Below are 60,948 nucleotides of genomic sequence, written 5' to 3' on the forward strand. Positions count from 1 at the left end.
CCTCTATCTTTCCTAGAGTTCTTCCTTTCATGACTAAACTTGAGAAAGCTATCTACAATAGATTCCTCTCATTTCTTTTCCTCAGGTTTTCTTCATTCTCTGTAAGTTGACCTTTGATATCATTCAACTGAAACTACTCTTCTGAGTTTCCCCTGATCTCTTAATCAACAAATTTCATGGACTTTTTTTCAATTCTTATCCTTTTTAGCCTCTTGGCAGCCCTGGACACTGTTGAATCAGTGTTGACATTTGGGAACAGTGTCTAAGCATGGAGCCTTCAGAAGTAATAGATGTGCAGGAAATCTTTATGGAGTGGTGGGTAGGTGCAAATGTAAAAGGTGATGATGGAGAAACTATCTTTGGGGAAGAAATAGATGTAAAAGTTCTTTGCTCTCTATAATCCTTTATCAGTATATGCAAAATTCTTGTTCTTCCATGACAAAATGGAGCTCCTAAAGACTGTATCTAGGATGTATGAGTCAGAACAAACTAGGGCAAGGGCTGGGCTTCTGATGGGGCCCCTGAGCATAAGGACAGAGGATGAGATGAGAAAGGAGAGTCAATTTCTTCTGCTTTTTCTCTGAAAGACAAAGGTTTAGGCTTGGGAAACCTATCTTTGGCAACTCTTGTTCTGGGGAGGAGGCCTAGAGTGAGCTTGGTAGTGTGTTTAATAGGAGACAGCTCTGGTTGCCATGGTGGTTATGTTATCAAACCAGAGGTCCTTTGAGCAAGAGCTGAGTGTCAGTTATTAAATGCTCACAGGGTTAGGAAAAGTTCCTTTCTGTATTGTGTACTATAATCACCAGAACAGGCTTTCTTGTAGTCTTGTGTTGCATCAGTTGATGATGGAGGGTTATATGGTATCAAGGCGGGGGAGAGAGATTGGATAGCTTTCAAGGATTTAATAGGAATTCAAGGAATAACCATTTTTTAAGTACCTACTGTTTTCAAAGCACTTAAGCCCAAAATTTGTACCGTGATTGCTACAGTGTGGTCCAGGGCAGAAAATATGCCCTGCCCTGGAGTTATTTCATAATTCTCCTGTTTTGAGGAGGGGGTTGACCCCTAGAGTAATAGAAATCAGTTCTGATAGTGCCGCCGCTAAAAGCTGCCGTGGTGGTTCTGAACTTTCCTATGCAGACTGCCTTGTGTTGGTGCCAGGATTAGTGGGTGCAGAAGGGGTGGAAGAGCTTTTTCTTTCCCTTTCTCTTCTTCCCCTGATCCATATCCTATCACCCTTCCCTACTCTCTTCCTCACTCTTCTCTCCATTCTTTCTCCTTCACCTCAGCCTTATCTCAAGGCTATGCTGCTAAACTTCTCCCCTCTTCTACAGATTTTCAAAGCCCAATCAGGTGGTGAGCATGGCAGAACAAGAACCTACAGCAGAGCAGCTGGCTCAGATTGCAGCTGAGAATGAAGAAGATGAACACTCTGTCAACTATAAGCCCCCAGCACAAAAGAGCATCCAGGAGATCCAGGAGTTGGACAAGGATGATGAGAGCCTTCGGAAGTATAAAGAAGCCCTGCTGGGCAGTGTGACTGTTTCTGCTGGTAGGAGCTACTTTGCAGGCTTCTTGGAAGGGTTCAGGGTTTGAGAAATGTTTGCCTAAGGCAGTTAACCATGAGGCCTGAGGACAGAGCTCAATAGGCAGCAACCAACCTATACCTTGTGTCCTCTAACTGGGTCTCTGGGACATTTGTATAAACTAGGGAGTGTGCTCTAACCAGCCCACTTTCTTCTCCATGCCTTTAGATCCCAATACTCCTAATGTCATTGTGACACGCTTGACCCTGGTATGCAGCACATCGCCTGGTCCTTTGGAGCTAGATCTTACTGGTGAGTACAAGTGGGGGACCTGAGGACTGAGGGGGTGGGGACTTCCACTTACCCTTGACAAAACTTTTATCCTTCCTTTGCCTTCTGTCCTGGTGCCCTCTGATGGTGACCAGTTGAAAATACAGTTAGAGAGAGGCTGGCCTGAAGCTAATTATAAGTTGGTAGAATCTAGAGTTTGTGAATCAAGTGGGTTGAGCATTGAGGAGTGTCATAGAGCAGGGCCTGAGTGATAGACCATTGGGAAACAGTGCCCAAGGAGAGGACTAGAGGAAGGGAATTCATGATTGAAGCTGTTGTTCCCCCCAAACAGGTGACCTGGAGAGCTTTAAGAAGCAGTCATTTGTGCTGAAGGAGGGTGTGGAATACCGGATAAAAATCTCTTTCCAGGTAAGACAGAATGGCTGGGAAAGGCTTCCAGATGAGGAATCTGGGCTAGCTCTATTGAAGGCCCATAGTAATTTCAGTGGCTTTGTTCTCCTGCAGGTGAATAAGGAGATCGTATCAGGCATGAAGTACATCCAGCACACTTACAGAAAAGGCGTCAAGAGTGAGTCTGGGAATGGGATATGCCATAAGCCTAGGGAGCTCAACCCCACAGACAACCTGAAACGGACAATGGGCAATCAAAAATTTCTTAGGAAAACATTCCCTAGGATATCTAGTTTCCTTAGTGTAGAGAGGATAAACCTCTCCCATTTCTTTTCCCCTTCTCCTTCCCACATACTGCTTCATTAAACTAGCTGCTTCACTATCAAAAAATTGCATGCATGTTGCCAAACACTGTCTTCTAGCATATTCACCAGTTCCTGGGTTGAGGAGTGGATCAGGGTTAGAGATAGAAATGGGATTTATAGCAGGAGCTCCTGCTTTCTTTGTGTGACCTCATCTCTTTCTGCAGTTGACAAAACTGACTACATGGTGGGCAGTTATGGGCCTCGAGCAGAAGAATATGAATTTCTAACCCCTGTGGAGGAAGCTCCTAAGGGCATGCTGGCTCGTGGCAGCTACAACATCAAGTCTCGCTTCACAGATGATGACAAGACGGATCACCTCTCCTGGGAATGGAACCTCACCATCAAAAAGGAGTGGAAGGACTGAACCTATGGCCCTAGAGAGGGAGGGAGGGAGGGAGGAATCCCCAGACAGTGGCCACAGGAGAACCCTACCCTTAATCTGAACCCCCATCCAATTTTCCTTTTCAGTCCCTAATCCCATACCAAAGTGCTGACAGGGGAGTCTCCACCCCCACCTGACTATCTTCTCACACCCCTGGTCTTTCTCCTCTGGATGGGAGGGATCCCATTTTTGTCTTCTTGGGCCCCTTTTCAACCTCCCAGGTGGTTATCGTTGTTTTTCCTGTTGCTGCTTCAGCCCAGTATCTTGCTTGGAGGTGGGGGCTTCAGCCAAGGCCTAAACTTCCTTGAAGACCCCAATTCTTCCCTTGGGCCAAGGGGAAGAGTGTTTGTTCTGGGCTTCAACAGGAATTTAAATTCTCTTCCCTCAGCTGCTGCAGCCCCACCAATCATGTCTTGTTCCCCTTGGAGGAGGGGGGTGGTACACCACAGAATCTGGGTAGTGAAGAGACCTCTGGCCCTTCTACTGCCCCTTCTGTGTGGCCATCTAGGGCCTGTCAGTTCATTCATTGCTGTCTGTAACCGTGTAACCATGATGCCTTAACATGTGGAACGTGTGCTATGTGGGGAGAACCACTCCCCCCCCCCCAATCACTAACCTCTGGCTCCCCTGTGTCTGCATGAGCATGTGGTTCCCTCTCCCCATCTTCCCTCCACCTTCACTAATCAAGTGACTTGTATTGTCTGTCTGTGCTGCTGCCCCTTCTCCCTAGCTTGCCCAGGGTCTCAGCCCTACTCCCCCTTCCAGACCAGGGCTCGAGGAACTGCTCCCAACTGGTGAGAGCCAAACTGCCAAATCTCTAACTTGTTCTTTCTCTCCGTACCCCATTCCCACACTCCAGAAGGTTGGGGTTTCTTCACTCTCTGGAGAAGCTCTGGCTTTCCCATCCTGGTCATTTCTCTGTGGTCAGGGCAGCTCTCCTACCTGGGGAGTCTCCAGGCCTATTTGAACAAAGACACCCCTCCTCCCCCAAGGACAAAGCCAATGGTTGAGCCTTATTTGTCCCTGGCTGGAGCTCTCAGCCCCTGCCTTGGAATCTTGTGCCTGGCCTGTCAGTATGTATTGCCTTGATCTGTGCCGACCTAAGGCCCTGCTCAACTGGCCCCTCTTTCTCCCTTGGGATCCAGGGCCACCATCCCCAGGTAGGGCCCACCCTCACCCATAAGGCCTAGCCAAGACAGACATGGGACCAAGTGCACACAGATTTGGGAGCTATGGCTCCTGTGCCTCCCTTCTTTTCCCTCCCTCTCCTACTTTGCTGCCACCAGTCTCTTGGTTTGATGTCACAAACTCTTGAGGCCCTGGTAACAGGTTTGGAATTGCCTGGCTACTTCTCCTTTTCAGATTGGGGAAATAAACTCAATATAGACAATCTTGCTTTTTCTTTAGTGTCAGTGGGGTGGGGACTGATGGGATTAGAGTTTCAGTCAATGATACAGGCTTCCCCTCAGTGCAAAGAGAAGACAGTTCTGCTCTCAATAACAACTAGCTAGAATGACATTAAAAAGACATCAGAGGGGCAGCTGGGTGGCTCAGTGTATTGAGAGCCAGAACTAGAGAAGGGAAGTCCTAGGTTCAAATGTGGCCTCTGACACTTTCCAGCTGTGTGACCCTAGGCAAGTCACTTGACCCCCACTGCCTAGCCCTTACCACTCTAATGCCTTGGAGCCAATACACAGTATTGACTCCAAGATGGAAGGTAAGGGTTTAAAAAAAAAATCAGAAAATAGGGCCTGGCTATGCCCCACACTTCTTATGCATTCTGCCGATGGCCTAGAAAAGCTTTGGTGAACCTTTTGGAGGTCTAAGTACCTAAACTGTTCCCCCAAGCTACCTGTGAGTCCCTGTTACTCCAAACAGCAGAGGAAGGAAATGCTCCCATTTGGCTGCTGGGCAGAGGGGTGGAGCATGTGAAAAAATGTCTTTGGGCACTGTGGAGAGGTAGAACTGAACAGCCCAGCCCCCCTTCCTGCTGCAAGGGCACTTGTGCCCCAACATAGGCCTAGAACAATACCCACTGAGAATATCTTGGAGTCCTTGGGCCAGGCCCACAAAAGGGGACAGTGCCACACAGTTAATTTTGATCTGCCTCTCCACAGTACCAGGCCACCAGCTTGCTAGTTCTGGTCGGCTGCCCAGCTGTCTCACAGTAATCTGCCCTGTGGGGGCAGGAGTCCTACTGGTACTTGTCAGTCAAGGTTATCAGCTTTTCTTTGTTGCACAGAAAGAACAGAGTTATAACTGCTCCCTATCCCACTCCTTATCTCAGGAGCAGCTGTGAGCTAAAAACGAAAACTGGGTCCCTGGGCTGGAGGAATTAGAAACCTTTCAGCATGTGACAAAGCCCAGATCTGTAGACAGGGCCTCAAGGAAACAGCCTGGGGTTGGCATGCTGCCCATCCTTCAGGCAGTTTCATGATATTAGTGGAAAGCTGATGTGTACAAAACTGCTAATCACAGTAGGGTGCAAATGAAACAAGGCATTTGTTAAGTTCATGCTGGGGAGGTGTGTAAGGAGTTTATGATGAAACAGGATTAGACGATCAGTTAAGGCCATTAAAGCTTTAACATCTTATGTTGCTTTTAAGACTGGCATAACTAGTAATTCCTGTGCCCTGTGTATTTGACTCCCTAACTCAATGAACCAGTTCATAACAGTAACTCATATACATGTAGTGGACACAAAATACTTTTCACTATAAGGTAGTGAGATATAGCGGAAAGTTCTGAATTTAAGAACTTGAGCCCCAAACCCTGCTTTATTTTTTTTTAAACCCTTACCTATTGTCTTAGAAAATATTGTGTATTAGTTCCAAGGCAGAAGAGTGATTAAGGGGTAGGCAACGGGGGTTGAGTGACTTGCTTCATAAAGCAAAATGATGCTTTGGAGGAAGAGGGCATCTATGAGATGGGTGAAGGAGTGCATTTCAGCCAGTGAAAAGACACAGAATAGTGTCCTATTAAGGATGAAACTAGATGACAAATTTCAAATTTGGGAATTGCAGGGTGATGGAAAGAGTCTAATAAAATTAGAGATTGGGGCCCAGTTTTAAATTAAGTATGAGAGTTAATATTTTATCCTAAAAGGAATAGGGAGCCATTGGAATTGATAGAGGAAGGATGCAACCTGGTCAGATCTTTGCTAAGGAAAATCACTTTGGGAGCAGGTGTAGGATGGGCTAGAGTGGGAAGAGACAAGATAGGACAAATCAATTAGGAGACTGATGACAATCTAAAGGGATGTGGTAGTGTAGGCAGAGAGACTGAGTCAGATCTGAGTGATGGGGAGATAGGAATGGCAATATTTGGGGTAAAGAATGGGAAAGGGGAAGGGACAATGGTGAGGATATAAACTTAGGGGTCATGGAGGGACAGGGGTGTCTGACAAAATTAGGGAAGTCACTCTGGGTCTCAGCTTCCTCATCTTTAAAGGGAATGGTTAGATTAGATCTCTAAAGTCCCTTTCAGTTCTAAATCTAAGTCCTATAATACATATAATTTCTTGATCCTCAAAACAACCTTATAGTCAATCATCAATCATTTAATTATTTAATATTTAAGTATCTACTATGAGCCAGGCACTGTGCTAAGCCATGAGGATACAAGGAGTTCCCAGTCTAGTAACTATGTATATACAAGATAGATGGATACATACAACATAATTTGGAGAAATTTTGCAGAGGAGGCCCAGAGAAATTAGTAATGTTCATATAGATAGTAAGTGTCTGGGGTGGGATTCAAGCCCAGGTCTTCTCAACTCCCCAATTCACTCCCCATATTCACTTGTTCTACCATGTTGCCTACCTAACCACAAGAGAACAGATGCTTTTCTCAAGCCCTTGCCACCAAACTAAATGAAAGTAAAGTTTTAATCAAGATTTAGCCCACTAAAATTACTACTGATTAGGGAAATGCAAACCAAAACATTTATGAGGTATCATTTCACACCCATTAAATTAGTTAAAATGACAAATGTTGGAGGTGATGTGGAAAACAGGGGCATTGCTGGTAGAACTGTGAATTGATCCAACAACCATTTTGGAAAGCGATTTGGAATTATGCCCAGAGAGCATAATATACTGTATAGACCTGGCTTGCTGGGTCTGTTTTTCAAGGAGATCAAGAAAAAAGAAAAGAACCTTTATGTTCCAAAATCTTTATAGCAGCTCTCTTTGTGCTGGCAAAGAACTGGAAATCTAGGGGCTGTCCATCAAGTGAGGAATGGCTAAACAAACTGGTATATGATTGTGATGGAATCCTACTGTGCTATAAGAAAAGATGAGCAGGTTAATTTTTTTTTAATGTGGAAAGAACTACATGAGATCATGAAGACTAAAACAAGTAGAACCAAAAGAACATTATATACACCTACAGATTTAATATCTGAAGGATAACTTGTGAATTTCACCTCCAGAGAATGAACTAAGAAGCAGAAACACAAGAGGCATAACATAGATATATTATATGTTTGATGGATGATGCCTTTTATGATGCAGGTAGGGGAGGAGAGGAAGGGGTGAAGATACCTGGAGATACTATTAATAAAAAAAAACTCAAGATAAAATAGTCTGTTTTTAAAAATATTAGCTCATGGTAGAACACTATGAAAAACATCAAAATACAATACAACATTCCCATCCTTGTGGAATGTGAAACTTCAATGGGAAGATAGGACAAATGTGCAGAGGTGTGTGTGTGTGTGTGTTTAACCTTTACCTTGTCTTTTTTTTTTAACACTTACCTTCCGTCTTGGAGTCAATACTGTGCATTAGCTCCAAGGCAGAAGAGTGGTAAGGGCTAGGCAATGGGGGTCAAGTGACTTGCCCAGGGTCACACAGCTGGGAAGTGTCTCAGGTCAGATTTGAACCCAGGACTTCCCTTCTCTAGGCCTGGCTCTCAATACACTGAGCTACCCAGATGCCCTCACCTTTAGTCTTAAAATTGATATCAAGTACCAGTTCCAAGGCAGACGAATGGTAAGGGCCAGGCAATTGGGGTTAAGTGACTTGCCCAGGGTCATACAACTAGAAAGTCTCTGAGACTACATTTGAGCCCAGGACCCCCTGTCTCCAGACCTGCCTCTCTATCTACTAAGCCCCCTAGCTACCTTATAAATGTGCAGTTTTACAGGGTATACCAAAAGTTTTAGTGCAGTGGTTAAACTTTAATAGATTAAAACTGTATTTTAAAAAGCAGTATCAACATGTGATGCTGGAGGTGCCATGATAAGAGAAATGATGAATTTAATCAGGAAAGTTTTCTTAGAATTGATGAGTTCTGAGTTGTGTTTTAAAGAAAAATGAGTATTAATAAGCAAGATATGTTGAATAAAAAGGAATGTTCATGAGTATAAAAATGTAGAAATGAACAAGTCACAGATTTAAGAGTTGAAAGGGATCCAAGAGGTCATCTAGTTCGAAGCCCTTGTTTTATAAATGAGGAAACTGATGTCTGGAGAAGCCAAATGACTTACCAAATAGATCCCAGAAGCATGCCAATTGGAGTGGAGCAGTAGTGTTCAGGAGGAATAAATGACCTGGGGACGGGTTGAAACAACAGGTGGTGGAAGCCCTTGAAGGCTGCCGAGAAGTTTGAATTTGGTAGGTAAAGGGGACCTGCTGGAGGTCTGGAACAGAGGAGTGACAGGGTGAAAATGACCCCTGGAGACACTCTATTCTAAAAACTAGGTGAGACTGGAAGTAAAGGGCCAATTAGAAAATCTGTTGAAAATATGGTACTGATTCCAAAGCCAGGCAGGTCAAAAACAGAGAAAGAAAACTATAGACCAATCTCCTTAATGAATATAGATGCAAAAATCTTAAATAGGATACTAGCAAAAAGACTCCAGCAAGTCATCACAAGGGTTATTCGCTATGACCAGGTAGGATTCATACCAGGAATGCAAGGATGGTTCAATATTAGGTAAACCATCCACACAATTGAACATATTAACAAGCAAACTGACAAAAATCACATGATGATATCAATAGACGCAGAAAAAGCCTTTGATAAAATACAACACCCATTCCTATTGCAAACACTAGAAAGTATAGGAATAGAAGGGTCTTTCCTAAAAATAATAATCAGTATCTATCTAAAACCATCAGCAAACATCATCTGCAATGGGGATAAACTAGATGCATTCCCAATAAGATCAGGAGTGAAACAAGGATGTCCATTATCACCTCTATTATTTAATATTGTACTAGAAACACTAGCAGTAGCAATTAGAGAAGAAAAAGAAATTGAAGGTATTAAAATTGGCAATGAGGAGACAAAGCTATCACTCTTTGCGGATGATATGATGGTCTCCTTAAAGAATCCTAGAGAATCAACCAAAAAGCTAGTCGAAATAATCAACAACTTTAGCAAAGTTGCAGGATACAAAATAAACCCACATAAGTTATCAGCATTTCTATATATCTCCAACCCATTTCAGCAGCAAGAAAGCAAGAATTAGAAAGAGAAATTCCATTTAAAATCACCCTAGACAACATAAAATACTTAGGATTCTATCTGCCAAGACAAACACAGGAACTATATGAACACAACTACAAAACACTCTCCACAAAAGTAAAACTAGATCTAAACAATTGGAAAAACATTGATTGCTCATGGATGGGATGAGCTAACATAATAAAAATGACAATCCTACCCAAATTAATTTACTTATTTAGTGCTATACCCATTGAACTACCAAAAAACGTTTTTACTGAATTAGAAAAAAAAAACATAACAAAATTCATTTGGAAGGAGGACTTTCAGCCCAGATCTCAAACTATACTATAAAGCAGTGGTCATCAGAACAATTTGGTACTGGCTAAGAGACAGAAAGGAGGATCAGTGGAATAGACTTGGGGTAAATGACCTCAGCAAGACAGTATATGATAAGCCCAAAGATCCCAGTTTTGGGAACCAAAACCCACTATTTGATAAAAGCTGCTGGAAAAATTGGAAGACAGTATGGGAGAGATTAGGTTTGGATCAACATCTCACAACCTACTACACCAAGATAAACTCAGAATGGTTGAATGACCTGAATATAAAGAAGGAAACTATAAGCAAATTAGGTGAATGCAGAATAGTATACTTGTCAGACCTTTATCAAGCAAGAGCTAGAAAAAAAAATCACAAAATGTAAAATCAATAATTTTGATTATGTCAAATTAAAAAGGTTTTGTACAAACAAAACTAATGCATACAAAATTAGAAGGGAAGCAAAAATTTTGGAAACAATCTTCATTACAAAAACCTCTGACAAAGGTCTAATTACTCAAATTTATAAAGAGCTAAACCAATTGTACAAAAACTCAAGCCATTCTCCAATTGATAAATGGGCAAGGGACATGAACAGGCAATTTTCAGTTAAAGAAATCAAAACTATTAATAAACACATGAAAAAGTGTTCTAAATCTCTTATAATCAGAGAAATGCAAATCAAAACAACTCTGAAGTACCAACTCACCCCTAGCAGATTGGCTAACATGACAGTAAAGGAAAGTAATGAATGCTGTAGGGGATGTGGCAAAGTCGGGACATTAATGCATTGCTGGTGGAGTTGTGAATTAATCCAACCATTCTGGAAGGCAATATGGAACTATTCCCAAAGGGCTATAAAAGCCTGCCTGCCCTTTGATCCAGCCATAGCACTGCTGGGTTTGTACCCCAAAGAGATAATAAGGAAAAAGACATATACAAAAATATTCATAGCTGCTCTCTTTGTGGTGGCAAAAAATTGGAAAATGAGGAGCTGCCCTTCAATTGGTGAATGGCTGAACAAATTGTGGTATATGTTGGTGATGGAATACTATTGTGCTCAAAGGAATAATAAAGTGGAGGAATTCCATGGGAACTGGAACAACCTCCAGGAAGTGATGAGGAAGTGAGAGGAGCAGAAACAGGAAAACATTGTACACAGAGACTGATACACTGTGGTAGAAGCGAATGTAATGGACTTCTCCATTAGTGGCAATGCAGTGATCCTGAACAACTAGGAGGAATCCACAAGAAAAACCACTATCCACATTCAGAGGAAACACTGTGGGAGTAAAAACATGGAAGAAAAACAACTGCTTGAATATATGAATCAAAGGAATATGGTTGGGGATGTAGACTCTAAATGAACATCCTAGTGCAAACATCAATAAGATGGAAATAGGTTCTGATCAAAGACACAAGTAATACCCAATGAAATTTCGTGTTGGCTGCGGGAAGGGTGAGTGGAGGGGAGGGAGGGAAATAATGCGATTATCGTAACCAAGGAATAATGTTCTAAATTGACTAAATAAACTAATTCAAATGGGGAAAAAAAAATCTGTTGAAATACTCCAAGTATGAAATAACTTATTAACATGATGAAATCTTCCATTTATGAAGCCCTTAAGGATTAGAAAGTGCTTTCCTCACCACACCCTTAAGAAATAGGTAGTGCAAGTATATTTTCCCACAAAGGCTGCTTGGGAATCTGGATAATGTTCAATGGCATGAATTGGGCAGCTAGGTGGCGCAGTGGCTCAGGTCTCAGGTTTATAGTCTGGAAGAATTATCTTTCTGAGTTCAAATCTAACAGACTCTTACTAGCTGGGTGACTCTAGGCAAGTCGCTTAATCCTGTTTGCCTTGGTTTCCTCATATGTTAAATTAGTTATAGAAGAAAATAGCAAACCACTCTGATATCTTTGCCAAGAAAACCCCAAAGTGGGCCACAAAGAGTCAGATATGACTGAACAATAGCATGAGTTCAAATATATTGCACTGGGTCCATAAAATAAATCTACCATCCTCAGCTCTGATACTAAAACCCTATGGCTTATGTTCTTTTAAAAAATTTAACTAATTTACCTTTTGTCATTGGATCAATACTGTGTTGCAAGGCAGAAGAGCAGTAAGGGCTACACAATGGAAGTTAAGTGACTTGCCCAGGGTCATATAGCTAGGAAGTATATGAGGTCAAATTTGAACCCAGAACCTCCTCTCCCTTTTGTCCTTTTTATAACTCTAATGCCACCTGACAAAGTTACATTAGTAAACTGCAAGGTCTAATACAAAATCCTTTGTTCAGCATTTGAAACCTTTCAGGATCTAGTTCCCATCTTTCTTCCCAGACTTATACATTATTTCCCTTCACACTCTTTATGGTGTAAACAGATTTATTTTTTGTTCTTCAGACACTGAACTCCATTTCCCACCTCCATATCTTTTTGTAAACTGTCCCATCCCTACTCCCAGCTGGAATGAACTTCTTCCTCCCCTCTGCTCCTCAGGATTCCTAGTATTCTTCAAAGCTCTGCTCAAATGCTACCACCTAGAAGAGGCCTTATGTAATTCCCCCCCTAACTGCTTGTGCCTCCCCCAATGATGCCTTCTATTTATTCTGAGTGAGTGAAAAAGAATGCTTATGGGTGGTCCCTGCCTTCAAAAAGCTCAGTTTAGTGGAGGAGACATAATGCAAACACATATGTGCATTATATATATATATATATATATATATATAATATATTTGCACAGAATAATTTGGAAAAAGAAGATGCTATTATCTCCATTTGCTGATTATCTACTACATGTCAGGTGTACTAGGGATATAAAGACAAAAATAAAATAAAATTAATTCTCATTATTCATGGATTTTATATTTGCAAATTTGCTTACTTGCTAAATTTTGTAACCCCCCCCCCCCAAGTCAATACTTTTGCAGTCATTTGCAGACATGCTCAAAGAGAGAAAAATTTTGAGTCACTAGATGCCCACTATTTCAGGAGAGGCAATGAAGCTCTGCTTTCTTGTTTCAACTTTCATACTATAAACAAGTGTCATTTCTCCAGTTTATTTAGTGCCAAATTTTTTACATTTTTGTGCTTTTTGTTGCTGATTTCACTATATAAAATGGCTCCCAAGTGTAGTACTGAAGTGTTGTCTAATGCTATGCCTTTTTCCAGATGAGTTATAATACTGTTGGCCATGAGTTCAATGATAATGAATCAACAATATAGTACATCTAGGAAAAGGTGGAGGAAATTCACTGATCTGTACATAAGAGAGCTTTACAAATTGCTAAAGTAAATGTAACAGGAAGCTTTCAAGAATCTAATCCTGTATTTCCCCTAATTCAGGAGTCACATTGATTTTATAAGAACATAACCACAGTAAATTAGAATTGACTACAGATTTGTACATGTTTGTTTATACACAGATAAGTACATACACACATAGATACGAAAATAATAAATCATATATTCTCAAATCAATGCAATAAACTATCAATCAACTACTGACCTGATTAATGGAAAATTTCCAAGGCTACTTTAGTAGAAGCTAGGCTATTTATTTTCAAACATGGTGGGCATTTTAGCTTCTTTTCCCAACTTCATATATTCCATTACTATTCACTATATAGTTTCACTATTTGGATTTGGAAGGTCAATGTTCAAATATTGACCCTAGTATATTGTGACCTTAGGCAATAGTAATTTCCTTTCTCTGAGCTTCATCTGTAAAATAAGGGTATTGTTTTAGATCAGAAGTGGCAAGTGGACTCCAAGCAGCAACAAAATGTGGCTAGAACCAGGCTAAAATGCCATTGGGAAAATAACAATGCAATCCAACATAATGTTAATTTATGATTTTCTAAGGATTCATTTCTATTTGACACCAATATTCTAGATAACCTTTAAGTCTATTAAAAACTTCCTAGCTCATGCGCTCTTTGTGGTGGCCAAAAACTGGAAAACGAGGGGATGCCCATCAATTGGGGAATGGCTGAGCAAATTGTGGTATATGTTGGTGATGGAATACTATTGTGCTAAAAGGAATAATAAAGTGGAGGAATTCCATGGAGACTGGAACAACCTCCAGGAAGTGATGCAGAGCGAGAGGAGCAGAACCAGGAGAACATTATACACAGAGACTAATACACTGTGGTATAATTGAACGTAATGGACTTCTCCATTAGTGGCGATGTAATGTCCCTGAACAATTTGCAGGGATCTAGGAGAAAAAAACACTATTCATAAGCAAAGGATAAACTATGGGAGTGGAAACACCGAGGAAAAGCAACTGCCTGAATACAGCGGTTGAGGGGACATGACAGAGGAGAGACTCTAAATGAACACTCTAATGCAAATATTATCAACATAGCAATGGGTTCAAATCAAGAAAACATGTAATGCCCAGTGGATTTACGCATCGGCTATGGGGGATGGGGGGAGAGGAAAAGAAAATGATCTATGTCTTTAATGAATAATGCTTGGAAATGATCAAATAAAATATATTAAAAAAAAAAAAAACTTCCTAGCTCCCCCAGTGCCTATCACAGAGATGCTTAATCAGTATGTCCTACTGTATAATATTTAGGGAAAACTGTTATGTGTGTGGGGTGGGGGTGGGGATGTTCCAAAACCTTACCACTAAGCACTGCAAACCTAAATCAAATCAACCAAACAGGTGGGGCCCTCAGGATAGTCCTATCATTAACTGATATTAGGATGACTAAGGACTAACTTTTTTGTGGCAAGGAGACTATTAACTCTTTCTTTGGCATTTCAGTGACACTGGCATGCTTGGTAGTTGTTTATTAATTGTGAAAGAAGCAAGGGCAGAAGATGGTATGTAAGGAATTCTAGGAGTCATCAGGGCCATCCTTACTGTTCCCTCTGTCTAGCCTATAGACAGGTGTTTCTGTGGATACCTAGAGCATTTTATTTATTGGGTATTCTTTCTGCATCAGTGACTTTGTTAAATCAATAGAAAGGACAGTTAGGAAACACATCATTCCCTCTCAGTTTCCAAGGTAGGTCTTGTCTGGGCCAGTGCTAACATCTCTCACCTATACTGTACAGTGGAGAGAACCCTGGCTTTGGAGTTAGGAGATTTGGTTCAAATTGCCTCAGTCATTTACTGCCCACATGATGGAACAAGTCACTTAACCTTAATAGGCCTCAATTTCCTCATCTGTAAAATGATGGGATTAGAGAACCTCTATGGTCCACTTCTATTCCTAAATCTATGATTCTCTGAACCATGAACCTCTGTGAGCCTCAGTTTCATCAGCTAAAATGAGGGAATTGGATTTAGGCAATAAAGATCTCCTAAACTCTAAATCTAGATGCCCACCGGATCACTAACACTTTTTCTTTTTTTCTCTTTCTTTCTTTATTCCTTTCTTTCTTTTCTCTCTTTCTCTCTTTCTTTCTCTTTCTTTCTTTCTCTCTTTCTTTCTCTCTCTTTCTTTCTTTCTTTCTTTCTTTCTTTCTTTCTTTCTTTCTTTCTTTCTTTCTTTCTTTCTTTCTTTCTTTCTTTCTTTCTTTCTTTCTTTCTTTCTTTCTTTCTTTCTTTCTTTCTTTCTTTCTTTCTTTCCTTCCTTCCTTCCTTCCATCCTTCCCCCTCCTCAACTGTTTATTGCTGCTAATGCCTACATATTTACATAAATTCTGCAAGCTGCTTTATATAATTTTTCTCATTTGATCCTCACACCAACCCTGTGAGGTGGATACATTATTACACATGAGGAATTGGAGGCTCAGAGGGGAAGATAACTTGTCTCCAGTCATACAGCTCGTAATTGTCAGAGGCAACATTGAAACACAGGCCTCCTTTGATGCTGCTTTTCCTTTGTGATGAAGACTCTGGTTGGGATAAATTTGGTTACCTAACTATTCCTTGATTCTGGGAATCACTTCCTCACTGAGAAAACCTCCTAAAGCTAAGATTTTCTTTTCAACTCAATAATAATTTCCTAACTAGGAAGACTAGGGAAGATCCTTAAAAGCACCACTCAACAACTACAGTAGAGAATAATGGAGTCTTGGGCTCCTGTTGCCAGTTGTGAAACTTTCAGGGTTTTGTGTGGTCTAGGCCGTTTAGAAAAGTGGTGAAACTTTAAACTGATGCATTGGGAGGGGGAAATTGCTGCATTTAAAAAACAACTATTTCTGATATTATCTTTGACTTCTATCTCCTTCCACCAAATCTTGTAGCTATCTTCTTGGAAACCCTGTCTCTTAACTGTCTGCTTATTTTCCAAGTAAGTCCCACCTGAGAGCTTATCCAGAGTTTGGAAACGTACACATGATGCCCTCATCACCTCTCAGACCTAAGCAAACAGTCACCTGCCAAAACCTGCCACTCAATCAGGTTTCCCAAGAGATCTGACTTGCTAACTATCAAATAACAAACATTTATTGAGTTCTTACTATGTGCCAGCCACTGTGCTAAGTGCCAAGAAATAAAGAGGTTAAAAAGTGCTTATGGGTAACTCAAAGAGCTTACTTTCTATCTGAAGAGAAAATACTTATTATGAAGTGCTGGGTGACACTGAAGATGGTGCTGGACTTGAAGTCAGAAAGACCTGAATTCAAATACAGCCTCAAGTATTGTTTGACTCTTTCAAGTCACAACCTCAGCCTCGATTTCCTCATTTGTAAAATGAGGATAATAGCACCATCCCCACATGGCTACATTGGGAATCAAATGTGATAATGCATAAAATGTTTTGCAGACATTAAAGCAAAATGCTAGCAATTTATATAATAAATAGATACATACTCTGTATTTTTTACTTACCAATAGATATAAGCAGAGTAGGTGGGAGGTATCCTTAGAGAAGGTTCTAAAAGCTTGGGGGAAAGAGGATGTAGAGACCTAGAAAGGCCCCCTACAGAAGATGGCATTTGAGCTGAATCTTGAATAAGCTAACTAGTCTTTTTTCATAAACCTTTTCTTCTAGGCAGGGAAAGGGTTGGTACTGAAATAAGGAAGTGGTGGCATGTGACAAAGCCAAATCTATCTGGGGAGGGGTGGTGTTAGGGCAGAATCTTTGATCCAGGTAGTTTCAGTGGATTTGTTTGAACATGGGAATGAATGAATAAGGGCCTGGGGAGCTTCTAAGCAGAACATATGCTCTGTGTCATGATCAAGCAAACAGTTTTATCCTACCTGTTTTTGGAAAACATGAAAGAAATAATGCAGCTCCCAACTCTGCCATCTGCTGCCTCTGTGACCCTGTGCAAATTGCTTCATTTAATTGCCTAGGCCTTAGTTTCCTGAACTGTAAAATGAGATAACCTCTCAGGCTCTTTCCTGAATTTATGATCTTGTGTCCCTCTCTCCTAGAATAAGCAAAAGGCATATACAGCTTGGAGGACTCCTGAGGAGGATCAGTCAATTAATCTGCAAGCATATATTAAGCTTCTATTATAGGCCAGAACTGTGCTAAGCACTGAGAATATAAAAGTGAGAGAATTCCTGCTCTTAAGGAGTTTACATTATATCAGGGGACATTTGGACAATAAATATATGATTACAATGTAACTTTTCAAGGGAAGGTGATGTATTGTTATTTTTGATATTATCTTTGACTTCTCACTCCTTCCTCCAAAACTGATAGCTGACTTCTTGGAACCCTATGGAAAACCTGTCTCTTAATTCGTCTGCTTATTTTCTGAATGAGTCCCTCCTGGGAGAGATGCAGGAGAGAAGTGAGGAGAGAATATGTATCAGGTATGAGGAAAACAACCAGTACAAAGGTCTGATGACTAGAAACAGAATATCATGTTATGAAGAGTGGTTGGACCAGGGCTTGTGAAGAGGAGTAATATATAATGTAGCTGGAAAGGCAGCCTTGTGCTAGTTGTAGAGAGATTTAACCAAAGCTATTTATATTTGACAGAAAACAATAACAGAAAATGGCTTTATGAACAGATTGAAACAGAAAGAGGAAAAATTATTCCTAATAAGAATGCTAGATAATTTGGGGGGGGGGGGTATGGATGAGCTGGTCCTTTTCCTTGTAGCTTTAAAGTTCTACCATAGATATATTTAGAATTTAAGGATAATGAATCAGTTATAAAAGATTACATATGAATGTGTAGTAGATGTTTTAGAAATCATTGTTTTGGGGGGGCAGCTGGGTGGCTCAGTGGATTGAGAGCCAGGCCCAGAGATAGGAGTTCCTGGGTTCAAATCTGGCCTCAGACACTTCCTAGCTGTGTGACCCTGTGTGAGCAAGTCACTTGACCCCCATTGCCTAGCCCTTACTGCACTTCTGCCTTGGAACTAATACACAATATTTTCTAAGACTATGAATCAAATGAAAAATCGTCAAAGCATATCAAATTTCATCCACTTTGAGTAAAGAAACAAATAATGAAAATATAGTTGTTTTTAAGGCTACCCTAAGCATTGTCAGGACTTTTCTATCAATTTTTCTGTCATATTAGTGATTCTTAATATTTTAAAATTTAAAATGTAGCCCAATATTCATTTTTAAAAATTTATTTAATTGATTAAGAACATTTTTCCATGGTTAAGTGATTCATGTTCTTTACTTCTCCCCTTTCCCCCCCCCTTCCTTCCACCCCTCTCTTGTAACCAATGCTCAATTCCACTAGGTTCTATATGTGTCGTTGATAAAGACCTATTTCCATATTATTGATATTTGCACTAGAGTGATCCTTTAGAGTCTACATTCACAATCATATCCCCATCGACTCATGTGTTAAAGCAGTTGTTTTTCTTGTGTTTCTACTTCCATAGTTTTTTTCTCTGGATGTGAATAGCCTTCTTTCTCATAAGTCCCTCAGAACTGTCTTGGATCATTGCATTGCTGCTAGTAGAGAAGCCCATTACATTTGATTGTGCCACAATGTATCTGTCCCTGTGTATAAGGTTCTCCTGGTTCTGCTCCTTTCACTCTGCATCAGTTCCTAGAGGTCATTCCAGTTCACATGGAATTCCTCCAGTTCATTATTCCTTTGAGCACAATAGTATTCCATCACCAACATATACCACAATTTGTTCAGCCAATCTCCAATTGAAGGGCATCCCCTCATTTTCCAATTTTTTGCCCCCACAAAAAGAGCAGCTAAATATTTTTGTACAAGGAAGCCCTTTACCCTTTTTTATTATCTCTTTGGGATACAGACCTAGTAGTGGTATTCCTGAATCAATGGGTACACATTGTTTTATAGCCATTTGGGCATAATTCCAAATTGCCCTCCACAATGGTTGGATCAGTTCACAACTCTACCAGCAATACATTAGTGTCCCAATTTTGACACATCCCCTCCAATATTTATGATTTTCCTTTATTATATAACATTGGGCAATTTGAGAGGTTTGAGGTAGTACCTCCGAGTTGTTTTAATTTGCATTTCCTTAATCCTGAGGGATTTAGAACATTTTCCTAACATCATTATTGATTTCTTAGGTTTTTTTTTTTTAAGAAAAGGTATATTCCTCCCATCTCTGAGATGAGGGAGGAGAAGGGAGTGAGGGAGACAATTTGAATCTTATAATTTTGGAAAACTTAAATTGTTAATACATGTAATTGGAAAAATAAAGCATCTTTGAATTTAGAAGAAAAGGAGAGGTATTTTTCACAATAGAATATATGGTATACATATAATCTCAAGGTCATATGTAACCTTCAAAATTAGAGTTGTTATTTTTCAAATGTTATTTAAATACAACATTCTTTAAATGATGGCACAAAGTCTTTTTTAACATATTTACAAGGGAAATAACCTAAAGAATACTCCCTATTTCTGCTTTCAACAGTTTATTCTGCACATTTAGCTTTGAAGAATCTGTTTTCCAAAGGACTCTCACTTTTAAGAGTTTACTAAGAAATGTAAGGACAGTTTAGGAATCTCAGTGGATAGAGTGTTGGGGCTGGAGTCAGGAGGACTCCTCTTCCTGAATTCAAGCTGGCCTCAGACACTCACTATCATGATCCTGAGCAAGTCAATTAACCCAGTCAGCCTCAGTTTTCCCATCTATAAAATGATCTGGAGAAGAATAAACCATTCCAGTATCTTTGCCAAGAAAATCCCAAATGGGGTCACAAAGAATTGGACACAAGTGAAAAAATCCACTGAACAAAACAACTATTTATATTTGATCCTAGAAGCAAATGGGAGCCAATGTAATTTACTGAGTGGGGGAGTAATGTGGTCAGGTCTTGTAGCTGTGTGAAAGACAGAATAAAGAGAGAGGAGACTTTAGGTAGGGAGACTAGTTAGGAAGCTATTGCAATGGTTCAAATGAGAGATAATAAGGAAATTGGGTAGTGGCCATGCAAGTAGAAAGATGTGAGAAATGTTGTAAAGGTAGAAATAATAAGAACTGGAATCAAAATGGATATGTAGAGTGAGGTACAGTAAGGAGACAAGGACAAAGTAGAGGTTGCAAACCTGGGGATTGGGAGGATAGTGATGCTCCTGATAGATCTGGGAAAGTTTAGAAAAGGGATAGGTTTGGGAGAAATAGAAATTCATTTTTGGACGCGATTTTGAGATGTCTACAGAAAGATATCCAGTTTGAAATGTCCAAAAGGCAGTTTTTGATGTGAGATTGTTGCTCAGAAGAAAGAATACAAAGATCTGGGTGTCATCTGTATGGAGAGGATAGTTAAGCTATAGTAGTTGATAAGGTCAAGTAAGGGAGTCTATATAGAGAAGAGAGCCTAAGACAGACTGTTGAACTATACTTACAATTACTGGGTGTTATTTCAATGATGAACCAGCAAAGGAGATTGAGAAATGACCAGTCAAGCAGAAGGAGTACAAGAAGAAGCAGTGTAATGAAAACCAGAGCAGAGAGGGTAGCCAGGAGGAGGAGTATAGTCAAACTGGTAAATATGACAGGGAAGTCAAGAAGGATTATGGTTGAGAAAGGGCCATTATATCTGGCAATTAAGAAATCATTGGTAACTCTGGAGAGAGCAGTGTCAGTTGAGAGCTGAGGTCAGAAGGCAGTTTACAGAGAGTTGAGAAGCAAATGAAAGGAGAGGAAGTAGAGGCAATGAGTTTGAAAAGCTTTTTCAAGGAATTTGGCTGAGAAAGGAAGAAGGGAAATGTGTAAAGTCTAGTGAAAAGAAAAATAGAAGAAAGAGGCAAAGGAAGGGAAGGGCTGGGGAGAAACTGAGAGAGGGAAAGAGGGAGAAAGAGAAAAGAAAGAGATACAAAGAGAGGGAAGCAGATAGATCTGGCCCAAGATATCAGTTCCTTAACTATTAAACCAGTTCTACTCAGGGTGGCTTCCTCCCCAGGAAGTGAATCACACAGAATCCATTGCTGAAGACTGGTATCAGGGTACTTGTCAGTGATAGCTCTTCAAAGTAGAAAGACTCTGTAAAAGTAGGGAGTGCCTACTATATGAAAGAGATTCAAGATTGGATCAAAAGGCACACTTCTGCTTTAATTTTTACATAGGCTTCATTTGAACTCAGACCCTAAGGTGCCAGGTTGTACTGACATAGGGTCAATAGTCAGGACTTTGTTCAGTTCCTCCTTTGAGTTAAATGAACATGAGGTGACACTGGGTGAATGTCTGTGACGTGTCTCATGGGTCCTAAGTCTAAACTGATTCTTTTGGCTCCACCTCCAAGTTTACACAACTTTGCTGCTTGCTTTTCCAGCCTTATAAGACATGGAAATGAAAGGCTCCTCTCCTCCTCCAACTTTCTCCCCTATGTTATCTGTCCCTTGCCACTCTCCTCCAACTTCACTGCTATTTCCACTTGGCTATTCTTTCTCTCTCCAACTCAGGCCACTTTTGTTTCCTACCAGGGAGAGAAGGTGGGGCAATGAGAGGTCCAAGGCTGAAGTTTTTCCTTTTAAATAATTTTTATTTTTATTTTTAATTTAACAAATACCAAATAGAGTGGTATTCACACACACACACACACACACACACACACATATATGTGTATATATATATAACAGAAAAAGAGAACTGGACAAAAATCTGGTCTTAATTATTGGCAGCTTGCTTTTCCAGAAGAAGGTCTGTGATTGAGCAATCCTTAACAAACTGTGCACCTACTACATGCTTAGCACAAATAGAAATATTCCATCCAATCACAGGCTCTTTTGGGCATACTTCTGGGACAAATTTTAAGAATGATGCTAGACTCTTGAGATTCTCAATCCTCTGCCTACCCAAGATACCACAGAATCAGTGTCAAAGAACTTCAGAGCTTGAAGAGACCTTATGTAGAGACCTACTCTAACTCCATCATTTCCTGTAAGAAACTTTGGTCCAGAAAGCTCAAATGTCTTTTTTTTTTTAATTAAAAAAAAACCCTTACCTTCCATCTTGGAGTCAATACTGTGTATTGGCTCCAAGGCAGAAGAGCGGTAAGGGCTAGGCAATGGGGTCAAGTGACTTGCCCAGGGTCACACAGCTGAGAAGTGTCTGAGGTCACATTTGAACCTAGGACCTCTCGTCACTAGGCCTGGCTCTCAACCCACTGAGCCACCCAGCTGCCCCCTCAAATGTCTTATCCATGGTCACATAACAGATTGAAAGCAAGTTTCTTGACCCCAGCTCAGTGTTCTTTCCACCACACCACATTAACCATCTTCTACATACCTTTTAGCCCTTCAGTTTCAATAATTTCCTAGTCTCCATAAAACCTTCAACTTTAACACTGACATGCATATTCTCAATCCCAAAGATCTATTTCTCTATTGGTTGGAGCAGCAGGAAGAAACTTCCTAACTGAGAAGCAAATATATGGCCATTTCCTGGTAGTAGCTGAGTGACTATGCTTCTTCCCCCACCCTAACTGTTGTTCTCTCACTAATCAGTCACTAAGCTCCATTAATAATTGCCAGTTGTAGGACTGGACTTCATGCCGTTTTGTCCTTGTCAAATCACCAGATTACTATTTGGTGAGCTGTATGTTAATTGGGCTAGGTGTTCCCAATGTATTTTTCCTTTTTTTAATGACCTCATTTCCTGCAAATTCTACTTTTCACCATTAGACACAGCAGATAAAGAGGCATTCAAATTTAACACACCAAGTTGGGCCTCCTACAAGGTCCTCTCGGGGAAACTGGCTTTTCTGCTTCTACAAGTTACAATGCTTGAAAAAAAGCCCTCAAAAGGATCTGGTTTCCAAAGGGTTACTTAGTCGGAGAGAAGATTTTAAGGATTGAAGACAGACAGGTCTACAAATGTGAAGTAATCCGGTTCTTGTCAGCACAACCCTCTTATCTACAGCTTATCCGTAAGCATGGCCTCAAGGCTAATTACACTAAAAGCTTTTAGTGTCATAGAAAGAGCACTGAATTGAAAGTCAGAGTACCTGGGTTCCAAACCCACCTCTGATAATTATTGTCTTTCTGTCAGTTCAAGTAATTTTTCCTCCCTGGCCTCAGTTTGCTTGTTTGTAAAATAGGACATTGGGCTAAATGCTTGTCAAACTACCCTATAAAGAAAAAAATATACATAAGAAATCAACTATTTAGTTAGGGAGGCAAAACATCTGTGAAAGTGAAGAAATGAACAGTTGAGTAGGGTTGGTAAAGTAAGGCCATCTGGAAAAACTGAGCTTTGAAGGTAAGAGATGTAGGGGGAGAAATATGGAATGTTTGAAAAACTAAGTTTAGTAGTTTCAATTTTAAGGTAGATAAGGAAGCTATCAAGCTACTAGAAGTTAAAAAGTTAAAAGATGGAAGGAAGCTAGGTGGCTCAGTGGATAGAGATCCAGGTCTAGAGACAGGATGTTCAAATCTGGTTTCAGATACTTCCTAGCTGTGTGACCCTGGACAAGTCACTTAACTTCCATTACGCAGCTCTTATTGCTCTTCTGCCTTAGAACCAATACATAGTATTGATTCTAAGACAGAAGGTAATAGTTTAAAAAAAAATAAGTCAATGATGAATGACAAGAACTCTATTATTTGGGCAGCTTGTATCTGTGGGTTGGATTAATGTTTGGGACTGTAATAATAAACCAAGTTCGAGGAGCTGTGGGCCTAGACTAGGGCAGCTGTGAAAGTAGTAAACTTGAAAGTCATTACAAGGAACAAGTCCACCTACTTTGGCAACAGAACAAAAGTTTAGGGATGAAGAGGGAATATAGTTGAAAAATACTGGAGAGACTAAAGACAAATTCCCCTGAAGAATAATTCCTCCAGAGACTGAGAAAATATAATAGATTCAATCCTGATGGGGAAATGTAAAGAAAGTCAATCATTTTTCTAGCCGTAGTCAACATAAGGAGTCAGTCAGAGGTCTGTGTACACTTGGGAACAGGGTCAGGCCAGGAGACAGGCCAGGCTCACAAAATTCTCTAGCACCCAGGAAGAGGTTATGAAGTGGGCAAGTAAAGGTCTCAGTCTTCACCCTAGAACCTTATGGGAGCCTCATAAGGATAAGTGGCAAATTTTGCTTTGTGGCCCACTACCCAGTTTTAGGTCACAGATTCAGAGTGGATTGAGAAGGGGATCTGGGTTCTTTAATAGGGAGAGCGAGGGTAATGAATTGAGAAAGGAGGAAGTTCAGAAGTAAGCAGCAACAGTGCGGCTCAGACTCCCCAAGAACACAGTGGGATCTCATTTATAGCAATTAGCCCAATTTAAAGCTTACAGAGAAATGGCTAGGGCAAGAATCCCAGCAAAGGAAAAATTACAATTCCATTACTCTAAACCAACAGAGTTTCCATTTGGCTGACAGGAATTGAATACAACAGTGTTCTACTGTTACTAAGCCCTAAACCCAAGTAAAAAAATTGCAGAGTTCAGACCAGAGGGGGCAGCAATCAAATTTTGCCCTGGAAAGTTTGCAGGTTCCTAGCCTGAGTGGTCTCAGATTCTAGAACAATACAATATACTCATCCAAAAAAAAAGGAGCAACGGGACCAATCTAGATCTTCCCTCCAGAATTTTGGCAGAGCCCAGCCCAATCATGTCCAAAGTCAGAAAGTAGACTGGAAGAATGAGCAAAAGCAAAAAAAAAAAAAAGAATCCCACATAATGGGCTCTTTGTGAGCATCAGGGATGCTCAAGACACAAACCCAGTAGAAGAGAATAACTTCAAAACATCTACAAGGCAAAGCCTCAGAGAAAGACACAATTTGAGCACAAATTCAACTTTTAGACTTGGAAGAGATGAAGCAAAAAATTTTTTAAAGAGTTTGAAATGTTTTTTATAGATGAAATTATATTGCTTGAAGAAAAAACTGGATAAGAATTGAGCGCAAAGGAAGAAAGAATTGGAAAAGGAATTAATAGCTTGCCCAAGCTGAAATAAACTACCTGAAAATTTGAATGGGCCAAATAGAAGTCAATGACTCCAAAAGACAAGAAGAAATTAAATTAAAGTCAAAAGACTGAAAAAAATAGAAAGAAAATGTAAGTTATCTCAAAGCAGCAACAACTGACCTGGAAAACAGATGGAGTAGAAAAAACTTAATAATCATCCAACTGTCATAACAACAACAACAAAAAAATCCTAGATATCATATTTTAAGAAATCTTTAAGGAAAACTGCACAAATATCTTTGAACTGGAGGGCTAAATAGAAATAGGAAGAATCTATTGGTTATCTGAAAGAAACCTCAAAATGAAAATTCCCAGTAACTTTATAGCCCAAACCTAGTACTTCCAGGAAAAAGAAAAAATACTGTAAGCAATCAAAAAGAGAATTCAAGAATTGAGGTGCCACAGTCAGGAGCACACATGATTTAGCAACCACCACTATAAAGGAATACAATATATCCCAGAAGTTAAATGATATAGGATTATAGCTGATAAAACATATCTAGCAAAACTATCATACTACAAGAGGAAAAATGAATCTTTAATAAAATAGAGGACTTTCAAGTATTCCAGAGAAAAGACTAGAGTTGTGTAGAAACTCTGACATTCAAACAGAGGAGTTTAAGAGAAAATAAAAAGGTGAACAATGAATGAACAATGATGAGACTAAGTAAGAATAAATTGCTAACATTCAAATATGGGGAAATGATACATCTCCCCCCTGAGCCTTATCATCATCAGGAAATCATAGAGGGAACTTGATTAAACAAGGACTAGTAGTAGTTCTGTTTTAAGAATGTCTTAAGAATGGATAAGTCTTTAAGAATGTCTTAAGTCTTAAGAATGGATAGAGGAAGAAGAATACATAGGAGGGGCAAGGAAAGTTAAGGGAAATAATCTTGCATAATCAGAGTATGAAACTAGGTATTTCTACAAATGAGAAGAGAGGGGAGTGGTTAACACTTGAACCTTACTCTCATCTGAACTGGTCAAAGGTGGGAAGAACACACACACAGTTGGGTACAGAAGTACATTTGACTCAATTGGGAAATAAGAGGGAAAGGGAAGAAGAAGAATTGGATGGTAGATTAAGGGAGGGATTAGTCCTAAGCAAAACAAATTCTAAAGATGTTCAAAAATATTTATAGCTCTTTTTGAGGTGGCAAGGATGGGAATCTGAAGGGGTGTCCACAAACTGGGGAAAGTATAAACAAATTATGGTATATGAATATAAAATATTACTATGTTGAAAGATGAAGGTTTCAGAGAAACCTGGGAAGATTTTTATAAACAGATGAAGAGTGAAATGAACAAAACCAGAACAATTTATACAATAACAACACTATGATAAAGACAATTTTGAAAGATTCAGGAACTCTTATCAGCATAAAGACAAACCAGGATTCCATCAATGATGAAACATGGTACCTACCTCCCGAGAAATGAAGGACTCAGAGAACAGAAAGACACATCTTTTTAGACATAGCCAATGTAGAAATTTGTTTTATTTGACTAAATGACTAAACAGAAGTTTTGTTTTTCTTATGTTCTCAGCTAGGTGGATAGGCTGTTAAGATGGGAAGGTGAGGATAAATTTTGCTAAATGAAATGCCACAGCAGGAAGGGTCTTGCTTCACTTATTTGTACTTGTATCCCAGCATGGTACCTGGCACACAGAAGGCACTTCCTTAGTCCTTGGTATATGATTGCTGAAAGACCACTGATGAAAATAATAAGCTCACAATTCTACCTTGCTTTGTAATTTGCAATCCAATTCAACAAACATCTAGGAAGGGTCTACTTTATACCAGGCGCTATTTGTTTATAGGGACACAAAGAAAAAAACCAAACAGTCCTTTTCTTCCAAGTGTTTATGTTCTACTTATATACCTCACAAGAATCCTGAGAAGGGAATATAAATATTAATATCTTACTTTGCAAATGAGGAAACTATACACAAAAGAGGTTAAATGATTTGTTCCAGGTCACAAAGCTCAATATGGGATTTGAACCCAAGTCTTCTGATTCTTAATACAGTCCTTTATGCTCTTGGAGAACACAGAAAAAATTGCCTCACTTACTAAACTTTAAGTGCTTAGATGGCCCAGACGCTGATATATACTACTGTCAATTCTGACAAATAACTGTTCAACACCTACTGTGTTGACATTGTGCTGGAGAATGATGGGCCACTAAATTTAGGGCCACTAAGCCCTACATAAGGATCTCTGAGGGACACATATTCACCTAAGAAAACCACATATTAACATTATTTGACTTGCATTTTAATTTTGTTAGATATTTCTCAATTATATTTTAATCTGGTTCTACTTCCAAGTGTTGCATGTTTCATGGACCCCATTTGGGATTTTCTTTGGAAAGATACTGGAGTGGTTTGCCAATATTCTCTTCAGCTTATTTTACAGATGAGCCTGAGACAAACAGGGTTAAGGGACTTGCCTAGGGTTACAGAGCTAGTAAGTGGTATCTAAGGCTAGATTTGAACTCAGGAAGATGAGTCGTCCTGACTACAAGCCCAGCACTCTATACATTGTGCCTAACTGCCTTTCTTCAAGGTCCAAAAACTTATCATTACTTTATGACCAACTTGGTTTTAAGATACAGGATCTTGTCACTAGGCCTTTCCTGTCTAGTAGGACTGCCTAGCTAGTTTAAACTTGGCTGGCACAATTTCTACAAACCCAGAGTCATCTCTGCACCACCCACAATGAGGCATCATAGTACAGATCTAGTAGATACAAACAATCATAATATGAAATGATACATGATATATTCTAAGTATATAAGAGGTACAAAATAAATGTAAGAAATCTGAGGAGGAAAGGTTCGTTACTAAATGAAGGAATTAGGGGAGTCTTCATGAAGGTGACATTTGAGGTAGGTCTTTTGGTTTAGTTGGCCTAGAGACAAAAGTGTACAAGAAGTAGATAAGGTCAGAAAGAAAAAAAATTTTTTCTGAATATAACAAACAAATAAAGTGAGTATTTTTATGTATAAATAGAATAGAAAAAAGTATTATACACAACACTGCAGATCTCTATTGTGTATAGCTTACTTTTATAATAAATTGGGGGCAGCTGGGTGGTTTAGTAGATTGAGAGCCAGACCTTGAAATGGGATATTCTGGATTCAAATGTAGCCTCAGCCACTTCCTAGCTCTGTGATCCTGGGCAAGTCACTTACAACCCTTACCTTCTTAGGTTCCAAGACTAAAGAGTTGGGATTAATTGATTTGTCCAGTGTCTAGGCAGATTTGAACCCAAGACCTTCCACCTCCAGGCCTGGTGCTCTATACACTGTACTACCTAGCTGCTCATCATCAAGACATTTTTAAAAATGCACAGAAAGGGGCAGCTAGGTAGCATAGTGGATAGAGAGCCAAACCTGGAATTGGGAAGGCCTGGGTTCAAATCTAGCCTCAGACATTTCCTAACTGTATGAACCTGGGCAAGTCACTTACCCCAAATTGCTTAGCCCTTACCAGTCTTCTGATTTAGAACCAATACAGAGTATTTATTTAAGACAGAAGGTCATTTTGGCCACTCTGCTGCCAACTTCCTTTTCCCTTCCACATCCTCTTTAGCATCAGAAAAAGAAAACAATTTTTGTAACCAATATGCATAGTTAAACAAAAGAAATCTCTGCATTGGCCTCATCTAAGATTTTTTTTCCCCTACACCTTGAAATCATAATCTCTTTGTCAGGATGTGGGTAGCATGTTACTATGAATCCTGTAGAATCACAATCAGTCATTGCATTGATTAAAATTCTCAAGTACTTCAAAGCTGTTGGAATAAAACAGACTTTTGGAAAACCTTGAATATCTATTCAGTAGATTAAGCAATAGGTATCCACTGAACTAAGTCTGGCAGTAGGGACTGAAGAGGAAAAAGTTCAAGCAGCAAGACTAATTATGAAGCTACTTTAATATGATATGATATGATAGATGAATAGTAATGAGAGGAAGCCATGTTAAGAGGGAGGACAGCTGAGATTTTGCAAAGATATGAATAAATAGTATTACTACTAGAAGAAATAATAAAACTAAAAGAAAGCAAAATAGTATTAAAGATACTAGAATTTCATCAAGGTAGTGACTGTTCAGGACAGTCAGTTCAGTATAGGTGAGAAGTTTTGTCTCCCTCCTCTTCCCAGAGACTTTAGGACTACAGATGCAGAATGAGGTATATATCATATCAGACAGAGATAATGTGATTTGTTTTATTTAACTGTACTTTGTTTCTGGAGAGAATTTTTCTGGGGTACGAGTAGAGAAGAGGAAAGGATTTGGGGGCCCATGATATGGAGGATAGAGTGCTAGACTTGGAGTCAGGATTCCCAATTCAGACACTAGTCCTGTGGCCTTGGGAGTCATGTAATTTTGCTGGGCATATAATTTCGCATCATTCATACTCAACATTGATGTTTAAAAAGGATCAACATGATTTTTTTTTTAAAGAAAAATACAGAAGTTAAAAGCAGGAAAAGATGTAAGAGGATTAAGTCTTAGATATGTTGAGTTAGAGGTGCTGATGAAGTTATTTTGATGGTATTACAGGTGTGGACTTGGGATAACATTTTACTACCTAAAGAAGCTTCCATCACTTCTTTGTTCAAAAAATTTTATTTGCTCTCCATCACTTCCCAGAGTTTTTTTTATTCCTGATCCTGCTACTTAAGGTTTGCCACAATCCTGTTATAACCTACCTATTTATTCTTCCTTTATACACCTGCCAAATTAGAATATTTTCTCTAACAAGTTCCCATTCTGTCTTATATTGTCCCAGTAAGTTTGCATACTATCTCCCATGAATGAAATTAAATCATCCTATCTATATCTAAATACAGTCTATTTATTGAAGTTCCTCCCTTCCTATAAGGTCTAAATCAGTTTTCACTTGCTCCAACTCTGACCTTCCACCAACCAACTCTTTAAATAATCCATAGTACTTTCCCTGGATCTCTCCTTCAAACTTAAAACTATTCCTCTTTGTATCAGTTATAAATTTTATGTTTTTACCCATTCTGACCAGTGGCTTCCCAGGATCCTAGAGTAGACATACAAACCCTACCCTTGATTTTGGATAGCTATTTTTTGATATTTAAATATACAGTCTGGGTCATCAAAGTGATTAAAAAGCTTAAGGCAATTTCTTCTGGTATTAGGAGGGACAGGGAGGAGAGGTGAGATAAAGCTCGGCCCATCTCTGTTTCCTAGTGCTCTTTTATCAGCCTTTTTGATTTCACTGGAAAAGAAAACCTTCATCTAACATTGGCTTGGTTTACTGTGACCTTGGGCAAATTACTTAACCTCTATTGGTTTCAATTTCTTCAACTGTAAAATAAGGGAGATAGATTAGATGACTTCTTAAGGTCATTTAGAGTGAACTCTTCATCTATCGGTGCCCATTACTTTGAAAAGGGTAGACAGTTAAGGTAGATTTTTTTTCACGAGATAAATACTGGAGATTGTCAAGGAAAAAATGTATAGTTGGGAGAGGCCAGGTTTCTGTGAAAGATACCCTAGATGTTGGATAGCTTTTTGTTGGAATTTAAGCATAAGGCATGGTCTGGGCCATCAAAGCACTTAAAAGATTAAGGTGATTTCTTCTCATGTTAGAAGAGATAAAGCTCAGGCTGTCTCCCATTTCCTAGTGGTAAATGGTGTTTTCTAAGAAACAGCAGAGAAGACTAAATTAAGAATATGAAGACTTGGATTTCAATAGTCAACAGAAAAGGAGGTAATAAGGAGATACTGGAAAGAACCCCGGGTCTCAAACTTGACTTTATTTACTTATAATTTGTTCTCCTGGGTAAGTTATTTCTTCTTTGAGTCTGCTGTCTTATCTGTAAAAATAGTTGGTCTAGGTAAGGTTTTTTTTTTTTTTCCTGAGCGACTTCGGCGGTCTGAATGTTTTAAAAGTAACTGAAGGAAATATTAACCTTTAAAAAGACGGCTAGAAAAGATGAAAATGTCAATTCGGGTACACACACACACACACACACACACCCGACACACACACACACACCCACACCCACACCCACACACACCCGACAGGTACCCCTGTGGACTGCGGGTCGTATCCCTTCCAGTTCTAATTCTTCTAAACAGAGGAATGCTTAGAGGCCGAAGTAGAATCAGATGTCAGAATGAGGTGGATGGCTTCCTCCAAGGCCGGCCTGCAGCCCACCCACCAGCAGGTCCCCAACACGGGTCCGTGGCCTCGCCCCCAGTCCAGCCCCACGGTCCTTGGAACGGGCTATGGACAGACTCCAGAAGAAAGAAATACCGAGAAAAGGGGACCATGGGCAGCCAGAGAGCCCACGGCTAGTGTGGCCTACGACAACGGGGGCCCTGATTTCGAATCCATTTCCCTCCCTTCCCGATCGAGTTTCCTAAGGGTGGAATCGCACGGAGCACACGCTCACCGGAAGCTACCACGGCCACTTCCATCACTACTGGACGGGGGCGGGAGGAGAAGGCGGTGACAGCTACGGAGACGCGGTCCAGTCAGAATCCAACACGAGGGGTTTCCTTAGCGCACGCGCCTCTCAGTCCTTCAACTGGGTCTCTCCCTTACCTCACCCTCCCCATTGCCACGTTCTACAAGGAAACGGTAAAGAGCGCGTGCGCCTGCTAGCCAATCAAAACCTTCAATATCCGGGTTTCCCCCCCTCCCCCACGTAGCAACCAATCATAAAAGGGAAGGTGCCGGTGAACGCTACCAGTCAGAAGTAGGGAAAGAGAAAGTTCTCTCTTTCAACCAATAAGAAACGTGGGCAGGCGTGAGCGTGATTATTTCAACCAATGATAAACGGAAGAGGGCTAGTTCCATTTTGCAGCCATTCAGAGGAGGACCATAGGCCTAACTTAGCAACCAATCGGAGGAGGAAAATGGCAGGTGTTAGAGTCAACCTGCCAATTGGAGCGGGGCGAGAGGCGGAGTAAGCGCGCGCGCGGAAGCCAGTGAGAAGTGGGAGGTAGACGGGCGCGCACTCTCGGGGACAGGATCTATAAAGGCAAGGCCCCAAGACCGAAAGCGCGCTTCAGCCCTTTTCTCCGTCCGGGGGACGTAACCGTAGCGCCTCCAGTCCCACACTCCTCGCGCCCGCCCCTTCCGCGCGCCTTCGGCCTACCACCGCCCGCCGGGCCTGAAGGGAAACATGCTGAACCGCGTCCTGCTCTGCCTAGCCCTGGCCGTGATGGCCGGGGTCCGCGCTGACGCCCCTAAGGAAGAGGACGACGTCCTGGTCCTGAATAAGAGTAACTTCGGGGAGGCGTTGAAGAGCTACGAGTACCTCCTAGTGGAGTTCTGTGAGTGACCACCTCCCTGTCCCGACCCAGCCCTGCTCCGCCGGCCTCGGCCCCCAGAAAAGCGAGCGATCCCCTTCCCGGAGGTTCTCGGGGAGCTTGGCAGGCCGAGGACGCGTGTGATCTTGGGGAGGGGGGTTGGCAGCGACTGCAGCAGAGCCCGGGTTTCCTCTCCTGGGGCGGACCGTGGAGGGATTGGGCTGGGGGCGGGAGGCGGTGCGGTATCGGCTGCTGCTTTCAAATCCATAGAGATAAGCAGGAGCGGGGATCTCTGGATTCTCCGTGAAAGAGGGTGCTTTGGCTGCAGTGGGCGTCGTGCCTTCTGTGCCCTTCCCCTGCTAGAGGTCGAAGGGTCTTCATAGATGAGCCCTCTTGGCTAGGTCTAGTTTTACCGGAACTCGGCAATGACCCGGTCCTCCCCAAGTTCTTTGTTTCTGCGGAGAACCTTTAGAACCCCACAATTCTCAAGTTTATATGCGATCTTGGGGGTTAAAAGTCCTTAATTTGTCGAGATGTCTTCAGTATTCAGGCCACCTCTGAGGGAATAGGAAAAGTCACCAAAAAGCCACTTTGGGAATGGCAGGAGGATGAGAAAAAGTAGCATCGATCCTTCCTTAAGGAGCGTTCAAACTTAAGCCTTTTCTGCCCGTTACAGTTTATCCTTAATGCCCAAGTTATATTCAGTAACTTTTACATTGACCGATGGACCAAGTTCTGTGTCTTTGTGCATGATGTCCACATGGCAGACTTCCTCTGTAAGCACGAAGAGGATCAGCTTATTCAGGGAAAAGCAAATATAAAAGAACTGTTCTTATGGTTTAATACTTCAGTGTCACCTGGATGCACTTCTGTTAATTTATGATGTCTGTCTTAATAGTAGTGCAAACCAGAACTTACATCTTAGTTTGTGTTGTCATTTGAGCTTTTAGTAATCTCTTCATCGGCAGTCAAGCAGTAATAGTTGCTAACTTGTCATATGGAACAGGGAAACACACTGTGTGGTAGTAATAAACTTTAATAGTGTGCTCCATTTATATTTTCAAGATGAATTGTTTCCATTGGGTGAAACAGAGAACCAATGAGGAACTTTGAAGAATAGGAATAAAAGGTATAGTCAAAGAAATACATTTTTAAAATTAGGCTAGTCATATGGCCAAGGAATGATAGGTGGACAGAGTTCCACTGGGGCTCTCATGATGTTAGGGGAAGTCCTATAGCATTTTAGGCAGACTCCCTGTGGTGAACTTATGGGAAGATAAGAACAAGAGTTTCACAGGATGTAACAGGCATGGATGAGTTGGGATCACAGAGGAAAGAAACTCAAATATTATGGATTATTTGATCACTACTAGGTAGATAACTAAATTGTTGACAGCTCTGATTATTTAAAGGATGGCAGTGATTCTAGATATGTTTTCTATAATCATCTGTTAACAATGAAGGTTCAAGTCTTGCTTCTGGAACATACTTGCCTCTAACCTGGGCAATTTATTTCACTTTTCAAGTCTCAAAGACAAGTTGCAGGGCAGATACAAAACTGCATTGGTAAGGAGTTTTTTATCCAGAGTTGTGAAGGGGGGTATGGGAACCTCCTATTTCATTGATGAAACCACAGATTTGGTGAAAGCAAAACACAAACCTATTGTTTAAAAGCTGGTAATAGTTTTTAATTAGGGTCTAAAAAGCCACTAGGAACTTTCAGTAACAAAATAGATTAAGGGTGTGAATTTTTTTTTCTATGGTTTTCTCTTGATAGGAATATTTATGTACTTATACTGCAAAAGAGCACTGAGAAGTCATAACAGTATATTGCTATTGAGTTTCTATGAAGGAAAATCTATGAGGGGTTAGGGAAGCTGTTAAAGAACTAGAACTACATCAGGTGCTCCTGGTTAATGCTTTATTTTTCTTTTCAGATGCTCCTTGGTGTGGCCACTGTAAAGCTCTAGCACCTGAGTATGCCAAGGCAGCTGGAAAATTGAAGGCTGAAGGTTCTAAAATCAGATTGGCCAAAGTAGATGCCACTGAAGAATCTGATCTCGCACGGCAATATGGGGTTCGGGGGTACCCTACTATCAAATTTTTTAAGAATGGAGATACAACTTCTCCTAAAGAGTATACAGGTAGGTCTTCTTCCTAGGAAGTGAACATGTTCTTTTAAGGTAGGGATAGATGCACAAGGGAAAAAATAACTGAAAATATACCTTAGATTTGTTTGGTATACTGGAATAACTTTTCAAAGCATTTTATATGCCCATTTTTTTCCTTCTGACAACTTGATGAGGTAATGATGGCAGGAATAATACTTTACCCCATATGTATTAGCCACTTCTAAAAAAGTTCAAAGTACTTCAAAGCTCTGATCTTTACTATAGCCCTGTGAAGATAAGGTCAAGGTAGATATTAGCCCTAATTTACAGCTAGGAAAAGTCTTAAGTCAAGAGGTTGACTTGCCCAAGATTCAAGGTAATTTGGTGATAACTGAAAGTTACTTCTGGATTAGACCTTGGCTATGTTGATCTTTGTATCCTTTCCTCTCCCCTCCTGCTTAGGAAGTTCATTTTTTGCACTTCACAAATGCTTGTTGAATGAAAGAATCTTCTCATATACTAAAGTAAATTTGAACTCTTTTGGGGGTGGGGGGGCACAGCTGGTAGAGAAGCTGAAGACATTGTGAACTGGCTGAAGAAACGGACTAGTCCAGCAGTCACTGTCCTGAGAGATGTTGCTGCTGCTGAGTCCTTGGTGGATTCCAGTGAAGTTGCTGTTATTGGCTTATTCAAGGTAAATCTTTTAGTACTTGGTTTCAGATTCTATTGCTTTTTGTGTCATCCCTTGCACAACTGCTGGAGCATCTGGATCTCTGGATGCTGGAGACTGCATCTCATCCTGTTGTCTAGGGAACTAGCACATGTTAAATGAAGAGTCTTCATTGTATGGACCATAGGCTCTGATGCTTTTGGTCTTGTATGTACTGGTTATGCACAGTCAATAAATCATTAACTCTTTGTCTTTTCAATCTTCCTCTCCTAGGATGTAGATTCAGAATTTGTCAAACAGTTCACATTGGCTGCAGAGTCCATCGATGATATCCCATTTGGAATTTCTTCCAGCAATGATGTGTATTCCAAATATCAAATGGATAAAGATGGCATTATCCTCCTTAAGAAGGTGAGTTGTTTTTGTGAACTCTAAAATAAAATATAATTCTCTTTTGGTCTTTGGAGAGTAATGCTTTTGAGCACCTTATCCTCTGAGGCTCTGGAACAGAGTGGATCTGAGATTCTTCATCTTGATCAAATTAAGATAAGATTAGTACTGCAAATTTATTAGGGGGGAAATTCTGTTTCTATGCTATAATTTGCTGTGGGAAAGGGATTTTTTTCTTTAAAAAAAATCTGATAGAGACTGGTAATTGGTAGGTTAAGCAGCTGATAAATCATTTGGGAATAATTAAAACAGGGTTCTGAAGGAGGGGAGAAGTACAAGACAATTCTCACTTTACCTAAATTTGCATTACACAAATTCAGCTTTACATTTAGAATTCTGAAAGAAATCCTATTCCCCAAAAAACCACCCAGGTTAACATTATTCTATAGTACTGTGTTCTTTCTCCATTCCTGCTCCTTTGCTTGAGCCTCTCCACCAACACCAACCCCCATGCTCCTCTCCCCCCAATCTCCAGGTAAAAGGAGGGTTTGAGACCTCAATCTCTGAGACAAGCATTTCCCCTACCTGAATGTTAGTACTCTCCTGTCTCTGACCCTCTCTCTCTACACATTTTTCTTCTATTCTGTTCAAGCCCCCATATGACTGGCCGCAGCCACATGTCCTTCTGCTCTCTTCTGTTTCCAGCTTCTATGTGTCCTTGAACCCTGTACCCATCTTTTCCTTCCACATGTAAGATCTCCTGCCATCTTTCCCTTCCTTCCACAGTTCCAGGGAAAATTCAGATTTTATAAAAATCACTTTTTGTAGAGTGGTCCACTTACATAAAGCAAGAACTGTCTGTAGTACTAAGTGAATAGTGGAAAGATTTATCCAGGTGCTTATTCTTTTAAATCCAAAGCAATGCCTAGCTCTCTCCACTAGCATTAGTGTGCGAAGGAAATTTACCCTCCCTACTTTTGGGGTTTGAACAGCTTACCTATATACCGGAAGTTGACCAAGAGGCGAGGATTGTGTGAAGGAAATCATTGAATGAATTGGGTCACAAGGAGAGAGCAGCAGAAAAAGGCAGTGGATGTCCCAAATAGAAAGACACATTTGACTCCCAAGATGTTATGTGTGAGAGATAGTGGGTGGAGAAAAAGTTTGATTAATGGAGGCAGGAGACAAGAGTAAGATTTCACTCTTCTATGTTTGTTACTGGCTGGACTTCCCTATGAGTGTGGCTAGGGCATCCTAGTGGTGGCCACAGAATAGGAAGTTAAATGGAGCAAACCAGAAAGTAGCCTATATAGCTCCTATTTTTCCATCTTTCCCCCCTACAATTGTTTGATTAATTAAATTATGTCCAGTCCCATAATTTTCCCTCTTATACCAGCAAGTTGAAAAGTTAGATCAAATTAATGCAAATTGACTGAAAAGGATAAGTAGCTGGAAAGTAGATATGATTATTGTTCATTAAGGAAAAGGAGTGGTGCTTGTGTTGTATGGTGAGAAGGAAAAGTTTTGGTTAGCAGCTAGAATCTAAGATTTTTTAAAAAGTAGTATAATGAGGGATAAATGAAATTGAGTGTATATATATATGTATATATATATATATATTCAGGATTTTAAACAAGATATATTAACACAGACACTCTAAATAGAATTTTGTGACCCCAAAAAAAGTATAGAGTATGGTCTTTCCTAAAATAGTACAATACAAGCTATTTTCAGTAAGAACAAACTGTGATTTGGAACAATTTGTTTTTAGTTGTCCTACTATAATTTCCTATCTGTTACACTTTTTCCTAAGGAATTTTAATATTATTTCATGGATAAATGGGCAAACCTTCCAAAAGGACAGTTTGTAGCTATTAATTTTTAGGAGAAAAGTGTTTTCCTAAACATTTAAATGGGATTTACACACTTAGTAGGTCTAATAGGTGAACCAATACCAATTAAGAAATTTAATCTGCATTTGTATTAACCTTTCCCTTATGGATGGGGTGAAGAAAGCTTTGTAAGGAGAGAATGGTATAATTCAATACTATTTTAAAATTTATCACTACAAAATACTTTGGAGGTTAAAGCTTTTTCTAAAGTCTAGAGTGGTCCTGTTATTCAAATGGAAGAATGAGTCCTATCACTGCAACTATAGTTGGGGGACATCTATATGTAGGGATGTCCCTATATATGTCCCTATATATAGGGACATCAAGAATTTTCTTCAGAAAAATGCTTATCTCTTGATAAACTTATCTCTGACTCATTTATTTTGGCTACCAATCACTGGCTTAGATTTTTCTTTTTTAAAAACATTTTATTTTCCCTATGACATGTAACAATTTTCAGCATATATTTTCCAAAATTTTAAGATCCAGATTGTCTCCCTTCCTTCACCCCCTCCCTGAGATGGGTAAGCAGGTTGATCTGGGTTGTAATTGTATAATCATGCAAAACATATTTCCATATCAATTTTTGTGGGGAGAGAAGACCCAGACACAAACCTCAAAATGAAGTGAACAATAGTATGCTTTGAGATCTGCATTCAGAGTCCATTGGTTCTTTCTCTGGACTCTTTATAAATAGCTTGCTTTATCTGTGAAACACTATTGCCTTCTAGCAGTCTTTTGCCAAAAAATCTGGTCCATAAACTAGTCCCAGTGAACTTTGTCTGCTTAATCAGCTGAGATAACTTGGGGGCAATAGGAATACAGATCTAAGGTCAGATTTTTATTATGTAGGAAAGAAGTTAAAAATTTTGAGGAACATATAGTTAAATGACTGTTTCTTATTTTCCTTCCATAGCAGGTATTTCTCTATAGTATAATAAAATTTTAGATCCTGCTTTGTAGGAGGTGCTAAGCATGCTAAAATGTAATAGTTAATAGTTTGCAAGCACTTTTGTTGTTTATGGTTTATTCTCTTTTATATTTACATGTACCCTTTTGGCCTTCTTATTTTCTGTTTGTACTGATTTCCTTAACTATTTAGTGGGTAAGGACTTTAATTGACACACCTTCATCCTACTAGTCCAGAGATCTAATTAGTTTTTTTCATGAAATAAAACTACACTACAATTTGGAGGAAAAAAAGCTTTATTGCTGTTTTTAATTGCATAATTGCCATTTCTCAGTTCTATTTTTTTACCCAATTAGTCATACGTTATAAAAAAATTACAGTTAAGTAAATCACTTAAGAACTGAACAACATGTAACTTTTTTCCATATTTTTATTTTTATTATTCCACACTTCTCATTTGCAATAAGGGAGATGTATTTCATCATTCATTCTTTTGCTATTTGATATTTTTTCCCCATTTTATATTATTGCATTTTTATAATTATTCCATTATTATAATTACTACAAAGTGCTCTGCATCAGTTCATACAAGCCTTCCAGTTTTCTAACTTCTTCATATTCATCATTTAGTTTAATAATACTTCATTGCAATCATGTTTCACAGTCCTATTGGCTCTTCCCCAATTGGACATAAACTTTTGTTCCCATTTTCTTCATACCACAAAAAGTATCGCTAGAGATATTTTGGTAATAGAGATAAGAAGAGACTTTCTTTGATCTCTTTAGTGTAAATGACCAGTAGTGCTATTAGTGGGCCAAATGGTATGAATGGCTTAGTTACTTTTCTAGCATAGCTCTAAATTAGTTTTCCAGAATGGTTAAATTCCTGCTTCCATCAACATTGCATTTGTCAATGTTGGAGGCTCTATGAAAAGAGAAATGTAATAATATCATCATTTATCATTTTTGCTGTTGAGTCTATACTAACAATTCATAACAACTTTAGGGGTTGGCCTTCAGTGCTTTTGGAATAAAACCTTTTTATTCATCTTTTTAATTTTTTATTCCATGAGGTAGGTCTTTTCAGTTCACTCTCAATTCTTCCCCACTTTCCACAGATAATTAACCTCCACATCTGCCTTATTCTGAGAGACTTCTTTATTTTAATCCTTACTCTGAAGCCATGTTATCTTTCTTTCAGATTCCAATACTTCTCTCCCAATTACTTAATATTGATCTATATCATTCTACATATAAATGCATGTTTGTGTATTTAAGTATAGATTATGTATATATACACACAGATAAACATGTATTATGTTTTTCTGGCCAGAACATAAGCCCCTGGAAGGGCAGAGCCTTTAATTTTTGTCTATATCTCTAGTGCAAAGCAGGTACTTAAATCAGTGCTTGTTAATTTATTGCTACATTCCCTGGCTTTCTTCTTCTAAGAGTAGTCTATCCACTCATTTTTTCAGTTTGGCTTCTGCCCTCAATTCTATAAAAACTGTTCTCCTTAAGGTAATTTCTGATTGCCAAATCTAATATCTAATTCTCTTTCTTGGACCTCTCTGCAGAGATCTGACAAAAAAGAGACTGTCTTTGGTCTGTTTTGTAGTGATAGTACAACCCTACCTTCATTTGTTGGCTTTTTTTCCCCCCTGTTTTCCAAATGTAAATTTTCCATGGTTCTGGCATTCACACTTTTCATTTTCTACTTAATTTCTGGGCAATTTTATATAGTGCTAGAATTTAAAATATTGCCTCACTAGAAATAACTTCCAAATTTGTTTTTCTAAATGTGACTTCTCACCTGAGCTCCTGTCCCGCATTACCAACTTGCTTAAATGATCTTAGACTGAAGTTAGCATTCCCCTTCACCACTCCTTCATCTTGTCTGGATTACTGAGGCAACCCCTTAATTTGTCTCCCTACTTCAGTCATTCCAACACACTGCTGCCAAAGTGATTTTTTTTTAAAATACCTCTTACTTTCTGTCCTAGTAACAACTCTTTAAGACAGAAGGGCAAGATCTAGGCAAACAGAGGTAAGTGATTTGCCCAGGCTTACAGAGCTAGAATGTGCCTGAGGCCAGATTTGAACCCAGGGCCTCTGGACTCCAGCCCTGGTGTTTTATCCATTGTGCTACCCTACCTCTCCCCAAAGTGATTTTTCTTAAAGATCTGACCATATCATTTCCCTGCTTAGCCAACTCCAGTGGTTTCCCATTGTCTCTAGGATAAAGTAGAAATTCTTTTGTTTGGCTTTTAAAGCCCTTCACAACCTAGTCCCAATCTGTCTTTCTTCCAACCTCACCATATAGAGCCAAACTATACTTTTTTCTGTTCCTTCCTCTTTTTATCTTTTCACTAGTTGGTTCTTATGCTTGGAGGGTACACTCTCCTTTTAAGATTCAGCTTACATCTTTTTCCTGATTTCATATAATATCTTCTGCTAATAATTACTATTAATACCCTCACAAACAACATTGTATTTTTAAGTGCTTTGTTTTGGCTTTTTTTTTTAACTTTATACTATAAATATTTTTATAGGTAGTTATTTTCCCTAGAAGAATATAAGTATCTTGAGAACAAGGACAATTACATTTTTTCTGTTGTTTCCTCTTTGGCACATAAAAGGCACTTAATATAAGTGCTTTTAAGTTTTTTTTTGTTTTGTTTTGTTTTTTGTTTTGATTTAATTATCTGCCAGAAACCCAAGCTTCCTGTATTTGCTGCAGCTTATACAGTTCTGATGATCTTTTGCATGAGCTCCAGGTGCCCATGAGATCCTTCAGGGTGCCACTAAGAGCAATAGAGGGCAGAGTTGGACTACCTTCACAGTGCAGGTTTGACATCATCCCATGATTTCAAGTCTTCAGGCAATGTTAGCAATGAGGACAATAACAAGAACACACAACCTCTGTAAACATTATTGGTCCATGGGCTAGTTGTCACCTGGCATTCTAGAGTTATCCTAACTGATTAATTCTAGTGACTAGTGTATTAAAAAAAGATAAAAGAGGGAAGTTTGGACTTTCAGTGTGGAGAGCGGGAAAGAGAGAACCTTCTCAAAGCGGGGTTCAGGGGAGACAGCAGATTTAACAAGTTGGCTCAGAGAGAGGAGGGGGGGTTTGAAGATTTCCCCCTTCTGCCTTCCCTCCTTAGCTAAAGCTGCTCTCCCCAATTTGCTCTTGTCCCTCTTGTTCCCCCTCCACTACTTGAGACCAAAGGGTCTCTCCTTGATCTGTTCACTCACACTCAGCTTGGGGAACAGATAACTTTTAATGTCAACTCAATCAGGTAATACAAAAGGAAATAACAGGGGGCAGGGAAGAATGGGAAAAGGAATGTGGGGAAAAGGGGTCCCTGTCTATCTCTAAACCCTTTTCCTCCTTCCTCTAGTTTGAGGGGAACTCAGGCCTTGGCAGCCTGAGCCCCCTGAGAGAAAGTCAGGTTGACTCACCCCTCGGCAACAGGAGCTGAGGTAAAATCTGCTCAGGTTTCTCTTCAGAAAGTCCCTTCAATTGGGAAGTGTTGGGGGGAAAGATTTCCAGTCACCAGCAGGGAAAATGGGTAACCCTCAGGAGAAAGTCTTTTTTCCCAACTTCTCTCTTTGGCTTCTCAAGACTGAGAGACTCTGTTCTCCCAGTCAGAGTCCTCTCCTGGATCCCATTCCTGGGGTCCCTCTGTCGAAGTGAACAATTTCACCTACTCTTCAGCCTGGCACTTTTTTTTTCTCTAGTGCCAGCCTCTGTCACACTAGAGAAGTCCAGCATCTAATATAATTTATCATTCACTGTTGATAAAGAAAGCTGTTAGCTTTCCTTCATATTTCTGTTTGTTTTAGTTCTGCTTCTTTGCTTTCTTTCACATAATTTACTTTATTGAACTTTTTGCCATGCTTTTAAGACCATTTCTTAGGCCAGAGATTAGGGGACTCTAAGACCAGCAGGATTTCACAGCAATAGTCAAGAATTGTATACTTTTATCCCAGTTATAAACATGCTTCAGGGTCTCATAAATTGCTCAAAGATCTGATTTCTACAACTCATTTTCTCTCATTTGGTGGAGTTGTGTTTTTTTAACCTTTATCTTTTTCTTACAATTGATACTAAATATTTAGTTCCTACACAGAAGAGCAATACGGGCTTAGACATTTGGCGTTAAGGGCCCAGGGCCACACTACTAATACTAGGAAATATCTGAGGTCGCATTTGAACCCAGGTCCCCAGAATCCAGGCTTGGCTCTCTATCCACTGAAACACATAGCTGCCCTTTTTAAATGTCATATCTAAATAGTCATACTATATACATAACAATTCATTCCTGATGTCTACTCTAATCTTGTTCCTTCTCTGTAGGAAATGGTACAAGTTGGTCTGGTTAGAAAGCAAAAGATGTAAATTTTTGATGCATAAGAGGGGACACATTGCCTGTTTTCCAATTGCTGCTTACTGTTAAACCTGCAAATAGGTGGGGCCCAAAAGGCTGTTTTGCCACTATGTAGGAAGGGAAATGTTTGACATAGTGGACTTGTAGGTACAAGTCTCAAAAATTACTCAGTAAATCAGTATTTTAAAGAAAAATATTTTGCCTTTTATGCTTTTTGTTCTCTTTTTACAAATAAAAAGGTTTGAAAAGACTGTTTTTGGAATTAGTCTTTATTTCTTGGCAATTTGATCAGTGATGACAATCATCTCAGTGGGTTCCTGGATCAATCAGGACAGTATATATGGTTTTATTATGCCTTTTGTCTTTTCATTATATGTCTTCATATGGAGCTCTGCTTTGTTACAGAAAAAAATTTAAGCAGACATCTGATACACAGATAATATCTAACAACAAATATAATCTTTGCTAGTATCTCCCAGATGTCTGCCAACAGACTGCACTTTCAATCAACTTCTCCCACATTACTGGTTCCTTCCCTTCATCCTTCAGGTAGACTCAAGCCATCTTCTATCTTTAGAAAAAATCTTCACCATCCTGTATCTCTCCTCCATTTCTCAGTTAAACTCTGAGGGGGGGGGAAAGCTGTCCATACTGTTTCTTTCATTGATTTGCACTTCAATCCTTTGAAATTTGGCATCCAAATATCACTCAATTTAAACTGCTCTCACCCAATTTAACAGTGATCTTTTTCACTTGCCAAATCTTTTCGTTGCTCAGTTCTCCTCCCTTGGTTTTTCTCCTGCATTGGATGATGTTGACTACTCTCTAGACTCTTGAGTTTTTGTGCTCTTTCTCCTCTCTTGGTCCTTCTCCTTTCCTGATTACTCCTCAGCTTTTGCTGGCTTATCCATGTCACATATGTGTTTCCCAAGTTTTTTCCTAGAACTTCTCCCTCTATGATCTCAGTATCTCTATCTTCATATAGTATTTAAGCCTACATGTATTTGTGTATATGCATAGATCCTTATGTACATGTTCATCTGTGTATACCACACTGCCTTATATTTAACTGTGTTTATTAACTTTTGATTCTGTAATTGTGTATGTCCTTGTCTCTCCCATTAGGATGTAAACTTTTACTTGTGTTCCCAGAGCCTGACATATGGTAGAGGCTTAATAAATACTCACTTTTTAACTCTAACCTGTCTTAGGATAAATATTGGTTCTAAGGCAAAAAAGCTGTAAGGGTTAAGCAATTGGTGTTATGTGTCTTGCCCAGGGGACACACAACAAGGAAGTACCTGAGGCTAGATATCTAGTAAACCCCCTGGGGTCCTCTGGATTCCAGGCCTGACTATCCATTAAGCCACCCCCCCCCCTTGATAAATTACTTATTGCCTGAATTATTGCATATTTCAAGGTGCCTCTTCTCACACCGCACTTTCAACAAAGGTTATTCTCATCTTTTTTTCACCTTTGCCGGTTTCTATGAAGTTGTTTGTTTTTTGTTTGTTTTTTGTTCGGTTTGTTTTTTTTTTTTTAATTTTTTGCAATCAGTGATTTAGGACATATTTTATGTGGTCACTTATAATTTGCAAATTTACTTTTTAGAACTACTTAAATCTTAACCACTTTTAGGAATGGAATTTTTAAAAATATATTTTAGTGGTTTATTGAAGGTATGTAAGAAGGAAAAGGATACCTTTATCTCTGTTACTTTTGCCCAAATTGGAAATAATGATGGATATGTGTATGTCTGAAGCAGGTATACATTTCTAAAAATTAATTTAGAGAAAAAATAAGTTGGTTTTAGAAGTTTATTTTTTAAACCCTTACCTTCCATCTTGGAATCAATACTGAGTATTGGTTCCAAGACAGAAGAGTGGTAAGGGCTAGGCAATGGGGGTCAAGTGACTTGCCCAGGGTCACACAGCTGGGAAGTATCTGAGGACAGATTTGAACCTAGGACCTCCCATCTCTGGGTCTGACTCTCAATCCACTGAGCTACCTAGTTGCCCCCGTAGAAGTTTATTATTAACAGTAATAAAGGGTTAAGTGTCTTGAACTGTAAGACCCTCCTTTTAGAGGACCATTTTTGTTAGTACCCAGTAATTACATTTTACTAAAAATGAAAGGATAACTCAGGTTTTTAACTCTTTCCCAAACTGAAAGGTCAGTCATGTGGAATATGTTGCTAAATCACTTGGGTTTCAGAAACAAGATTCTGGCTCATGCCCTACATAAAACCTTTGGGAGAAATGGATGGTGTACATTTGAACCCTAATATACCAATGTCCTTTCTTCCTGGCACCATAGAAAATGCAGGTTCCTAGAATAGAGGGCAAAAATAGGTGTTGTTTTATTATGAAATTGGCTTTGGCACTAGATTGAAGCTTATCTTCAGTGAACATCTGTGACTTTTATCCCTGATGCCACCTTATACCCTGTGGGGACAAAATGCTCTCATAAGTAAACTACTGTTCTTTGGCAAATGAAATATCAGCAGTGTTTCAGACCACCTCTTTTTTTGGATGCTTTCCTAGTAAATGGGAAGCATTTCCTCATCACTGCTTATTGGTTCTTATTACCCAGAATGACACTTCTTTTCCATCTTCCCACTGGCTTGGATTTGGAGAGTCTATTAACTGCCTGGTTTGATACTTTCTATCGTGTTGTGAGACAGCCCTTCAGCGTGACTGCTTTTCCAGTCCTCTAGGGCAGTGTCAAGGATTGAGGTCTTTGACCTTCTCTGCCACAGCTTTACTTAACTATCAGATTACTTCATTATATCTGGATTTGAGTTTGATTAGAGTGTTATGAAAATTCCTTGTTAAGTTGTTGCAAGGGATCTGGGATACAGATTGAGATACTAATGGGAAAATTTGGCTGTTAACTGTATAGTTCTGTATTCTTGTATTCTTTTATTGTTAGGATCTGTAGGATACACAAAGCCACTGGGGCAAAGATGCTCCCAAATTGTCTTACTGGAGAGAGCCTAGAATGGCTCACGTATATGTTTAGAGGGCTTAACTTGTAATCCTTTTCTTTTCTCAGTTTGATGAAGGTAGAAACAACTACGATGGAGAGATTACCAAGGAGAACCTAATGGATTTTGTTAATTATCACCGGCTGCCCTTAGTCATTGAGTTCACGGAGCAGGTATGAAGCGAAGCTTTTTGCTTTTAACATACTACTAGCTCAGGGAGAATTCAAGAGTTGGGAAGTAAGAAGGACATGAGGTTCTTTTCTAATGTTCATTTGGAATTCATTCATTTGCTGAGACCTCCAGAGATCAGGAGTGCCCTACACCCTCTGCACAGATTACTCTCATATGTCTCTCAGACTCCCTCCTTTCCTCCTAATCCCTGTGAAAATGAATTGCTAGCTGTCTAAAGAGCAAGCCACCCCATTCCTAACTCCCACTGCTATACTTTCATTCTAGCAACCTGAACCCTTCTTTTCCAGTATCCCACTTTATTTCTACCTGTCCCTTCCAGTGTTCCCCTAGAACATCCCTTAACTAACAGGGTTCACAGTATTTTAGATCTCTTTCCTCTGCCTTCTGCTTCTCAGAGATTTGATTGAGTAACTCCCAGGTTACTCTTGTCTTTTCAGTTTCCATGACCTAGTTTTCTCTTCCACCTCAGCTACCCCCAGGGATGAATAATCATACTCTTGATTTTAGCAGTATTCACAGGTCTTCCATTTTCTGTGTTTAAAACCTTAGAAATTCCTTTATCCAGATAACTTCTTTTTAATCATCTTACACTTTACCTTACAACCTTTCTAAAACCTTTTATTTTTATTATTCACAGGACCTTCAGTCCCTTGATTCCTCAATATTCTCCAAAGCCATTATTCCTACTCCAATGTCACTTTTCTCCCTTTCTCTAATCTCAACCATCATTAACTAGTTTAACATTTTTAACCCTTTCTTTCTATCTTAGAATCAATACTAAACATCCATTCTAAGGCACCAGTTTAACTTCAATGTCCTCTATTCTTAGAGCTCTTGTCCTCCAGTCCTGTCGGTACTGTTACCTTGCCAGAATCTAACTTTGGGTTACTCCCATCACATCTCCTTTTCAGGTGCTCATAAATGGAGCTAGAGGAAATCAGCCAATTGATAAAAAGATTTTATGTCCTATAATCCTATGGGAGCCCTCATAACAGAAAGGGAGTACTTTTAGACCTTACTATTTTCCCTCCCCACAGATCTGGGTTCTAAATCCTTTCTATTTCCTCAAACCTCCCAAACCATCTCCTTTCCCCACCCCAGCTGAGGACTTTACCTGTTACTCTTTTGAGAAAATAAAACATTCATTATGAGCTCATTCTTCTCCATTTCTCTACATCTCACAATCCTCTCCTTTACTCTTGTCTCTGAAAAAGTAGCTCTGCTTGCCAGAGTCAACCCCTATACATTTACCCTTGATCCCATTCCTTCCTGCCTTATCCAGCAACTTGCCTTTCTTATCTTTTCCTTTATACTGGTTCTTTCCCTACTGCCTACAAACACACCCATTTTCTTCCATCCCTAAACCTAACTAGATTCTATCATCCTGTTATGTCTTTGCTCATTCCCATGCTAGAAAAAGCTGTTTACACTTATTGCCTTTATTCCCCTTTCTCCTGCCCCTCCCCTTTTAAAAAAATAAAATAAATCCTTGCTTTCTGTCTTAGAATCAATTGATTCTAAGGCAGAAGAGTGGTAAGGATTAGGCAATGAGGGTTAAGTGGCTTGCCTGGGGTTACCCAGCTTGGAAATGTCTGAGGCCAGATTTGAACCGAAGATCTTCCAACTCTAGGTCCGACTAGAAGTCCACTGAGTCGATGCCCTCCCATCTCACTTTTTAACCCTGTGCAATTTGTCCTCTTGTCTCTGATTCTCAATTGAAATGGTTCTTTCCAAGGTTCCTAGTGATCTCTTAAATGCCAAATCTGGCCTTTTCTAAAGCCTCATACTTTTTGACATCTCAACAGTATAAAGTATTGTATGTTGACTCTTCTCCTGATTTTTCCTGATCTCTGCTTACTTGGTTCTCCTTTCCATCTGATCGCTCCTTTTCATGTGTATCCTTCCCCTAATGTTTGGTGAATATTTCATTTCTTTTTTTTAATTTAGTCAATTTAGAACATTATTCCTTGGTTACAAGAATCATATTCTATCCCTCTCTCCCCTCCCCCTATCCTTCTCATAGCCAAGGAGCAATTCCACTGGGTATTACATGTGTCCTTGATCAGAACCTGTTTCCATGTTGTTGATGTTTGTACTAGGATGTTCTTTTAGAGTCTACATCCCCAACCATATTCCCCTCAACCCATGTAATCAAGCAGTTGTTTTTCTTCAGTGTTTCTGCTCCCACAGTTTTTCCTCTGAATGTGGATAGTGTTCTCTCTTGTAGATCCCTCCAAGTTGTTCTGGATCACTGCATTGCCACTAATGGAGAAGTCCATTACATTCGATTATACCACAGTGTATCAGTCTCTATGTACAATGCTCTCTTGGTTCTGCTCCTTTCACTATGCATTGGTGAATATTTCTAAATGAATATCCCACAGGCCTCTCAAAATTCACCCTTTTCTTCTTTGTATCATGTGTACCACCATCCTTTTAGTCTTCTTCATTTTCAGCTTCAGTATTATCACTCTCCTTCATCCAAGTGAATAAAATAAATAAGCACCAATTGTATGCCAGGCACTAGAGAATTCCTATATCTAGTCACCATGAGGAAAACTAATGTTGGATTGTATATTACCAATATTTCCATGTGAATCCATCCATTTACTCAGACTCCAACCTCTGAAGGTCAAGGCAGTTCCTGAAAAGTATAACTGAATGAGGTTATTACTTCCAACCCTAAGGCATCTACTTAGGCAGGAATACTTGCTTCTTTTTTACCCAATTAAAAAGAGTAGTTTGACGTAGGTGCCCCCCTCCCTGAAGGGGATGATCCTTGTGTCCTTGCCTCTCCTAATAGATTGATCCTAAGGATTAGTTCTGTCCCCTAATGATGAAGTAATGAGGGGGAGCTAAGATCTATCAACCCATCTCAATAAAATATTGGCCTGTCAGAGTTACCTTATCTTTGCCAGATGAGGTCCAAATGTTGTACTCTCAGGCCACTCAAAAGGAAGTCATACTTTGGTACAAAATAGGCTATTGACCCAGGGGCTAGACCATTAGACCTATCCTTTATTATCAGGTCACATATCCCTTAGACTAAATGATACTAGCTTGGAGAATTGCCTCAGTTTACCCTTCATTAAATACTGGCTCTTGCAACCAAGCCTTGGCACCACTAACATCTCTTGAATCTGACCTCTTCTCCTGATTCACTTTCCCAGCAACCTGTTTCAGACCTCCATTACCTTTCTCCTGGACTATGTAGTAGCCTCATTGGAATCCTTGCCTCCTCTCTGTTTTTCAATTGATTCTCTACATTGCTGCTATAACAAATTTTCTGAAAGCACAAGTCTAACCAGATGTAAACTCCATTGGCTCCCTATTATCTTTAGGATCAAATGCAAACTTTGACATTTAAAGTCCTTTATAAATTGATTCCAAACTACTTTCTCACCTTTCTGTAATTTCTGGTCAAGCTAAACTCACCCTCTCTGTTTCTCACCCTTGACACTCCATCTTTACCTCCATTCCTTATAAGTGACTGTCCCTCATACCTAAAATGTGCTCCTTCCTCACTTCTGCCTCCTTGAATTCCTTGTTTCATCAAAACTTTGTAAAATCCCTTCCTTTGCACAAAACTTTTCTTGACCACCTCCCCTCAAATTATTTTGTATTTTGTATAAGCTTATTTATGTAGATGTTGGTTCCCTGGACAATAAAATCTAAGATGCTTGAGGTCAGGAACTGTTTTATTCTTTGTATCCCTAGTCTCTAGTTTATAATAGGTGCTTAATAAATTCTTGATTAAGCCCATGTAGTTGGTGAATTGGAACTAACTGCTGACTAACCTATGGTTTTCTAAATATGTGAGTAACCAAAAGAAAACCTTGAGTGGGGATGGGTATTGAATAGGATAATTTCATTTTATCATTTTCTTTTTAATATGTATTTCTGTGTTAACCAGACGGCCCCCAAAATTTTTGGAGGTGAAATCAAGACTCATATCCTGCTGTTTCTGCCAAAAAGTGTTTCTGACTATGATGACAAACTGAGTAACTTCAAAAAAGCAGCAGAAAGCTTCAAAGGGAAGGTATGTGACTTTAAATAGTGGTATTTTGAAGTAAAAATAAGTTCTTGGGAAAATGACAAAGCAAAGGAAGCTGAAATTAAAAAGAAATGGCTCTTTATAATGATCCTTCTTCCTCTCAGTGGTAAATTCCTGTGTATCTTGCCTGCTAGTGTCTAAAGGAGAGAAAGCTAATCTACTCTTGTAGCCAAGATATGAGAAAGGAGAAATGCAAGGAAGAGCCTAAAGTAGATCTAAAAAGTTCTATTAAATTGATCCCTCTTAAAAATGAATTTAAGCCCCAAAAGACAGCAGGGAAGGTTAATCTGGGGACAAGAGAATTTTCACAAAAGGAAAATAAGCAGAAGAGACTAAAGATGATTACTTACCTGCAGAAATTGGAAAAATGAAGAGATCTTGGCCTCTGATTGAGCTGGAGATAAGTAAACCAAGTCTTTATAATAGCTTATGACAAATTTCTTGATAGTCAACCCTAATGCCTCCCTTGTACAATCCTGAGGAATATTTTTATAGACTTTTTTAAAAAATAAAATAAAAAATTTAGTAGCTCTAGATACATTTTTAGGAAGAAATGAGTGCTGCCTCATCCTTTTTTTTTTCTCTTCCAAAAAACCTAATATATTTAGATAAGTCCAAATATCTGAGATGAAATCATGTAAAGGTTGTTTGTTTTTCTGCATAACAAGAAATAAATGGAATGTTGATGAAGGAAGCATTGACTGTCTTATACATAGATTTAATGTTCTGTAGGCAGCTTTTATATTAAAGGAAGCATAACAAAGTGGTCACAATTTGGAGACATGACCATCAGTTTTAAAGTTCTTCTAACATTTTAATTGCTATCTTTTGTATCCATCATGTCAGTGGAATTGTCTTCTAAATAAAACTCTAGTGTTCTACATCTTTCCCACCCCTCACTCCCACCACCACCACCAAAAAAAGTATGTGTATGTATTTAATACTCAAGAAGCATTAATTGTGAGTGGCTCGATGCCTTTGCTAGGCTACCCTGGCACAGCCTCTGCTAGGGAAATCTTAACATGGTATCATTTTTAAAATATCCCTTAAAGGGGCATGCAAGTATTGTGTGGCTTTTTAATATCTTTTTTTATACTTGCATTTTGCATTTGATGTGGTCTGCGAATATCTGATCCAAAGTGTAAGTAAATTAGGAACATAATAGCTTCTTTAGCTTGAATTTTACAGGACAAGGCAAGAATTATCCTGAATCACTCAAATCTTTCTAATATCAAAAATCTGTTTTTTTGTTCCCCAGATCCTATTTATCTTCATTGATAGTGACCATACTGACAACCAGAGGATCCTTGAGTTCTTTGGCTTAAAGAAAGAGGAGTGCCCAGCTGTCCGCCTCATCACTTTGGAAGAGGAGATGACCAAGTACAAGCCTGAGTCAGATGAATTAACAGCAGAAAAGATAAAAGAATTCTGTGACCGATTTTTGGAAGGCAAAGTCAAGGTATTAGAGCTGAAAAGTATTTTAACCTGTTCTTTACAGATGGGGAAATTGAAGCTAGGTTCCTTGATGATTTGGCTTAAATAGTAAAAGATGAACCATATGGACAAACTCGAAGCAGAGCAAGGGACACCATAGTCTTTTGAACTATCTTTATCTCAGACCCCCTGTAGCTGTAAACAGGAGCCAAAGAGCATAGCCCATGAGACAAGATGCAGCAATGCCAGAACAAAAATAACTCTTCTTTTTATATACAATAACGACAATGAATCCCTCCTGCTTTGGGAGTGCTAGTACATATCAAAGAAAGTTAGTTGTGTTTTAACCAGTGTTCCCATTTCCTTAGAAAACAGAGGAGGATTTAGGTCTGTCTTTGTTTTTTCTGGGAAAAGCTCTGCCCCCAATCATTCCCCTTATAATTTGCAGTAATTGTTTGAACTATCACATACTAAGTGTTCAGGCTTTCTTTTTGCCTAAGAGTTATGAAGCAAAATCATCAACAGTAGCACCATAGTATAATTTTCTGGTTAAGCTCCAAGAAGGACTATGGGAAAGAGAAATGAATCAAGATGGAGAGACAAGTCCAGTGGCCCTCTGGGGCACTTGTTTATTGTTGGTTCCCTATTTATGTTTGATCTTTAGCCTCATTTAATGAGCCAGGACCTACCTGATGACTGGGACAAGCAGCCTGTTAAAGTACTAGTTGGGAAGAACTTTGAGGAAGTTGCTTTTGATGAAAAAAAGAATGTCTTTGTGGAATTTTGTAAGTAGATTTGTGATGATTACTTTTGTGATACAGAAAGGCCTAATTTGAGTATCAAAACACACAGGCTAAGGGGAATGCTGGCCTCCTTGTGTTGACTGTTTACCTGTCACCTTTTCAGATGCTCCCTGGTGTGGTCACTGCAAACAGCTGGCTCCCATTTGGGATAAATTGGGAGAGACTTATAAGGATCATGAAAGTATAGTCATTGCCAAGATGGACTCAACGGCTAATGAAGTAGAGGCAGTTAAGGTTCACAGTTTCCCTACGTTAAAGTTCTTCCCTGCAAGTGCTGACAGAACGGTAAGGATTTTCCAGCATGGAGAAGTGGGAGAAGGGAAGGACCAATTGCACTGGGATGGCTTTGTCCATGACCCTGAGATTAATGTTGGGTTGGGGGTGGGAAGGAAATGGAAGAGTTTATGTTTTATATTTCTTGAGATTTTGGGGGGTGGGATTGATCATGGGCTGGTTAAGACTTGCTTCCATGCCAATGATGCTAGCATGTACTCTTCTCATAACCTGCCTTCCCAATGCCACTGCCTTCCCTCAAGTCCACTTGAGAGCCTCTCTATGGGATCTGTCATCCAGGGAGCCAGGAGCTAGGAAGGATCGGGTTGGGGCTGCTTTAGCGCAGAGGTAAGGGAGCTGGGAAGGGGCCATTTGTTGGTGGGGAAGGAGTGGAAGAGCTGTAAGTGGGGGTGTGGCTTTGGTTTTGGTTTTGGTAACCCACAGCAGAAGTTCTTTCTTTTCCTTGTGGGTTGATGGAAATGCATATTTCCTGAGCTTCTTGACTTTGTATAGGAAGGGAGAGGTTTTGGGGGTGAAAATTGTTTTAGTCAGGCTGCAGGATTTAGAGGGTATCTATTTCACCTTCCCCATTTCCCTCTCTTCCCCCTTCAGGTAATTGATTACAATGGAGAGAGAACACTAGAAGGTTTCAAAAAGTTCCTGGAGAGTGGTGGACAAGATGGGGCAGGGGATGATGACGTAAGTATTTTTCTTTATTTTGAGTACCAGTAGATCCATTTATCTCTACTTTAGTGAAAGAAAAATCTTTTGGAATGTGTTGAATCTATACCATGTTTACTCTGATATCCTTCCACTCCATTCCTTCCATGAATAGTTCTGACCTACAGACTTATATTGCTGCTTACTGAATTCATCCTACTGAGGTGGAAACCATGATGTCCCTTGCTCCCATGCCTGTGTTATAAACAGATCAGATGAGGGGAGAGGACACAAATGGTTTTAGATGGATTTGGCTTGAGGGCCCTAAGTATTAGCACATTCTTTTGACCTTTGCAGTTCAAAGTTCTTAACACAAAACTTTAGATGATTGAATACTATGTTACTTTATTTATATATTCTTTTTTTTTTTAACCCTTACCTCTTCTGTGTCAGAATCAATACTGTGTGTATTGGTTCCAAGGCAGAAGAATGATAAGGGCTAGGCAGTGGGAGTTAAAAGTGACTTGTCCCACAGCAAGGAAGTGTCTGAGACTAAATTTGAACACAGGATTCTTCCCCCCCCAATCTCTAGGCCTAACTCTTAATCTACTAAACCATATATCTGTCCCATGTCACTTTATTTTTTTTTTACTCAGATATTTTGTTTTCCCAATTAATGTGTAATAACAAAAAATAATAACAATAACAAAAACACAATGTATAATAAAAAATGCACTTTCTGAAATTATAAGATTAAAATTGTCTCCCTTCCTCTGTTCCCTCCCCACTCTCAGAGATGATAAATAATTCAGTCTGGATTATACATGTATTATCACTGCCACTTTATTCTTAAGGTGCTGAATCCTAAATTTGACAGTGACATTCTAATACAAAGGATGACTCACCCTGCCATGTTGCTAAAAGGCTTCTTCCTTATTCTAAACTCTATCTTTTTTAGAGAAAAACATTTGATGAATATTTGATATTTATTTTTATTGAAAATTCAATTTTCTTTCAGCTCCATATTCTCTCCCTCTCCCATCCATTGAAAAAATAAGAAAAACAAAACCCATTACAAATGCATAAAGTTAGAATGTGTGAATTTTAAAAATTATCTTATTGTTCTTTGAGACTTTTCTAGAGTAGTCCCACCAAAGCCCACCCTTTCTAGTTAATTCATCTCTGCTTTGTTCTGTCCCTTATGGTTATGTCTTTGTATACTCTAGACCAGTGATGATGAACCTATGGCATGGGTGCCAAAGATGGCACACAGATCATTCTCTGTGGGCACTGAGCCATCCCCCCACCCCAGTCCATTACTAGAAAGGCAGAGGGCCTTGGGCAGAGCTATGCCCCTCCCCCCTCCAAGGCTCCTCTGCCCAGCAGCCCAATGGGAGTGCACAGGGGATAAGGTGGGCAGTTCAGAGGTGGCAGAGCTAGAGGGGAGTGTTCCACTCCTGCCATTCCCCCTCCCCCTCACCATACTCACTGAGTTCATTCCTCACTCCAGCAGCCCAAATGGGAGCTCTTTGTTCTTCCCTTGTGTGGGGTGGAGAGCAAGGCACTGGGTCTTGGGGGGGAGAGGGGGGAGGGTGGCAGGCCCAGCATTCTGTCTCTAAAAGGTTAGACATCATTGCCCTAGACTGTACTTGACCTGCCTTTTAGACTACAACCTTCTTAAAGACACAAGTGTTGGGAATGGGGACTTTTTTTATTTTTTAGACCAAATCTTTTAGAAGTAGACTTACTGAAATAACTTTAAGCGTTTTTGCTTTAAGGGATTCGTAAGCTGGATTCTTGTGAGTTTGGATGGGGAAAAAAGTCATATCTTTATTTTTGCTTACCTCTAATTGGAAACTTAGCATCTTCAATTATTCAAAAACACTCTGAGAAAGTGTCCATAGGTTTCAATGCTCAAATCTTTTATTTATTGGGTTCAAGAACAAATTTTTAAAAATTCCATAAAAAATTAAACAAGATCTCAAAAAGATTCACCAAAATATTGCCCTTAGTTCTTACCACTCTTCTGCCTTGAAACCAGTATACAGTATTGATTCTAGAATAGAAGGTGATTAAAAAGTTTAAAAAGAAACCCACTGATTAGTCCTTTAATAAGATGTGGAAAGGACTTTAGACCAGGACACTGTCTTCTCTGCATTTTCTTCTATTCAGGGGAAAACTGATGTTTCATTCTTTCACTCAAATTAAATGAAAATTTTAGATCAAGATTATTAAATATAATTTTTCAGTATTTCTAAAAGGAAGTGTAGAGGATTTAATGTGTTGCCATGCAAAAAAGAGTTTTTATTTTCTTTGTAGCACCTGGGTTCTATTTGGGAAACATTTTATTTATTGATCAGTTACTGAAAAGGCAAACAATTGCCTTTTACAATCTGGTCCCTTCTGTCTGTCTAGCCTTTATACATATATATATTTCTTCCACTCCTCAATTGGCCTTCTAACTTTCTCACTCATAGCATTTCATCTTCCTTTGCCTCATCTTCATCTCAATGCCTGTCAAGACTCAGCTCAAATACCACCTTCTTCATGAAGTTTTTCCCAATATTTCCCCTTTCCCCAACTGCTAGTGTACTCCTTGCACTCCTGTTTGTGATTTTTACAGGAGATATTTATATGTACTACCCACCTCACCCCATAGAATGCAAGTTCCTTGAGGGCAGGGACTGTTTCATTTTTGTCTAGTTTGTTTAACTGCGCATTTTACATCCAGGGTACTGACTTTTGAAAATAAATCTGAAGGATGTGGGCATGTCATTGGGGTTTTCTATAAGATGGAGAACTTGGTTTTTCTCTTGTTTTATGTATAAAATATTCTCATTTCCCATTCTTTTGACAGGGGTAGGTGGGAGTTGATGAGGAGAAAACTGCATGATTCATGTAGCTAATACCTATGAAGCATGATTATGAATTATTCAAAGATCCAAATGATTATTTTCATGGCTTAATAAGTGTCAGTGTATGTGAGCCCCTCAAGTAACAAGAATGATCAGTCTGCTTGCTTAGATAAAAAGAACAGATATATTGAGATAGAGTATTGGATGTTTGAACTGGATACTAAGAAAAAGTGAGTGTTGAACTGACAAGTGATTGAACTTTTTTATTTAACTTCAGGATCTAGAAGATTTGGAAGAAGCTGAAGAGCCAGATATGGAAGAAGATGATGATCAGACAGCTCCAAAAGATGAATTGTAAAGTGGAGAACTAAGTTGACATATCCCAAAAATAAGACACTACATTATGGGCTGCTCCAACCAAGCAGCAAATGCATCTGGAAACTTGTAAGATTAACAACTGAAGGAGAGTCTTGATTGAAAATCCAGGGATTTTTAAAAAAAAGTAATACTTCATTCTAACATGTATGTAAATTCAAATGTTCTTTCCTTTTTGCTTTTCAATTTTTGAAAAGTGAGTTACCTTTAATAGCCCAGATCATTTGGTAAGCCTCCTGTTCTTTCAGGGGAAGGGGTGGGGTGATGGGTTGTAAAGTTAAAAGCATGAGTGCTGTTGTCATTACTAAATCATTTTAGTGTCTGCCATACTGATAATATCTCCTACAAAGGTTCGTGTCATCCCTTTTTTAAAAAACACATTTGATATTTCAACTACATGTCAGGGTGTCAAATAGCAATGTCACTCACCTTTTAGCTAGTCCTCCCTGGAATCAACCATTCCTCAGTTTGGGGAGGAGCAACCACTAAGCTAAATGCAAGGACCCTTTCCCTTCATACCAGTGTTAGCATGGCTGAATGTCCTTGTATTTTGCTTTAAAGACAGTTTTTAAATGCTCTGGAGGTGGATAGGACTATGCCATCATTTGTTTTTTATAACAACAATCATTGGTGAAGGGGGGAAGGTAGTTTCTGCTCCCCTATTTAGACTAGATCCAGAAGTAGTACCACCCTCTTCCCTGTTATGATACAGGGTTTTGTTCTACAACTTTCTGGTGCATTGCTCTGTGAATGTTGGATTCTTTTCCAAGTGTACAAGGTAGGCTCCAAAGTCTACTTGATGCAGTAAACCAGGACACTTATGATTATTGGGGATTGGGGAGGGCAGTTGTGTGGGGGTGGGCCAAGGCTGTTTGAGCTCAATCAGACTTGATAACACTTTAAGCATTTCCACCATAATGTTGGAACTGAACACATTGGCCAAATAAAGTTGAAATTTTAATATTTGGTGTTGTCTTTATCTTATTACCTCATTTATTTTTTAAAATCCATATGTAATTGGGCACAGAATCAAGAATCTTAAGTGTCCATGCATTAAGATGCTTACAAGAAACAAAGAAACATAAAAACAACCTGAGTTAAAAGGACTGGAAAATTTTATTGTGCTTCAGGTGAGTTTCAAAAAGCAGCGGTATTGGGGGCAGCTGGGTAGCTCAGCGTAGTAAGAGCCAGGCCTAGAGATGGGAGGTCCTAGGTTCAAATGTGGCCTCAGACACTTCCCAGCTGTGTGACCCTGGGCAAGTCACTTGACCACCATTGCCTAGCCTTACCACTCTTCTGCCTTGGAGCCACTACCCAGTATTGACTCCAAGATGGAAGGTAAGGGTTTAAAAAAAAAAAAGCAGAGGTATAATCATGTTTTCAGATAAGTCAATAATAAAAATAAACAGCTATAAAAGATGAAGAGAAACTGCATTTTGTTTAAAGTGGATAATGAAATATCAGTTCTTAATATGATCACCAAATAACATTTATTATTCAGTCACATCTAATTCTTTGTGATACAAATTGGTATTTTTCTTGGTAAAGATACTGAAATAGTTTGCCATTTCCTTTTCCAGATCATTTTACAGATGAGGAAACAGGCAAATTGTTAAGTGACTTGCCCAGGGTCACACACCTAATAAATGTCTAAGACTAGATTTGAACTTAGGAAGACAAGTCTTCCTGATTCCAGGCTTGGCACTCTATCTACTGTGCCACCTCACTGCCCAAATAGCATAGCATCTTAATATTTAAAGGAAGAGTTAACTAAATTACAAGAAACAGAGGACAAAACTATAGCAGTTGGTCACTCAACAGACCTTGTTTGGAAATAGACAAAGCTTGCAAAAGAGAAGAAAAAAGTTAAGAACATGAATAGAATTTTAGAAAAGTTATGTGATAGATTTCTGGTGATTACAGAATGTTAATAGAAAGGAATGTATATATAGCTTTACCAAAGTCAAACATGAGCTAGAACATAAAACAGAAGCATTCAACATCCTCTTTTGAACTTAATAAAATTATGTTCAAATCAAGGACCCTTAAAATTATTCAAACTTAAATGCTGAATAAAGACTTTGATCATTATGAACTGGTTGTTTTTTTTGGGGGGGGGAGCGGAATACTCTTGGGGCAGATAGGTAAGTAAGTAGATAGAGAGCCAGGCCTGGAGATGGGTCATCCAGAGTTCAGAGGTGGCCTCAGACACTTCCTAGCTGTGTGACTCTGGGCAAGTCACTTAACCTCCATTGCCTACCCCTTATCCATCTGCTTTGGAACCAATACTAGTATTGATTCTAAGATAGAAGGTAAGGGTTTTCAAACAAACAAAAAAGACCTTTGGCATGCAGCCCAAGTAGTTTTTAGAGAAAAATTTGTATTTCTAAACATTTTCATCAAGAAAGAATGAACAGATCAATAAATTAGACATGTATAATACAGTGCATGATTAAAACTGACTTACTATTTACTAATACAACAGAAACATCACCTTAATGCATGCAAGCAAACTTTATTAATCAATGCAAACATCACCTGAGCAAGATCAAACCATCAGCTTAATAAGCTGATATATATAAGATAGAAGGAGTCCACTTTAAGCAGAGAACAGTCTCTGACAGAGACTAGCTGAAGAGGGAATGGGGGAGGAGCAAGAAGAAAAAACTGAAAATTCCAGGAGAGAATCAAAAGTTGGGAGTCCAACTAGCCACTCACTTCCAGCTGGGAGCTGAGGAAAGACGTGCATCTCCTAGGCTGGGAAGAAGCCTGTCTCTCTGGAGATCAACTGTCTTTCTGAACCCCTGGATACCTCTCACTCAACTCTCAATAACAGCAATCTAAAGTCATCAATGGATTTTGTGAACTGGGACTTTGAAGAGAGCCATCCACAGATTCCTTCCAAGGATCTCCCTCTCTATATTCAAGTTAATTAGCTTAGTAGGGACCAACAGGCAGTGGCAAGAAGAGGGATCAAGGCTTAGAAGCCTTGAACCCCTGGACTTTGGAGGGTCAATCTGCCACAGGGGGTAACTGTAGGGCTTCCTTGTTCACCCACTTTCCTACTTGATACCCTTACCACCCTTTCCCTGTTTGAACCCAAATAAATCGGCTGTCACTCTAGATTTAGGTCTGGGTCAGTTTCTAACAATAGTAAAGGGGATTGAAGATTTGGGGAGGGTCACACCTCTCCCCAAAAAGGGGGGTTGACTTCTGGATCCCAGTGATCTAAGACTGCCAGACTCAAAGGATAGATATCTCTCCTTGGCATTGGAGTAACCCTAAGATCCTGAAGGGGACTGACAGTTATATCCCTGGGGAAACCAGAGGCATGAGTTCAACTTGCCTCTGGGGGGGGGGGGCCATCTGTCATCTTACTAAGGCTTCCTTCTCACATCTCTTATCCTCCATCTCCCAAAAGCATTCTCTGAAGAGACATACTTCCCTTCAAGGAGACAGGACTTGGCTATCTCCCCCCAGAAGGAAGGGAGGGGAAGAACAATCTCTTCACCCTCTCAACCCCATTCCTTCTTCCTCTTCCTCATCCACATCCCTTCCCATCCCCATATTACATATAGTAGGTCCTGAGGAATTCACAACAAGGTCCCTTCTCTGCCCTGCTTGAAGCCTTGTGTCTCCTGGGGTGGTGTTCTGGCAACTCTATCCATCAGCACTACTCTCTAGGAAACATGGAGTGCTTGAATCTTGAGAGGATGGATTTACCAAAGATGCAAGAAATGTACAGGAACAGGGCAAAGCAGGAGGAAAGAGCATGGAATGTTGAATGACAGGAGGATTCTATAGGCCAATGGAACTCCAGGAGGGACCGTTGGAGAGGAGGGGGTTCGGGTTTGAACTTTTTTAGAGGAGGGAGCTCTGAACCTTCCCTCTTGGACCTTCTCAGCGTTTCCTGAGCAAAAGAAATCTTTTGGAAAGATCTTTGATCCTCCTGTGTGTGTCCCTGGAAGCCCCAACACCTACAAGGTGTGGACTGAAACAGCAGGCTTCCTGAAGGGTTCGCCTTGAGTGTGGCTGCTCTGAGTCAGCAGTGATTCTCTTAACCGGAATTGCTAATGTCCTAAAGACTTAGTGATTTATCAGCCTAGGGTTAACCAACAGATAGATTACATCTAGTTCAGGGAGGAGTTCCATGGATTGCTCTCAGCTGGGCAGAGGGCAAAAGATTGGCAGCCATTGGGAATAGATAGGGTTTCCTATTACTCTCTTTCCTGAACATCAACCCTTGTGCCTTCTTAATAAACCTCTTAACAATTTAGAAAGCAGTCAGATTAATTTACAAAGATCACAGGGAGATTGGTTGGTGAAGGGGTCATTGGGAGGGAGAGCTTTATAAGGCCCAGGTGAAGTCAAACCCTGGGCAGAAAGTGACTGTTCTCCCTCCAGCAGATTCTCTTCAAAAAGGAGGTCACCAAAGGAAACATCCTAGCTAAACATCCATCCGTGCCTTCCTTCCCAAGGTATTCTCTATTCTGATACACACTGCAGCATCTTCCCACCATTCTGATCTGGCCAGGGATAGAGAGCAGCCATTTGCTCTCTAAGGAGGGGGGGACACCCTGACAGTCACTGTACCCCAACTGACCACTCATTTACAACAACAAC

General features: G+C 39.7%; 2 protein-coding genes across 4 annotated transcripts in view; both read left to right on the plus strand.

The window, feature by feature from the left end:
- Nucleotides 1–4,344, plus strand: part of ARHGDIA (Rho GDP dissociation inhibitor alpha) — a 10,375-nt gene extending 6,031 nt beyond the window's left edge. For all 3 annotated transcript variants that reach the window (XM_001370685.4, XM_056817332.1, XM_056817331.1), the window contains 5 exons: nucleotides 1,335–1,552; nucleotides 1,755–1,838; nucleotides 2,149–2,225; nucleotides 2,322–2,385; nucleotides 2,737–4,344. In XM_001370685.4, coding sequence (XP_001370722.1) covers nucleotides 1,363–1,552; nucleotides 1,755–1,838; nucleotides 2,149–2,225; nucleotides 2,322–2,385; nucleotides 2,737–2,936 — 615 coding nt within the window. In that variant the 5' untranslated portion in view covers nucleotides 1,335–1,362 and the 3' untranslated portion in view covers nucleotides 2,937–4,344. The remainder of the gene's footprint in view (nucleotides 1–1,334; nucleotides 1,553–1,754; nucleotides 1,839–2,148; nucleotides 2,226–2,321; nucleotides 2,386–2,736) is intronic.
- A 27,573-nt stretch (nucleotides 4,345–31,917) lies between these two features.
- P4HB (prolyl 4-hydroxylase subunit beta) lies at nucleotides 31,918–57,286 on the plus strand. Its single transcript, XM_001370712.5, has 11 exons — nucleotides 31,918–32,350; nucleotides 34,264–34,470; nucleotides 34,998–35,131; nucleotides 35,381–35,518; nucleotides 45,748–45,852; nucleotides 49,785–49,910; nucleotides 51,184–51,384; nucleotides 52,024–52,144; nucleotides 52,266–52,447; nucleotides 53,048–53,134; nucleotides 56,228–57,286. Exons 1-11 carry the CDS (start codon nucleotides 32,200–32,202, stop codon nucleotides 56,306–56,308), a joined length of 1,533 nt encoding a protein of 510 aa, XP_001370749.1. The 5' UTR covers nucleotides 31,918–32,199; the 3' UTR covers nucleotides 56,309–57,286.
- The last annotated feature ends 3,662 nt before the right edge of the window (nucleotides 57,287–60,948 follow it).

The sequence above is a fragment of the Monodelphis domestica genome, chromosome 2 (genome assembly GCF_027887165.1).
Source record: "Monodelphis domestica isolate mMonDom1 chromosome 2, mMonDom1.pri, whole genome shotgun sequence".
Taxonomy (NCBI): domain Eukaryota; kingdom Metazoa; phylum Chordata; class Mammalia; order Didelphimorphia; family Didelphidae; genus Monodelphis; species Monodelphis domestica.

Excerpts from the sequence above, each read along its gene's own strand:
- P4HB (XM_001370712.5), top strand. The coding sequence starts at position 32,200 with ATGCTGAACCGCGTCCTGCTCTGCCTAGCCCTGGCCGTGATGGCCGGG. Across the intron at positions 49,911-51,183 it reads CAGAAAGCTTCAAAGGGAAG|ATCCTATTTATCTTCATTGA; the intron begins GTATGTGACTTT and ends TTTGTTCCCCAG. Across the intron at positions 51,385-52,023 it reads TTTTGGAAGGCAAAGTCAAG|CCTCATTTAATGAGCCAGGA; the intron begins GTATTAGAGCTG and ends TTTGATCTTTAG.